Here is a 72,089-nt window from a genome sequence, read left to right on the forward strand (position 1 = left end):
AATAGCCAAAGTATGGAAAGAGGCCAAATGTCTATCAACTGATGAATGAAGAAGTAGTGTGTGTGTGTGTGTGTGTGTGTGTGTATGTGTGTGGAGAGAGAGAGAGAGAGATAGTGGAGTATTACTCGCAATCAAAATGAATGAAGTCTTGCCATTTGCAAAACATGGATGGAACTAGGTTGTATTATGCTAAGTGAAATAAGTCAGTCAGAGAAAAACAAATACCATACGACTTCACTCACATGTGGAATTTAAGATACAAAACAGATGAAAATAAAGGAAGGGAAGCAAAAATAATATAAAAACAGGGAGGGAGACAAACCATAAGAGACTCTTAAGTACAGAGAAGAAACTGAGGGTTGCTGGTGGGGTTTTGGGTGGGGGATGGACTATTTGGGCAAGGGGCATTAAGGAGGAAACTTGTTGGGATGAGCACTGGGTGTTATATGTAAAAGATGAATCACTGAATTCTACTCCTGAAATCATTATTACACTATATGTTAACTAACTGGGATGTAAATTTTAAATAATAATTAAAAATTAAAATCTAACATCTCTATTCAAATCCCTAACATGTTTGATGATGACAAATAGCTCCCTTCCTTATTAAGGTGGTCTAGAGAATTTTCTAGAAAATACTTGGTACCCACCCTATTCTATGCTCCGGGAGGCCTTTGTGGACCAACAAACATTCCTTGTCCTATGGTTTCCTTATGGATTCAGTAGTGGGGCAGCACCATAGAAGATCAGAGGACAGAAAGAAAGCAGAGTATTTATTTCCTTAACTCCCTTCCTACAAGCTGACATTGGCTGCATTACTCTTTCAAATACCAAGCTCTTTCCAGGCCATCTTATCTTAAAGCTGTAGCTCTCACTAGGTTTCTGCAGAAACTCCCTCTTCTTGTGTTTTCAGGCATAAAGGGTGGTAGTACTTTCTCCCACCGCTACACTGGGGATGCTTCATCCTTCCTTGTTAGTTTCCTTTAACCCTGCCCTTGACCTTTATTAACAGTCCCTTCACTGAGGGCTCTTCAATCTAGGCTCTTGAAAGTTTAGATTATAGGTGTGAGACTTTCCTCTTTCCTAATATAAGCGTTAATGCTATAAATTTAATGCTATAAATTTTCCTCTCAGCATTGCTTTTGCTATGTCCTATAAATTTGATATGAAGTCTTTCATTCAGTGCAATATTGTCTTTTTAATTTCCCTTGTGACTTCCTTTTTTGGCACATAGATTACTTAGAAGTGTGTTGTTGAGTTTCCAAATGTTGGGAGATTTTTCTGTTGTCTTTCTCATATTGGTTTCCAGTCTGATTCCTTTGTGCTCAAAGAACATGCTCTGCATGGTTTCAGTTCTTCTAAATTTGTTGAGGTTTGTTTGATGGCCTGGCATGTAGCTTATCTTGGCATATGTACCATGGGCACTCACAAAGTATGTGGATTCCACCCTTGGGTGGAGTGTTTTCATACATGGCAGTTAGCTTCTGGTGGTCAATGGTGTTGTTGAGATCTTCTGTAACCTTGCTAATTTTCTGTCTAGCTGTTCCATCAACTATGTTTTTGGGTATAATTGTGGATTTGACCACTTCATTTCTTAGCTCTATCATTTTTCATTTCATAGCTTTTAGGAGCTCTGTGTTTGACACAGATGCGGCTCAGCTCCTCACACCATCTCTGTAGATGGGGAGGGGCGGTGGGCAACAATTATCTTCTTGAGAGCAGCTGTTTTCTGAAAGTCCTCTGTCTTTCTAGGCTGCCCTTTTCCTGGTCATTTGGTTAAAGAAAGATGGCTTTCACTGGGACTCATTGATCTGCACCCATTGGTGCTTTGGGGTTGCCAGTTTCTTTAGTAGCTGGGCTGGGATATAGGAGGGAAAAAAGGAAAACCCAGGAGATTCATTGCCATGTTGTTATTTGGGTGCTGAGATCCTTAGCCAGTCTGCCTTCTCTCCACTTTTCATAGTCTTCTTAGATTTGAAATATAATATGCTATAACACAATAAAAACATATAATTTACAATATAAATCATATAATTATTACATTACATTATTTCCAGGGCTTTTACTTAGAGAAGAATAGGGTAAAGTAAGTTATTCCATCTTCCCAGAAGCAGAAGTCTTCACGTCAGTTAGTTTGGGAAAAAAAGTTAATATAGACAACTAGTTACAAAAGGTTAGATGAACTGAAAAGCTAAATGGCAGCCAAAGATTTGCAAGAGCGGAACATGGCTACTACCCTCGAGCAGCGGCGTGAGAGCATGTGGTGCTTGCAGAGACCAAAGCTGGAACCGCTCAATAGGACAATGGACCAAAGAAGGAGAGAGTCACCCACAGACAGCATGAACCATGGAGATACAGCCAGTTATGGACTGTCATCTGTACCCAAGGTAGAAAGAGAGAGAAAAAAAATACATTGGCTTATCCCCTCCTCTTTTCCTCCAGTCCCCTTCCAGTGTCTCTCAATGGCCAAACTCGGCCAGAATCCACTTGTCAGGGGAGCTGGGGGAAATGTCATTGGCAGGGGTCAACAATCTGGACACTGAACACAGCAGGGGGAGGCAGGGAGCAGGTCTGAAGGGGAGCAGGTAAATGACTGGCACAAGGACAAATAGTTATTCCAGAAATGCCTTCGATTTGCAGTTGAGAATCCCTAACAGAAGAATGGGATAATGGCAAGAATACGGGAAGTATGTCAGAGGCCACAGGAAAGTATCGGATGGCTCAGCGTATAGTGGAGTAGGAAGATGACCAGCCCAGCATACCAGAAACATCCAAGTAATTTCCTGACAATCCATTCACTTTCCTCTGGCTATGCCCACCTAGCTTGAAAGACAGCATACCCCAAGTATTTATTCTTGTGACTATGCTGTCTTTGGACTCCACTGTTTTGATAATTGGGGGGTGGGGTGGGGAATAATCCTATAGGTATTAGGCCTGTCTCCTTCAGTGATCCTTGATGGGGCTGGGTTCTTTGTGATGCATTTTCTTTTCATTCATTAAAGTAACTGCATGCACAGTAGTTTTCCTGCACTCATTTCATGTGAGTAGAAGCTGGCTATGCTACCACTTTCAGATGGATATGTGAAGTTAAAAAGAGCATTAAAAATGTCCTGTTTGAATAGGGAAAAGTCAACATTGCTACAAATAGAGGTTCTATATCTAGAAGTCTCGTGGGCAGATCCATCCCCAGAGAAAATCAACAGGCTTCAGATGGATGACCACCACGGCACCAATGATATTCATTTGGTGGCAACTCGTGTGCAATTTCTTGGAAACGGTCTAGGAAAAATTTAATTCAGCAGAATCTGTGACATTAACAACAGAGAATGATGAATGGAAGAACTTCAGCCAAGTATTTTAAAGAATGCTTTCAGAGAATCCACTTTAATGAACAACTACTATATTCATCAAAATTCTTATTCTTTTATTATATTTGGAAAATATATTTTGGAAATGTTTTTCTCAACCTGATAGATTAAATCAACACTTTTATAAAAATATTTTATAACTCAGATTTGTGAGTATACTTCTCTCAGTGGTTGTGATAGGGGGGTTGGTTAGTTAGATATTATATAAGGAACCTACGTACAGAACAAATAAGCTATATCTGTTCTCACAAGTGAGTAACTGCTTTGATTGACAGTTTTTTCCTTATTAACTATAGCCGACTATACTGGTGTTGGGAGCCCAAAACAATAAATTATCCTTCAATTGTCATTCAAAGCAAAGTTCAAGAAAGAACTAAACAGGCAGGGGGGTGGGGGAAGGCACCACACGCATGGTCTATTAATAATGTACGAGAATGGCCAGCATAATACTTGAATGAGATGGAGGTGACAAAAGTCAATTAAAACCTTGAGACAGTTTCTGAGATTTGGAATATTAATTAGGAAAAGCAAGTGCAGACTACTGGCATACCGAGGCACACATTTGAAATCTTGTTGGTAGTTCAAGAAGCCCGTTTTTTAAAGCACACTTGAGAGACTGAAAAGATGCATCCAGGAAAGAAGCAATTAAAATAACTCAGAGCTGGAAGATGTTAGGTCAACCCGGCACATGTAGTACAAAAGGATACAGTGGTCATCAGGGCATTCTGTGGGACTCTTTACTGGTTTTGGTTGTGGGGTTTTTATTTTTTTATTTGGGGGAGAGGCAAAGGCCACTTTAAAAACAAAAATACAAGAAAGTCAGTTACAAGCATGTAGTGTTACAAACTATTATAAATTGCCTCTTTCAAGCATAAGTGAAAGAAAGGCCATTTCTGCTCTGGTTAAGCAAATCATATCTGTCTACAATAGAATTAGAGATGCGACAGACTGGGTAGCTTGGCTTTATTTCTGTGACAGGATGTCTACCGTGCAAAAATAAAAATAACATCTTTGAGAGCTTTCTTGTGTACCAAGCCCAGCGATAAGCTTCTAAATGCTTTAGGCTCTCCAGAATAGAAGCTACAGGAAGGCAGGGAAACTTGCTTGTGTTGGTTTGTCCCATGCCTAGCACATAGTAGGCACTCGATAAGTACATTATCAATGCATGATGTTTCTCAATGGGTATGTATGTATTACTTTTGTAATCTGAAAAAATTAAATTGTATTTTACCACCTCTTGGTAGCCACTGCCCTTATGCTAAGTCCCTCTCCTCGAGGGTTGGTTGGATATAGTCACTTACTTGTAATAAATAAGAATACAGCAGAAGTCATGGAATGTCACTTCTGAGATTAGGTTACAACATGACTCAGATTTCCCATTTGTCTTCTATGGCTCTCATGTTGTGAGCTGCCCTATGAAGAGGCTCATGTGGCCAGGACTGAGAAGGCCTCTGGCCATCTTCTAGTAGGCAACTGAAGCCTTTAGTCCAATGTCCCATGAGCAATTAGATCCTGCCACTGAATATATGAGCCTGCAAGTAGGTTCTCCAGCCTCAGTTGACTCTATAGATGACCGCAGTCAGTCTTGGCCATGCAATCTTGTGAGAGACCCTGAGTCAGTTACCTACCTATTCCATACCTGGATTCCTGACATACAGGAACTATGAGATAAAAAGTATCTGTTGTTTTGAGCTATGTTTGTGCAATTTATTACACAGTTATAGCTAGCTAATGCATGAATCTACAGAGGGGCGCCTGGGTGCCTCAGTTGGTTAAGCGTCCGACTTCAGCTCAGGTCATGATCTCACGGTCCGTGAGTTCAAGCCCCGGTCAGGCTCTGTGCTGACAGCTCAGAGCCTGGAGGCTGCTTCGGATTCTGTGTCTCCCTCTTTCTCTGCCCCTCCCCTGCTCATGCTCTCTCTCAGTCTCAAAAATAAATACAAACATTTAAAAAAAAATTTTTTTAAGCATAAATAAATAAATAAATAAATGCAAAAATAAATAAATCTACAGAAAAGTAGTCTTTTTAAAAGTTGGGTTTTAGGGGTGCCTGGGTGGTTCAGTTGGTTAGGTGTCCAGCTCTTGGTTTCTGCTCAGGTCATGATCTCATGGTTTGTGGGTTTGAGTGCCTCATGGGGCTCTGGGCTGGAAGTGTGAAGCCCGCTTGGGATTCTGTCTCCCTCTTTCTCTTTTCCCTTCCCCCACTTGTGCTGTCTCTGTATCTCGCAAAAAATAAATAAATAGACTTAAAAAAAATATTAAAGTTGGGTTTTGGGTGGGGTTTTTGTTCTAAAAGCATTATAATTTTCTACTTTCAGCTCTCTATGGAATGTACTAGTATTTCCGAAAAATTGACTCTGCTTTGGCAACGTGGTAACTGCTGCTCCTTCCATGACCAAAAGATGGAGGCAATATTCAACTGGAAATTTATTTCCCAGTTCTAATGGGCTACCCTAGCATATTGACAAAGGGGGTTTGAAACAGTACCTAGAAAATTATAATTAAGTCAAAATTCTAAAAATACTTTAAAATCCATTAGGTTTATTCATCGCAACATTGTACATATCATAATGATACTAAGTGCTCAAATTGATTTTCAGACACCTTCCTATTGAAGTGAAAATGGGCTCTATCTGGTTCTATCTGTGGTGTAATGACATCCATCTGTTTTCTTCCTTAAAGGCAGACAACAGCTGTACAAATGAGTCCTAAGGATTCACACCAATTCACCATTCCATTCTAAATACAGTAGCCAACTCCCCCCCCCCACCCAACCCCTTATCCACGGGGAATATGTTCTAAGACCCTCAGGGAATGCCTGAAACCGTGGATAATACCACACCTTATACAGAGCTGACGCTGGAACGATACAGGTTTGAACTAAGTCCACTTACAGGTGGGGTTGGTTTTGTTTGTTTGTTGATACAGCACAGTATTGTCAATATATTTTCTCTCCCATATGATTTTCCTAACGTTACCTTTTCTCTAGCTTCCTTTATTATAAGAATACAGTATATAATACATATAACATAAAAAATATGTGTTAATCAACTGTTTGTTATCAGTTAAGGCTTCCTGTCAACAGGACGCTACTAGCTAAGTTTTGGCGGAGTCCAAAGTTTAGGCAGATTTTCAACTGTGCACGGGGTTGGTGCCCCAAGCCCCGTCTTATTCAAAGGCCAACTGTATACTATTTTTTCCCTATACAGACACAGTTTAATCTCTAAGTTAGGCACAGTGAGGGAATAACAATAATAAAAGAAAACATTTATAACAATACCCTGTAATAAAAGCTACGTGAATGTAGTCTCTCTCACTCTCTCTCTCAAAATATTTTATTGGAATGTACTCACCCTTCTTCATGTGATGATGCAAGATGATAAAATGCTGACATGATAAGATAAAATGAGGTGAATGATGTAGGCCTTGTGACCTAGCATTAGGTTACTACTGACCTGCTGACAATATATCAGAATAGGGATCACCTGCTTCTAGACCAAGACTGACTGCAGGTCACTAAAAACCATATAAAGTAAAACCAGAGATAAGGGGAAATTACTGTATAGATAGCCCCCTGGGGTCTGGCCCCCAAGTTCCAATGATACCTATGCATGATAGCTTATTTTTACACTACCGATATTATAAACCCTCAAATTTGATAAGCTCCATCTAATACTACAATGGGACCAAAGTAATTTCATCTTTGAAATTCAAAGGGTGAAGGAGTGCTAATCACACGGACTCCGTCTTTGCCCTCCATCCTGTTCATGTTCTTGCAGTGACGTCCATGGGGGCTACGTGCTCCTGGCCCCAGTGGGGGTTATATATCCTGACTGGAAGGCAGGAAGCCTTGTTCTGATCCTCCCTAAAGTGGCACACAGAAGGCTCCACTTTAGATAACTGGTCGAGGCCCTCTGGCACACAGATGGTACCACTTTAGAGAACTACCCTGTGACCACGCCACCCTGCCCCTTCACAAAAGCCGGGGTTTAAGGTCCAGAATGGGCAGAGAATGGGGGTAAAGAATACCTGTGTACCACCTGGATCATCCATGAGCTCGATCCCCTCTGTCGGTAAGTTACCCTAAATAAAACTCTGTGTAAATGGTATGGAGGGGCTTGCCTTGCTTTTCTGTTTTCTAGAAGTGCCTACCCAGAAGCGTACTTTACTGACCCTCCTCTACCTTCTAATCGAAAGGTCTTAGAGTTACCATTATGAGTAGCAAGTATTATTGTACTTAGTTAATATGAGCTTCTTTCTCACGTAGCTGTACCAAAGCCCTTTTACGTGTCCTCAGACTATAGGTATTCTCTTTTATCACCGAAGAGTACCTGGCATATAGTAGAAACTCAGAAGTATATGCCTAATACTCCATCCTCCTTTATTTGTTCAAAGATACTTCAGCATAGTCCTAGCCCTCAAGGCTCAATGGGGAAAGGAAGGAAATACACAAATAATCATGACGTAGGACAGTAATAATAATTACTTTGAGAAGTGTTCAAAATGATACTGAGGCTTTATTTAAAATACACAAATCTCTGGACCCAGCCTCCATTTTAATGTTTAATTTAGTATGTGAGGGTTGCTACGGGCAAACTTTTTCTATAAAGGGCCAGATAGAAAAAGGTTTTGGCTTTGCTGGGCATATAACTTCTGTTGCAACTACTCAACTCCATGATTGCAGTGGGAAAACAGTCACAGGCAATACATAAATGAATGGACATGGCCATGTTCCATTAAAACATTATATGTGGACATTTACATTTGAACTTTATATCACATGGTGTGAAATATTGTTCTTTTGATTTTTTTCAACTACTTAGAAATAAAGTAACCATTCCTAGCTCATAGGCTGTACAAAAAAAAAAACAAAAAAAAAAACAAAACAAAACAGAGCGCTGCCCAGATTCAGCCTGTGGGCTGTGGTTTGCCAACCCTTGGCAGAAATGAAAGACCACAGACTCTGGAATTATCTTGACATCAGTTTATTTCAGCTCTTCTCTTTACTAGCTTGTCACCTGGGCAAACAACTTACCCAGGTGAACATGTTTCTTCACCTGAGCGATGAGAGACTTCAGTAATACCTACTTTATCCTTGAGGTGACAAGAAACTCACAAGAGAGAGAGTGACAGGGAGAGAGAGAGAGAGAGAGAGAGGCTAAAAGGCCTGTATGCTAAAACAACAACTGTGCTATTTGAACTATCAGAGTAAACATGTTTTCTTTTTACATGCCAATCAGGGAACTAATTTGGACATGGAATTTAATTAAATGCAGTTGGCTGCATCACTAATACACTCCTTTTTCTTCATCATATTCTTTTACACAGTCGTCATTTCTTTTTGGCATTTGTTATTGTAATCTGATGAGACCTCACCATAACGTGTCACAGAGTGCACCAGGCCACATCTTTTATTTTTATATGACTAGGTTTTAATGGGATTTTACAATTTAGCTCTAGGACGTCTAGCCTGCCAAATCATTCAGCAAATGCTAAGGAAATTGTCTTAACTAGCATACTGCAAGTAAATGGTTCAATTTAATACATCATAAAAAACAATAAAAAAAAGAGTAAAAATAAAATGGATAGGGAAAAAATCATTTTGGAGAAAATGCTAGATTTCTTTTGAATTAAGATTTCAGGAAACAAAGTTTACCTTTTATTTCTTCCATTTAAAGAGGGACAGGCATTATGGCCACTCTGATCATGATTCCTCCTCCCCGCCACCCCCCCCCCCCCCCCCCCGCAAAAGACACATTCCTAGTGTAATCCATTTACTTTACATTGTGCCTGACAAGTGGTCAGTCCTCTAGCCTCATTTCAACAATCTATCCCTGATAAAGGGGAGTCTTAAAAGAATAATGCCTTAACTGGAGTGAATGAATATTCTAATAATAGAATATTATGCATTAGAATTGAGGCAAGTGGATAGTAGTGGGAGTGGTAAAGCAGTAGAGTTTTAGACCGAAAACAAGCCCATCCCTGTCATTTGTGGGATCCAGGGGAAAAGTACAAATGGAAACTACATAGCATGTTGAAATATTAGAAGACATAAATCAACCTAGCCCTTTGCCACCAACTCACAGATAGCTCTTGCAGGCCAAAGTCTAGGAATAGCCCTCCAGCTTGGATATTAAAAGCCTATTGGACTGTGTGGTTGCACAGGTATGCTGGGCAAGGCAGAGTGAAAGGTAGACCTGAACTTGGGGCCAAGACTTCTGAGTAGTAAACGGATTTAAAAAACTATTAGAACTCATGATCAAGTTCAGCAAGATTGCAGGATAGAAGATCTGTATACAAAAAGCCATTGTATTTCTAGATATTAGCAATGAACAATCCAAAACCAAAATTAAGAAAAAAATTCCATTTATAATAACATCAAAAAGAATAAAATGCATAGACATAACTTTAAAAAAGAAGTGAAAAGTATAGACTCGGAAAACTATAAAACAGTTTTTTAATTAAAGAAAACCCAAATTAATGAAAAGACATTCCATGTTCGGATTGGACAACTTAATATTGTTAGGATGGCAATACTTCCTAAATCAGTTGACAGACTGAACACAATCCATGACAAAATTTCAGCCGTCTTTTTAGCAGAAATTGACAAACTGATCCTACAATTCACATGGAAAAGCAAGGGACCCAGAATAGCCAAAAAACCTTGAAAAAAGAAGAGCCAAGTTGGAGAACTCATACTTCCTAATTTCAAAAATAACCACAAAGCAACAGCAATCAGTAATCAAGACACTGTGGTGTATATCTATAAAGGTGGATGGATAGATCAATAAAATAGAATTAAAAATCCAGAAACATAACCTCACGTTTATGGTCAATTGATTTTCCACAAAAGTGCCAAGACAATTTAATGAAGAAAATAGTATTTTTTTTCAACAGATGGTATTGGGATATCCACAAACAAAAGAATGAGGTTTCATCTCTATCATATAGAAAATGTGATTCAAAATGAACTATAGAACTAAACTTAGGAGGTAAAACTGAAAAACTCTTAAAAGAAAATGTAAGAAGGAGTAAATACTCATGATCTTGGATACAACACCAAAGAACAAAAGACAAAATAAAAATAGATAAATTAGATTTCATCAAAAATTGAGACCTTTTGAGGGGTGCCTGGGTGGCTCAGTCAGTTAAATGTTCGACTTCAGCTCAGGTCATGATCTCATAGTTTGTGAGTTTGAGCCCTGTGTTGGGCTCTGCACTAACAGTGTGAAGCCTGCTCAGGATTTTCTCTCTCTACCTCTCCTTCTCCCTCCCTCTCTGCTCCTCTCCCAGTCATGCTTTCTTTCTCGCAAAATAAATAAATAAACTTAAAAAAATTAAGACTTTTGAGCTTCAAAGGATGCCATAATAAAATGAAAAGGCAACCCATAGATTAGGAGAAAATATCTGCAAATCATATATCTGATAAGGGACTTGTATCTAGACTACACAAAGAACTCTCACATCTCAACTATAAAAAAGACAAATAACACAATTTAAAAATGGGCATAGGATTGGGTGTCTTGGTGGCTCAGTCCGTTAAGCATCTGACTTCCTCTCAGGTCACTGCTCGGGTCATGAGTTCGAGCCCCATATCGGGCTCTGTGCTGACAGCTCAGAGCCAGGAGCCTGCCTCGGATTCTGTGTCTCCCTCTATCTCTGCCCCTCCCCCACTAATTCTCTGTCTCTCTCTCTCTCTCCCTCAAAAATAAACATTAAAAAAAATTTTTAATGGGGAAAGGGTCAGAATAAACATTTCTCCAAAGGAGGCACATACATGGCCATAAACACACGAACAAATTCTCATCATCATAACTCATTAGGGAAATGCAAATCAAAGTCATAATGAGACACCACTTCACACCCACTAGAATGACTATAACTAAAAAGACACAACAATAATGTGTGCTGGCGAGGATGGGAAAAAATCAGAACCCTCGTACGTTTCTGGTGTTCATATAAAATGGTGCAGTGCAGCCACTTTGGAAAAAGGTTGGCATTTCTTCCAAAAGCTAAACACAGAGTTATCACATTGCCTAGAAAATGCACATTTAGGTAGCTAAGAGAAGTGAAAAGTACATGCCCACACAAAAACTTGTACATGAATGTTCATAGCAGCATTATTCTTAATAGCCACAAAGTGGAAACAACCCAGATGTGTATCAACTGATGACCTGACAATGGAATAGTTGACAATAAAAAGGAGTGTAGCACCAATACAGGCCATAGCCAGATGGACCTTAAACACCTTGTGCTACGTGACAGGAATCAGCCACAAAACACCACATATGTGATTTCGTTTACATGAAATGTCTACAGTAAGCAATCTCTAGAAACAGACATTAGGGCTGAGAGGGTCAGGAGGAAATAGGGAGTGACGGCTAACAGGTATGAGTTTCTTTCAGAAAATGTTCTAAAATTGATGATGTTCTAAAATTAGTGATGATTGCATACTAAAAGCCTTTGGATTGCACACATCGAATGAATTGTATGGTGTGTGACTATACCTCCAAATGCTGTTGGAGGAGAAAACCCTAAAACTACAGCACCTACTTATTTGAGGAACCCAATCCATCTAGACATCAGCTTAGGTAACTCAACATGAAGCAAAAGCACAACAGCTGTGGTTTTCTACCCCTAGCCCCCACCCCCACACTTGCAAGCCCTCAGTCTTATGTTCTCAAGCTGTGAAATCCCAAGTAGGTTCAAAGGCCATTTTTCCTTAGTTGTTGTTCACTCAATGGTTTACTGAACTTTCTTACAAGAGTGAAAAGAAAAATGATCTTTGTGCTGGATATTTGTCACATGTGGGGTCCTCTAAAACTTAGGCTCTTTGTATCTATGTCTAAAGGCAGGATCAGAAAAAAGTTTTGGGGGCCCACCATAGCACGTGGAGAAAGTCATTGGGAGGCTCCTGGACACTCATTTCTCTTCAGCACTCAGAGAACATGAAGAGTCTGTCAATGTCCTCCTTCCACTGGAAGGCTGAGCATGCCATGTTACATTAGCCTCAACTGCCACACTATTCATGGGTGAAGATGGGGAGGGTTTGTTTTAATGCACTTTAACTTAAATCCTTAGACAACCTAAATGGTCTCGATCTAGAACTAGCAAACTTTTTCTTCAAGGGACAGATATTAAGTATCTCAGTCTTGTGGGCCATACATTTATGTAGTCTATGGTTGCCTTCAAGCAAAAACACAACTTAGACAAATGGGTATGGGCTATATTCCAATAAAACTTTATTTATAACATCAGGCAAGGGGCCCCGCAAGCCTAGTTTGCCAATTCCTGGTCTATGGAAGCCCTGCACTGTCTTAAAACCAAGACTTCTGATGTGACAGAGTACACAGTTGAGAAATAATCTGTCTCTAGTTTTCATGGTATTTTTCTCCTCGCCTCCCTAAAGTGGAGCCAAGGCTTTATATCCCAGAGAACTCAGCTTCCCCTGCCCCAGGGGAGAGTTAAAGTCTTTGTATTTAATAACCCTCCAATCACAGAGCAATATAATGATAATGATAATAATGGCTGACATTTACTGAAGGTTTAGTAAGTACCCGGCATGGTGCAAAGCATGCTTTAGGACAATTAAATTATTTCATTATCACTATAACCAAATGCGGTGGATTTGTTATCATTCCCATTAGCTAGGAAAACTGAGATTTAGAGAGCTCCAACACATAGATAAATCTGGAAAAAGTAATGATTTCAACCTGGGCAGAGCCCATGATTTTAACTGCTACATGTATTAGAATGCTAGAACCTGGGGCGCCTGGGTGGCTCAATCAGTTAAGCGCCGATTTCGGCTCAGGTCATGATCTCACGGTTCATGAGCTTGAGCCCTGTGTCAGGCTCTGTGCTGACAGCCCAAAGCCTGGAGCCTGCTTTGTGTCTGCCCCTCCCCTGCTCTCTCTCTCCCTCTCTCTCTCTGCCCCTTCCCCCGCTCGTGCTCTGTATCTCAAAAATAAACAAACATTTAAAAATTTTAAAAAAAGAAAAGAATGCTAGAACCTGGTTGTGGCACAGATGGAAGAGAAGTTAAATATTCTGACCTTTTACGAAGCTGAGGTCCCCTAATGCCAGGGAAATGAAAGGGCTCAAGGAAGATGAAGACCCGAGCCCCATTCCCACATAGAGCTTAGAGGCTGACGAAAGCTTTGATGGGATCAGTCTCTGGGGGACTGAGCACCAAACTTAATGGTGTTGAAAGATGGTATGAAGTCCCAGTAGCCAGGTCTATCATGAAAAAAAAGGGAAGAGGAGTGCCTTCAGAATTATCCTCCCTCGAGTGAATTCAGGTGAGGGAGGAACAGAACAGTCACCACTGACTGGTTTTTCTGGATACTCATAGGTCCCTAGGACCATTTTCCAGCACTGAGAGGAAGAGTGGCCAAAACAACGCTGATTAGACATCACGCCAACTAGATTATTGAAGTCTAAGTTAGATGCAATTTAATTTGGCAGACTGAAAAACAGGTGTTTCCTTGAAACCAAGAATCGTAGAACAAATTCACGGTACAAAATCATAGAACAAATTTAGGGGACATGGAAAGGGATGATGAAGAGATGGTATCTGGTGACACAATAAAAAATAAGAAGTTTATGTTTCTTATTTGAAGGAGTAGAGTCGGTCACTAGAGGAACTAGTTCTGAGGAATGGGGTGGGGGTCAGGGTGTAGATAACCTATTCAACTTATATTCACCATAGCAGGAATTTACTCAAGGCCCAGGAACCCAGACCAAACTTGCTTTCTGTTTCTGTGCTAAATAATATGGGCACCAAACTATAAATAACTTAGTTCCCTGCTCTAGGGAATACCTGCTTCTGGTAGATAAGACCAAACTAACTACACAGCTTACTTATGAAGGCTATCAAGGCTAAATGTTGCTTATCAACATTTTTAAGTTTATTTATTTAGTGTGTGTGTGTGTGTGTGTGTGTGAGAGAGAGAGAGAGAGAGAGAGAGAGAGAGGGAGAGAGAGAGAATTCCAAGCAGGCTCCACAATGTCAGCGCAGAGCCTGATGTGGGGCTCCAACCCATGAACCGTGAGATCGTGACCTGAGCTGAAACCAAGAGTCAGGTGCTTAACAGACTGAGTCACCCAGATGCCCCTCATCAACATTTCCTTCAAATATCATCTTGTGCCCATCAATCCAAAATTAGCAACCCCTTAACTCAGCCCAATTCCAATCAGTTTCTTCCCTGTAAGACTTGCCTTAAATCACCCATAACTTCATATATATCCTCCTCTGATCTCCCCTTTCTGACACTCTAGGAAGATTCTGGGACTGTTCTCCCTTCTGCAGTAAATCTAATTAACTTAAATTTGCTTGATAAACAAGTTTTTCTAGTAGTCTTTTTGAGGAGTTGGCAGTCAGCAATTCAAAGTGGATAAATTAAAAAATAGTAGGAAATGAAAAACATTTAGAGATACTGAAATAATCCCCTGAAAACAGAAATGGTCAAAAGAGTCTCCCTCTGGTGGTGGGGAGGGGTAAAGCAGGGGACAATTGCATTTCCGGTTAAGCCCTTCTGTACCAATAGCTTTTTAAACCATGTATGCATATTGCTATGAAAGAATATATTTTGAAATTTTAAATATTGGTAACAGTACAGTGGCTGGCAGACGATTTCCCCAACCCTTTTTATACCAGGAGAGCTGGTATTCCTCTTCCTGGATGCAGCTCTGAAAACATAATGTAATACTGAGCTAACAAAGAAACATTACAAGTTATGTCCATCCCCATGGCACAAACATAAAAGTCACAGCTAATAGACATATTTTACAAGCATAGAAATGAGGCCAAGAGAATCGAAAATATTGCCAGAGTCCATACTGCACCCTTCATCTGCTGCTGTAGAATTTCCTAGGTAATCATCATGTCCATGAATTGATCTTATTAGCAAGTTTGGGATTGGGTCCCCCTTCCCCCACCTGCTCTCACTACACACATTCCCAGCCAACTCCTACTCTTAACTCACCCTCAACAAGAAAAAATCACAAGAGAAGAAGTCATTTTTCTTACAGGACAGGCCTTTTCCCTCTGCGCCAATCATTTTTTAATCTCAAAGCTTAGAAAGGAAATTACCTGTTCAGATTGGAAACTGGTAGTTTCTGCCTAGCTCCAGCCTGACTTTACATATCGAGTACCTTGCTGTGAGGGCAATGTGTTTGGGGAAGTATTGGGCAGGCTGATGGGGGAACGGGTGGGGGTTATGGAAGTCCTTTGAGAGGCCTCAGCAGACCAAATGCAAATACGGTTCAGTTCAAAGAATAAATACGGACGTGAAGAACTTCCTTGAAGGTACATTTTTAGATAAAAACACACACATACATACACAAATGTCATGTGCAAAGAACCTCTTTCCACAAAGACCATAAAACAAGTTGAGTCTGGATCTCAGAATGTCCTCTTCCTCCAACCTTGAGACAAAAAGAAGTTATACACTGAGTCAAGGTCCCCTCACTTCAGAATCCATTCCCAGAATTGGCCAAAAGACATATTCAAGGCTAATGTGGCTTATTTTTTTTAAGAACTTCAACCCCTTGGGGCACCTGGGTAGCTCAGTCAGTTAAGTGTCGATTCGGGTCATGATCTCATAGTTGCTGAGACAGAGTCCCGCATAGGTCTCTGCGCTGACAGCATGGAGCCTGCTTGGGATTCTCTCTCTCCCCTTCTCTCTGTCCCTCCCCTGCTAATGCGCTTGCTCGCCCTCTCTCTCACTCTCTCACTCTCTTTCAAAATAAATAGACATAAAAAAGAAACTTCATCCCTCTTTCACATGAAGCTAGTAGAAATATCAGTAAGTGTGCACTCAGTAATCATTCATTCAACAGTATCTACTAAGTGTCCCCACATGGCGGGCACAGCTCCAGGCACCAGGGATGGGGGTGAACAAGAACCGAGTCCCTGACCACAAAAAGTCCCAATCTGGTAATTTGTACAAAGTAAGCATATCACAAATACCAGATGACCAAAGGAATCAATAAATAAGTTTAAAAATTAAGTCAAAAGATAATAAAATCACTCTCGAGTGTCAGACTTTTCAAATTCTCTTATATTTTTAAATGCTAATAAAAGGTAACTAAGTTGGAAAAATACTCAGTAATGGGAAACATATGTGATACTATCATAAAGAAAAAGATGCAAACTCTATATACAGTTTCTTTTGTTAACAAGAAATATATACGAGGGGAAAAAAAATCTATAATGCAACGATCCAAAAGGTTAACTGTAATCTTCTTTACGATTAGATATGTTTTCATATTTTTACTTCTCCCTTTGTTTCAATTTTCTATATTAAGCACACATTTGTTGTGTAAGGAGGGAAGACTGTTCTTAGAAAAACAATGCTATGGTCATTCTGCACTTGGCAATGGAACTAAGAGATCTTCAGAAAACAGACTGTTGACAAGCCAACTAGTTTCTCTCAGCTTGGCCCTCCATACCCCAAGACAACTTTATTTTTATTTCTCAAATCTCATCTCTGTGTGGTATGGTGGAATTGCTAATGCTCAGAAAAGGGACCAACAATTCTGGGTCCAGGAAGCAAGCAGAGACGAAACCCCCATGGCACAGAATGCAGGAAGCAACGAGGAACGTCTTTCAGACAGCAGGTACCTGGGACAGGTGCTCTTACAATCACACATGGCTGGAAATATGGTCAACTGATGTCTTGTTTGTTTTTTTTTAATTTCTTCAGCTTCCTAATTCGTGAAAATAGTACTCATGGAACAAATAGACATTACCAATTTCAATAGGAGCTAATGCTTCTGCATACTTGCTGTGGGCCAGGCTCGGCGCTATCCTTTGTACATGCATTATTTCACTGAATTCTCGGTCCTATGAAATAGGACTATTATCTATCACACTTAAAGGTGAGGAAACAGAGAGAGATGGTTAGGAACTTGCCCAAGAGCATGATGTTAGGTGGCAAGGTGGCCTCAAACCCGGGTCTGGCTGCATCTCAGACTCCTCATGACTAAGATTCTTAACTATTTGCTATTATTTTTCTTTGCCGGTACCAACAAGAAAATTTCAGGACATGATATTAGATTTTTTTTTTCCAAAAGCTGGGAGGAAAATGCAAGGCTTTACCAACCTCTATTCACCCTTTGGTCCAATCTTTTTTTTTTTCAATAAAGTGAGACTTTGGAGGAGGGGAACATGCTAAAATATTTTTTTTTAACTCAAAGAATTAGAGGCGCCTGGGTGGCTCAGTTGTTAAATGTCCAACTTCAGCTCAGGTCATGATCTCATGGTTTGTGAATTCGAGCCCCATGTTGGGCTCTGGGCTGACAGCTCGGAGCCTGGAGCCTGCTTCGGATTCTGTGTCTCCCTCTCTCTCTCTGTCCCTCCCCTGCTTGTGCTATCAAAAATTAAATAAATAAACATTAAAAAAAACAGACTGAAAGGCTGTTACATATTATGCAATCACTTCCAGCTTCACTTTTTGTCTTGTATCTTCTACTGAAAAAGAAACACATGCCATGCTATTATTTGGTATTTCCACCAGTCTCTAGGGGTCCAATATAGAAAACTGTGTAGGCAGGGTAATATTCCTTCTGATGAATTTATTGCTTCAACTTAACATTTAGAATGTAGTGAAAAGAATCAATAAGCATATACTCTTCTTGGGACTCATAAACATTTATTTAAACACACTCAAAGTTCCTTTTGTGTATATTCAACGCATAAACAGCTAGAGATTGGAAATTGTATCCATTCCCTTAAAAATCTCAGATGAAATCATAGTAAATGGAAAAGGGATTGTATGAGACAACAACAGTATGTACACACTCAAAGAGCATTATCCCCTTCTATTGTTTGGTAAGTATGTAAACTGGATAGGTGAGATTTGGATCAAATTTGCACTTCTATTCATGGTCATTAGAGCAAAGAGAATGGTGCTCAAAGTCAGGTCTCTTAAGAAAAATTGAGACTCACAGCCTCCCATTTCAGAGATTCTGCACACTCTGGGCATCTGGGAATCTCTACTTGACAAGTTTCCCTGGGATTTCATCCCCTGAGTGGCACATGACCCAGGCCATGAGAGGTACTGCCATGAACAACAGTCGACAGGAGCCTGGGCTCAAGAGCCCACCATACCCGTTTGCAGCATGTCCCTGCCACTTATGAACAGGGTGTCCTTCGTCAAGCAACTTAATCTCTCTAAGCCTCAGTTTCTTCATTTGTGAAATGGAAAGATAGCAAGAGTATCTTTCAGAGTTGTGAGAATTTTTTAAAGTAGATTTTATGTGTGTGTGTGTGTGTGTGTGTGTGTGTGTGTGTGTGTAGAGAAACTTACCACACTGCCCAACACAACGTAAATGCTCAAACACTGTAGCTCGCTGATATTAAATTATTATTTTAAAAGAGAAAGCCCCAAAGCTCTAAAACCTCCTGCTGTAATGTTCTCTTCATTTCTCAATCTCCTCGCAGGGATATTGACTCAACTTCGTGTTTTCTCTTCATTAAATCTTTCATGAATATTAATCTTAACTTGCTTTGATCATGAGGTCCCCAAATTTTGTAAGCGCAGTGTTTGGCATTCAAACAGTTCTCTCTACACTTGAAAATATTGGAACATTAGGAGAGTCTGTTGCCTAATTTGGCCTTAGTTGGTACAACAATTGAAAATGGTCTCCTTGGATCTGTTTAGGTGGTGAATAAAATAAATCCCAAAGCACAGAAGATCAATTAATTCGTTATCAAAGTATCGTGCACATGTTTTCTACTAACAGCATTCTGCGTATCTGTTTGATTTTTAAAGGGTACACACATGCACCCAAGAGTTGATACTATACTATTTCCTTCCATTATCTTTGAATAATATGGGTTTTCCGCTTCTAAACTTCATAGAATCTTTGCCTCAAACATTATGCCATAGTTTGTATTACAAAGTATGGTAAAAATATGTTTTAATATTGAAACTCAGGTTTCCAGGGGATTTGTCTTTTTTTTTATTGATATATACTATTCACACAGTTAAGTACACAAATCTTAAGGACACTACTCAGTGAACTTTGACCAAGGGAATACATTCCTGTAACCACCAGTGAGACTGAGATTTAGAACACCACCAGCACTGCAGAGGCTCCCTCTTGCCCCCTCAGTCATTACCTCCCCCACAGGTAACCATTACTGTGACCTCCATCACCACTGATTAATTTCATCTACTTTTGAACTTCAAATAAATGGAATCATGAAGGGGGCACCTGGGTGACTCACTCAGTTAAGACTTGGACTCTTGATTTCAGCTCAGGTCATGATCAGGTCTTGGGATTGATCCCTCTGCTTGGGATCTCTCTCTCTCTCTCTCTCTCTCTCTCTCTCATTCTGTCCCTCCTTCCCTGCTTGCATGCTCTCCTTCTCTCTCTCTCTCTCTCTCTCTCTCTCTCAAAATAAATAAATAAACATTAAAAAAACAAAATAATAAAATGGAATCACGAAGTATGGACTTTCCCTTCAGTATTAAGTCTGTGAGATTCATCTATATTTTTGTTTGTAACAGTAGTTCCTTTTTTCATGAATATATTGTATTCCACTATGTGCATGCATCACAAATTATTTATCAATCTATGGACATTTGTCTTGGGGGCTACTATGAATACAGTGACTCTGAACAGTCTGGTCCATATTTTTTTAGCACACATGTGTATGTAGAACAGGATTGCTGGTCGGTAGGGTAGGCATATGTTTAGTTTCAACAGGCCAAAAATAATGATTTTTACCAGTTTACATTCCCCCCAGCAGTGTGTAGACCTCCATCACTCAACATACTCACCAATTTGGATATTCTCTGTCTTGTCATTTTGGTGATGTTGGAGGATGTGCAGTGATAATGCACTGAGGTTTTAATTTGCATTTTTCTCATGACTGATTAAACTGACCATCTTTTCTTGTCTGTATTGGACATTTGCATACCTTTCTTTTAAGTTCCTCAAGTTTTGCCAATTTTTCTTTTGAGTTACCCATATTTGTTTGTTATTTTTAATAATTTGGGGTGATAATTTTAGATTTACAGAAAAGTTGTAAAGATAATACAATGACTTCCAATGTACCCCTCACCTACTTTCACTGGTGTTAACATCTTACATTACCTTAGTGCATTTGTTAAAGCTTAGATACCCACATTGGGACATTATTATTAACTAAACTTCAGGATTTTTTTTGATATCTCCACTTTTTCCACTATACTGTTCTTTTACTCTTCCATAATCTAAACCAGTCTAGCATATTGCATTTAATCATTATGCCTCATTAGTCTCCTCCAGTCTGTAAGAGTTTCTCAGTCTTTTCTTGTTTTTCATGACCTTAACAGTTTTGAGACATATCAGAGAGGTATTTTGTAGAATGTCCCTCAATTTGAATTTGTCTGATGGTTTTCTTTTGATTGGATAGAGATTGTGGGTTTTGGAAAGGATAATCTGACATTTATCAACGCTTGCTTTATGACTCAGAGAATGGTTTGTTTTAGTAATTGTTCCATGTGTACCTTAAAAGGGATGGATATGGTTTGCTTTTGTTGGGTGCAGTGGTATGCAACACACACACACACACACACACACACACACACACAGGCAAGTTTGTTAATTGCATTGTTCACATATTCTATATATCTACTAAATGTTTTGTCTGAGAGGTGATAAAATCACTCACTATGATGATTATGTATTTATCTGTTTCTCCTTTAATTCACATCACATTTTGTTTTACTATGTTGGAGTCTATGTCATTAGACACAGACAAATTTAAGATTGTTATATCTTCCTGTTGAATCGTCCCATTAATCATCATTACAAAATAACTCTTCATCTCTAGTAATAGCTCTTGCAGCAAAATTTGTCTACTACTTATACAGAAAAACACCTTTCCGTGGTTAGTGTTTGCATGCTGTATCATTTTCCATGTTTTTCATTTCAACTTTTCTGTGTCTGTATGTTTAAAGCATATCTCTTATAAGCAGTATATAGTTGATTTTTCAATCCAGATCAACGATCCTTGCTTTTCTTCTTTTTTTTATAATGTTTATTTATTTATTTTTGAGAGAGAAGGGCAAGGAGGAAGGAGTGCAAGTGGGAATAAGGGAATAAGGCAGACACAGAGAGAGGGAGAAAGAGAATCCCGAGCAGGCTCTGCACTGTCAGAGCAGAACCTAACACAGGACTCGAACCCGGGAACCATGAGATCATGATCTGAGCAGAAACCAAGAGTTGGATGCTTAAGTGACTGAGCCAGCCAGGTGCCCCTAGTCTGATAATCCATATTTTTCATCGGAATGTTTTATCCATTCACATTTAATGTAATTACAGATCTTCATCAAACTTACGATGGGGTTGCATCCTGATAAACCCATCATAAGTTGAAAATATCCTAAGCTGAAAATTCATTTCATGCTCCTAACCTATTGAACATCATAGCTTAGCCTAACCCACCCTAAACGTGTTCAGAACATTTACATTAGCCTACAGTTGGACAAAAATCATCCAACACAAAGCCTAGTCTGTAATAAACTGTTGAATAACTCATATAACTTATTAATACTGCACTGAAAGTGAAAAACAGAATGGTTGTATGAGTACAGAATGGTTGTAAGTATATTGTTTGTTTACCTTTGTGATTGTGTGGCTAACTGGGAGCTGGGATTGCCACTGCTCAGCAACACAAGAGAGCTTCATACTGCATATCACTAGCCTGGGAAAACATCAAAATTCAGAACTGGAAGTATGACTTCTAGTGAATATGCATTGCTTTCACACTATCACAAAGTCCAAAAATCCTAAGTCAAACCATTATAAATCAGGGTCTATCTGTACTAATATATTTGAATTTAAATCTACCACATTACTATTTGTTTTCCATTTGTCCTATCTTCTTGTGTTCCTTTTTTCTCCTTTCTTGCATTCTGTTTGATTAATCAATTGTTTTACCATTCCATTTTCTCCTTTATATTAGATTGTTAGTTATAGATTATTTTTAGTTCATTTAGGATTTACCTTAGTTATTGTAACATACATCCAGAACTTAACAATTTACCTTAAGTTAGTAATTGTACTTCTTCCCAGATAATGCAAGAATCTCACAGCTTAACTCCAATTACTCCTTCCCTGCCTTTTGTGCTATTGTCATGTATTCTTTTTTAAAAAAAATTTTTTTTTAATGTTTATTTATTTTTGAGACAGAGAGACAGAGCATGAACGGGGGAGGGTCAGAGAGAGAGGGAGACACAGAATCAGAAGCAGGCTCCAGGCTCTGAGCTGTCAGCACACAGCCTGACATGGGGCTTGAACTCACAGACTGTGAGATCATGACTTGAGCTGAAGTCGGACGCTTAACCGACTGAGCCACCCAGGTGCCCCTGTTGTCATGTATTCTTAAATTTTTTAGTATTTATTTATTTTGAGAGAGACAGAGAGAATACAAGTGGGGAAGGGGCAGAGAGAGAGAGAATCCCAAGCAGTCTCTGAGCAGTCAGTGCACAGAGCCTGATGTAGGGCTTGAACTCACAAAACCATCAGATCATGACCTGAGCTGAAGTCTGATGCTTCACCCACTGAGCTACCCAGGTGTACCTGTCATGTACTTTAATTCTTCATATTGTTTAAACCCACTAGACCTTATTATTATTGTCTTAAAGAGTCAATATTTATTTTGAGTTTTTCATATATTTATCTTTTCTGCTCTTCATTCCTTCCTGAATTTCCATGCTTCTAGCTAAGATCATTAACTTTCTCCTGAAGAATTTCCCTTAGTGCCTATTTTTGTGTGGGTTTTCCAACAATGATTTCTCTCCTTATTTGAATCAAAGTTCCTTTATTTCACCTGGATTTTTAATGTTTATTTTATTTTTGTGAGAGAGACAGACAGAGGGGCATGAGTGGGGGAGGGGAAGAGAGGGAGGAACACAGAATCTGGAGCCGACTCCAGGTTCTGAGCCTAATGTGGGGCTCAAACCCCTGAACTGTGAGATCATGATTTGAGCCGAAGTCAGACACTTAACCAACTGAGCCACTCAGGCACCCCCTCACCTTGATTTTTGAAAGGTTTTTTTCACCAGGAGTAGAATTCTTCTTTGGTAATTATTTTCTTTCAGGTGCTTATATATATATCACTTATTATCTGCTAGCTTTCATCATTTCTTTCTTTTTTTTTTTAAACAAGAGAGAGAGAGAACAAGTGGAGCAGGGGCAGGAGAGAGGGAGAGAGAATCTCCAACAGGCTCCTAGCTGAGCATGGGGCTCAATCTCATGACACTGAGATCATGGCCTGAGCCAAAACCAAGTCAGCAGCTGAACTGACCCCACCTAGGTGCCCCTCATCATTTCATTTAAAAGGTCAACTGTCAGCTTATTGTTACTCTTTTAAAGGACATTCACCTTTTTTTCTCCAAGTACAACTTAGATTTTCTCTTCATAGGTATCATTTTTTTGCAGTGATATTTTGTATTTATTCTACGTGAGGTTCATAGGGCTTCATGAATCTGCAGTTTGATATCTTTCATTAGTTTTGGAAATTATTTGGCCCGTGTATCTTCAATATTTCTTCTGCTCCATTTTCCCTCTCCTACCCTTCTGGAATTTCAGTTACACATTACTAGATATTTTCACAAAGTCTTGTATGAGCCTTATGCTCTTATCTTTATTTTCTATTTATTTTGCTCTCTGCACTTCAAGTGATATTTTCTACTTACCTACTTTTGGCTCACTAATTCTCTATTTTGATGTGTCTCATCTGCAGTTAAACTCATCTTTTGACTTCTTAATTCTTTCTGCTTTAGAACTTCTATTTGGTTATACTTTTAGATTTTAGTTTTATGGTGACATTCTCTATTGTATTATCTGCTTTATTTAACATATGAATCATGTTATTTTAAAATTATATTTCTGTTAATGCCAATATTGCGTTGCTTATACACCTATTTCTAATGTCAGTTTTCTTCTTTGTCTTAGTTTTTGTCATTTGGTCCTGTTTCCTGGCATAGCTGGTAATTTTGGACTGAATGTTGACATCATGCATGAATGATACCTATGGTGTAGGTCTCTAGAGTATATTTTATCTTCTTTGCCTGACAGGCAGGAAATTTTGATCCAATTAAAAACTGAAATAACTGGAGGCTAGTTTTAAGACTTTGTGAGGGCTAATCTATTACTGATTTATCCCTATCACCAGCCATGACACTTCAGAAGACTATTTTTAAAACCTGGGGAATTTACTGAGATCTCTTCTCCTGGGTAGGTTCTAAATTATGATTTTTATCTCTCTTTAGCAATGTGAGGCTGCCAAAAGCTATGATTAGCCCTTTAACTTCTTAGCAACTAATTTTTTCTGGGTTTCTTAGGCTCTCACTCCACTCATCCTCAGCTTAGGAATTAGGTAAGGAATTAGCCTTATGTCTGATTTTAGTTCAGAATTGACAATTCAATGCAAATGTAGATTTGTTTCACAGTTCCCTTCATTTAAAAATTTTTTTAATGTTTAATTGTTATTATTGAGAGACAGAGCATAAGCATAGGAGGCACAGAGAGAGGAGGAGACACAGAATCTGAAGCAGGCTCCAGTCTCTGAGCTGTCAGCACAGAGCACAACATGGGGCTCGAACTCACAAACTGTGAGATCATGACCTCAGCTGAAGTCAGACACTTAACCGACTGAGCCACCCAGGCACCCCCACCTTTCACTTCATTTGAGTGGAAATTATATAGAGAATGCCAGATCGCTTCTCTGAAATTAGTTTCTTCAAGATCTTGGCTCCATAAGTGCTTGGCTATGTTAATGGTCCTGAAGTTAAATTCGTGGTTCCCCATCCTAGTGATAGAGTTGCAAGCTCTAGACCTCTGCTTTCTCTTCAGTCTCTATGCCCCACAGGGAAATTAACAAATATTCCAAAAGCAAAAGCATCCATAAATGTTGGACTCACCTTATGCTTTTCCCCATCTTCTTGAGATGCTGGCGCTTCAAGTTTTGGACACCTCAATTACTATCTGATGGTTTAAACAGCTATTATTTTGAATTTTACTGAGATTTTATAGTTTTCTCGGTGGGGAGATTAGTCTAATACTGGAGAATTTGGCTTTAATTTACCTTACTACTTGCTCAACCACTAACAAAGTTGAAATCAACCTGTAAGTGGAGGGATAATATATCCCAGTTTAATATCTAGGATGCTTCTGATTTGCGGCTCTTATTCTAGAATAATACCCAATAGTGCCCCCTTTCACTCTCAAGAGTTCAGTATGTGCAGTAAATGACATGATTATTTTACCTCTAAAGGTGATTTTATCTTTCTTCTGGTCCCCAATAAATAAGCATTAATTACTTATAAAAGAATGCCAAATGATGGGGCCCCTGGGTGGCTCAGTCAGTTAAGCATCCGACTTCTGCTCAGGTTATGATCTCAGAGTTCATTAGTTTGAGTCCCCCCATCGGGTTCTGTGCTGACAGCTCAGAGCCTGGAGCCTGCTTCGAATTCTGTGTCTCCCTCTCTCTGCCCCTCCCCCACTCACACTCTGTCTCTAGCTGTGTCTCAAAAACAAATACACACTAAAAAATTTTTTTAAAAAGAATGAAATAAATAAATAGAGAGAGAGAGAGAGAGATTCTGCTCTTTTGCAGTCACTGTGGCATACAAAGTCTCCTGTGACACCTCTACAAGGCAGTGGAGGCAGTCCTGCACAGGAACCAGTGGAAGCAACAGAAGTTTTTGGACACCATGGAGCTACAGATCAACTTGAAGAACTATAGCCCTCAGAAGGATGATGTTACTTGGGCACCGTCAGGCTTAAGTCCACACCGACTTCTCTGTGTGTGTTGTGGGGGGAGCAACAGCGCTATGATGAGGCCACAACTGTGGATTTCTCCCATGTGGACACTGAAACACTGAAGAAAAAGAAACTCAGCAAGAATAAGAAATTCATCAAGAACGTGGCCAAGAAGTACGATGTCTTTTTGCTTTGGAATCTTTGATGAAGAAGATCCCATGAATCCTGGGCCCAGGCCTGAGTAAGACTGGCAAATTCCCTTCCTTACTGACCCACAATGAGAACATGTGGCCAAAGGTGATGAAGTGAAGTCCATGATCAAATTCCAGACAAAAAACGTATTGTGCCTAATAGTGGCCGTTGGCCACGTGAAGATGATAGATCATGGACTTGTGTCCACTTAGCTGTCATTTCCCTGGTGTCATTGCTCAAGAAGAATTGGCACGATCTCTGGGTTTTATACATTAAGAGCACCATGGGCAAGCCTCAGTGCTTATACTAACGCACAGCGTAATAAACTCTACTCCCACCATTAAAACATACACACACACACACACACACACACACACACACACAGAGTTCATATATAATATTTCTGCAGGTCTTAGAATTAGTACTCTTGTGTTTACTTGAATATCTGACCCATCATTCTGGAATCAAAAAAAGAAGTTTATATTTTTAAAGATTAAGGATATTTCCACATGTTTAAGTGGGTAATCAGTTCCAATGTCTATAAACCTATAATATCATGTGTGAAAACAGAAATACATACATGAACACAATGTGTTCATTTAAAAAAATTTTTAATGTTTATTTATGTTTGAAAGAGAGAGAGAGAAAGTGCAAGTGGGGGAGGTGAAGAGAGAGAGGGAGACACAGAATCCTAAGCAGGCTTCAGGCTCCGAGCTGTCAGCACAGAGCCCAACATGGGGCTTGAACTCACAGACTGTGAGATCATGACCTGAGCCGAAGTTGGACATTTAACCAACAGTTGACCAAAGTCAACTGCTTTTCTACATGTATAATTTTCATAGCCTCTGAGTACTAGATAAAACCTTAAGATGATTGAACTCAGCCATACTTGCTCTTTACACAAAAGGGCATTGAGGTTCCAAAAGTTAATTTAGGGTGACCTGAATCATTTATCCAACATTACAGATAGATCCTGAACTCTCCTGACTCCTACGCCAATACAATTCCATCTCTACAAACTATCCCACCCAGTATTTTCCTATTAGCAAACTCTTCCGGCTCCTATGTCCTAGTACACGAGTATAAAAGGTTTGGGAATCCTTCCATATTGGGTTATGTACAGGCAAGATTTAAAAATTATAAAAAGAGAAAGATTTAGGCCTTTCATACCAAGCTACAAAGGGCAAGATATCTTCCTGTGAATTTCATAATCGTTAATATTTCTATTCACTAAACGTTTGCCAGAATACCTACTGGGTAGCCCCGAAGGATTTCAAGTTGCAGATGGTTCATTAGGATTCTTTGTTTATTTCAAATGGAAGAATTTACAGAGTACATGATTTATTAGGTAGCTCCAGCAGACACATCTGGTGCCCTGAGTCACATCCGTCTAGCCTTACATCTGATTTTAAACAGGTTGGAATAGACAATTCCATGCAAACTTGGATTTGTTTCACCTGATAGCATCCCACCTGTAGCCCACATAGTATCTCTCATTTCTTCCCCAAGCCTGTCTTGGATGCCAGTGAGAGTTTGCTTGGCTCTTATGTATGTGCAGGGGAGGAGCAGGGAGCAATCTTGACCAATGAACAAGAGTTAACGGATAAACATTCCTGCCTCCTGATCATTGTGTATAAAAAATTCTGGGGGCACGCCTGAATGGCTCAGTCGGTTGAGCGTCCGACTTTGGCTCAGGTCATGATCCCATAGTCCGTGGGTTCAAGTCCCACATCGGGCTCTGTGCTGACAGCTCAGAGCCTGGAGCCTGCTTCAGATTCTGTGTCTCCCTCTCTCTCTGCACTCCCCCACTTGCACTTTGTCTCTTTGTCTCTCTCTCTCTCTCTCTCAAAAATAAATAAACATTTAAAAAAAAATTCTGGGAGGCATTCTATGTGTGTCTTAGGATATTATAGTAGAATTAAGCTTTGTTGCCCACAATGGCAGCCACGAAACATCACCCTTATGCTTCTCCTTTTTCGTATTTTTAATCTCGTTCTTCCTGCTCCCTCATTCCTGTCCCAACATCACCTCTCAAAGAAACACGCACACAAGTCTTTGTCTCAGGGTATCATTTTGGAGGAACCCCAATCATATAGTGCTCAAACACTAAATTCCTCCACTTATAAAATGTCCCTGTTTCAAAGTTCTCAACTTTGGTTTCACATATGAAGGCTACTCCATAGCTTCAATTTCTATGGCACATTTTGCTAGACAGGAAAAGAACTATAATGGATGTGTTCTATTATGATGCCATCTAGTGGCAAGGATGAATCAAACTCATGGCATCCAAGTGACCATGTTGTAAGTACTAAATTTAAACCCTAGTAATTTCACATTACATGGGATAGATAGATGTATTCGAGAGCAGGCAATCTTACCACAATTCCACTGAAGGTCAAAAAGATAAATGTTTGTGACAGGATATTAAAAGGTTGGGATAATTTTATGATATGTAGGCAACACAAGCTAAGACAATGATAAAGATAATCAAATCTCACGCATGAAAAGGCAAAAGCTAATCGCCTACAAGGTCAGGTAGAGCTCTACCTCTATGTTTTGATTTAGCTGAGCATACAGTCATATTAAGCACACAAAGTTGGTTCACACAGTATAGTATCAGCCCCAACAGCCAGTGCTAAAGAGATCCCAGGGTAGAAATAAGCAGTAACATGAAATAATAGTAATAATAATAATAATAATAATAGCAGCTACCATTCAATGTATACTTATTATGTTCCAGGACCTCTGCTAAATCTTATATCCACATGACCTCATTTAATATTTATAACAACCCTAGAAGGTAGGTATTACTAATATACCCATTTTCATATGAAGAAAAAAAGGCTTAGAAAAATTAATAAAGTTCTCAAAGTCACACACAACTAGTGTTCTCTTACCCAGTTCTCATTTTATGCTGCATCACAAATCATGGCTAATTTTATGCCAAGTACATTGTTAGTGATTGTTATCAATAATGATCCCCCTTTTTACAGAGGGTGCTAAAACAGTAACAGTTAAATATCTTGCCCCAGGTCACCTAGAAATCAGTGGTCTGCCTGAATTAAGACTCCTTGGTCACTGGACTCTAGTCTAAACGTATCTTCTTTCTCTTGACTGGCTTCTGCCAGCAATTAATTTATATCCCTAAGCAAAAGATCTGATTGCCTTATCTTAGATTATGTAACTGAAAGTGCTATTATTAGAGAAGCTCTTCTACAGAACTATGAAAAAAAATCTATCCTAGAGAGTTTAACTCTGTGACATCTTCTGACGGTGAATTTCATAGTTGAATCAGGTTTAGGGTGAATCAGAGCTCAATGGCCAGCATATATTTTCCTAGCAGTTCATGCTAACACAAGAATCAAGGAGGAGATAGATTTACCATCAAAGGGCATATAGAGTTTGATCGTGATAAAAAATAGAATCTCCCCAGTCATAGGCACATCCTCTTAAGAGAGACAAAAAAAGCTTCTGGATTCTGTTGAACAACCATTAGCACAACTTGGGGTGAAATATTTAAACTTTCTGGACTTTAGTGTTTCATCTTTGAATAAGAAAAATGAAACCAATGCCACAGAGTGGTGATGAGGATTCATCTATATAAGTAACCAGGAATAACACCTGATACATGGTAGGACCTTCAATGATTTTGCTTTTCTTTTGCACTTTTTTTTTTTGCTTCATTAAGAATTCTAAATTGCTTATTAAAAAAAGTCTCAAAAAATGCTATCTCTCTTCTTCCTTCTTGTAGTCCAAAGAAGAAAAGCTCTCGTAGCAAGTTGGACACTGCATAGGACTTGAGAAATTAATACTTTTGGAGTATCTAGACCTGACCTTAGAGGACAATTTAGCAATATCTAACACCTTACAAATGCAAATAATGTTTCATCTACCAGTTCCACTTGTAGGAATTTTTCCTGCAGATAAATGATTGAGGTGCAGGGCTATTCACTACAGCATTAATTTTAACGGCAAAATATTTTTAAAATCTAAACGCCCATCAGAGGATTCATTATAGAGATTATGGTATGTGCTATATCTATAGATGAGCATAGTACACAACTGGAAAAAAATTCCAGAATACATCTTTTAAGTGAGAAAGAAGGCATAGAAAATTACACATAATATACTATTACTGTATTAAAAGGAAAGAAAATAAGTATATATTAATATTTTCTTGTATGTGCATATAAAAACTCTAGAATGATAGCTGAAAAATTGTGTTTTTTGGTGAGCAGGGTGGGAGCAAAATGAGTTCATGTGTGAAATGAGTGAAAAGGAGATTTTCACTGTTTTCCATTTTTCTTTCTTTTTTTAAGTTCTTATTTACTTATTTTGAGAGAGACAATGAGAGAGAGAGAGAGAGAGAGAGAACAACTGAGTGGGGGTGAGGAAAAGAGAGAAGGGAAAGACAGAATCCCAAACAGGCTCCACACTGTCAATGCAGAGCGAACGTGGGGCTCAAACCCATGAACCGTGAGAGCATGACCTGAGCTGAAGTCAAGAGGTAGACACTTAACCAACTGAGCCACCCAGACACCTCTGTATCCCACTTTTTCTAGACCAGTGGCAAAAATTCAATAAACTAATTAAAGTTTAAAAATATTTTAATTAGTCTTGTACCCACTTCCAAAAGATAACAAGATGTTCAAGAGTGTCATCTTATCTCACATACTTTCTAATAGTCAAATGGTTGAACTGAGCCACAAGCTACTAGATTTTTCCATAGAAAGACCATCATCACATCTTGGAGACAGAGAACTACCCACATCTATGACTACTTCAACTATTTCTATTTTGGTCACATTTTATTTTTCTGATGCTGGTCCAGTAACAGAACCATATGATGGCCATTTGTAGGGAAGCGCGGTTTCACCACTGACCTTTAACATAACTGACAACATATGCCACATACCCTTAATTTCCTCTTCAAGCAAACCTATAACACTTAATTGGACAGTGGATCACATCGCTCGCGTTTTTTACATGTCCAACTCTTGCATTTGTAATCAAACAGAAGTCAGAGGACCACATGATGAGCTCTCTTCCAGTGGTGCTCTATTTAGGGAGCACTTCCTTATTTGCACTCTAATTTTTCCACTTCGTATGTATACTTGAGCATGAAAACATTAGAGCAACACATTTCTTTTATGATGCCAGAGAGCCGACGCTTGACTCTCATAATGCATTCAGCAATATGACTTCCATGTCCAGACTTAATTTCTTGATTTCTTATACTCAACATGCTACTACCCAAGTGTTGCCCACCATGGCACACCACAGCACCAATTCACATAGATGCCTAGGCCACAGCCATTGGAGTCAGCCTTATTGCCTTTCTCTTGTACCCCACATCCGGCCTACCAACAGACCGTGCCAGCTCTACCATAGAACGTAAAAGAGCAAAGATTTGTAAACTAAACCATACAACCCGTGGGTCAAAGAAGATATCACTAGGGAAAATTAGAAAATATTTCAACCCGAAATATAATTAAAACATGAAAATTTGGGGGATCCAGCTAAAGCAATGCTGAGAAGGAAATTTAAAGCTTTAGGTGATATTAGTAAAAAAAGTCTAAAATCAAAGATTTAAGTTGCCATCTTTTTTTTAATATAATTTATTGACAGATTGGTTTCCATACAACACCCAGTGTTCATCCCAACAGGTGCCCTCCTCAATGACCATCACCCACTTTCCTCTCTCCCCAACCCCCAACAACAACCTTGTTCTCAGGACCCAAGAGTCTCTTATGGTTTTCCTCCCTCCATCTCTGTAACTTTTTTTTTTCCTCCTTCCCCTCACCCACGGGTCTTCTGTTAAGTTTCTCAAGATCCACCTGTAAGTGAAAACATATGGTATCTGTCTTTCTCTGGCTGACTTATTTCACTTAGCATAATACCTTCCAGTTCCATCCTAAGTTTCCATCTTAAGAATGTAAAAAAAGTGGGGCACCTGGGTGGCTCAGTCGGCTAAGCGTGCAACTTCGGCTCGGGTCATGATCTTGTAGTTCGTGGGATCAAGCCCCACGTCCAGCTTGGTGCTGACAGCTCAGAGCCTGGAGCCTGCTTCGGATTCTGTGTCTCCCTCTCTCTCTGCCCCTCCCCTGCTCATGCTCTCTCTCTGTCTCTCAAAAATGAACAAAAGTTAAAAAAAAAAAGAATGTTAAAAAAAGAGAAAATTCCATCTTAAGAATGTAAATAAAAGACCAAAAAAGAAAAAAAGCCCAGAAATCATGAATATCAGGAATAAAAGAAAAGTATCACACAGATCCTATAAACTTTAAGAGGATAATGAGGATATGTCACTAGCAACATTATGCCCATAATATTGACAAGTTATAGGAAACAAACAATTGTTTTAAGAACACAAGTTATAAAAAGTTAATAGAGGAGAAAATAAAAATTTAAATAGCCCAATAAGTAAGTACAAATGTAAAGCACAAAAGTAAAATAGTATTTATTCACAAATGACTTGCCTTTCTACATAGAAAATCAAAAACAATCTATTCTTTTAGAACTAGTAGAATTAATAAGTGAATTTAGCAAGATTACAGGATATGCGGTCAATATACAAAAACCAGTTTGTATTTCTGTATAATAGCAGCAATCAGAAAATTAAAACTTAAAATACCATTTCTAATAGCATAAAAAAAACATAAACACTTAGGAATCAGCTTAAGGAGGAAAACTGTACAACTTGTGCCTGAAAACAACACAACACTGCCAAGAGAAATTAAGGAAGTCACAAATAAATGAAGAGGCACAGCATGATTAGAAGATTCAATATTTCTAAAATGTCAGTTCTCTTCAAACAGAGCTGCAGATTCAACATTCCCAGACAGAATCTCCTCGGGATTTTTCTTGCAGAAACTGACATAGTAATTCTAAAATTTATTTGGAATTTCAAAGGGGTTAGGAATACCAAAACCACCAAAAATTTAAAAAGCAAAATTGAAAGACTCATCACTTGATTTCAAGACTTACTCTAAATGTACAGTAATTAAGACAAAAGTTTTGGGCACCTGGATGGCTCAGTCGGTTAAGCATCCGACGCCTGATTTCCGCTCAGGTCATGATCTCGAGGTTCGTGAGTTCAAGCCCCGTGTTGGGCTCCATGCTGACAGTGCAGAGCCTGCTTGGATTCTCTTTCCCTCTCTCCCTCTCTGCCCCTCCCCTGCTTGCTCTCTGTCTCTCTCTCAAAAATAAACAAACTTTTTAAAAAAAGACAAAAGCTGCAAGATTATTCAATGGAGAAAGAACGGGTTTTTTTTTTTCAACAAATGATGTGAGTCAAATGTACGTTGTGTAAAGAAAGATGGAACACAATCTCAATGTCACGTTATACATAAAAGTTTACTTGAAATGAAACACATGCCTAACCATAAAACTAAATTTTGTATTTCTAGGAAAAAAATGTAGAACACCTTCACAAAGTTTTCAGGTAGGCAAAGATTTCTTAGGCAGATTTAAGAATCATTAATCAAAAGGGAGTTTTTCCCAATATTCTAATTTTGGCTTGAAAACTCAAGTTTTATTATTGGCAACAAATGTATCCGTTGTTTTGGAAAAGACAGGCTCACATTGTTCATTCTTAAGAAAATTTTTGTTAAAATGTCTGCCAAACACCTAAGTCTAACCAACCACAGTTTGTTCCACGACAAAAACAGCTAATAGTTCAGCTTGCAACTCAAACCATCACCCAAGTGTTCCCCAGCCTAGACCCAGCCAATGAACCTTGTTATGCAGCATAAATAAGTACTTTATGCAAAGTTCCCAGTTTTATCACACAGAATATTAAAAAGACTTGTATTCGTGAGTGGAGATGTAATAAAAACTATTTATACTTTTTAAAAAAAACAGTCTGTTTTTAACTCTTTTAAGTTTATTTATTTTGAGAGAGAGAGAGAGCACAGCAGGGGAGGGAAAGAGAGAGAGAAAATCCTAAGCAGACTCCATGCTGTCAACACAGAGGCCTATGTGGGGCTCAAACTTACAAACTTTGAGATCATGAACTGAGCCGAAATCGAGAGTTGGACACTTAACTGACTGGGCCACCCAGGCACCCTCCAAAAACACATTCTTACATGAAGCTGTCTTCTTTTTAATTTTTTTAAATGTGCATTTATTTTTGAGAGGGAGACAGAGTGTGAGCAGGGGAGGGGCAGACAGAGAGGGAGACACAGAATCTGAAGCAGGCTCCAGGCTCTGAGCTGTCAGCACGGAGCCCAACGGGGGGCTCAAACTCATGAACCATGAGACCATGACCTGAGCTGAAGTTGGACGCTTAACCAACTGAGCCACCCAGGCGCTCCTTCTTCTCCTTCTTCTTTAACTGTGATTGTATGGCAGTGAGGAATACAGTTATCAAGGAGAGCTTGGGGCCGCTTCCTTGATTCATGCTAAGGCACCAACAGTTTTACCCACTCTTGCTTTTGCACCATTAGTGCAAATGTCGATACTGTGAAGTAAGCAAATAGCGTTTTAGTATTATAATGAAAATTCTTTTGACCTTATGAATTGCCAGCGGTCTGCCGATTTTCCGAGATACTGTTCTAAGAGATAGAGAAATACATGTAAAGGCCTGAAGGAGACTGATTAACTAAAGCCATAAGATCGGCTGCAATTTACATTTGTTCATTCAGTTAAGTAATTAGTAAGTGTCTACTATGTTCCAGGCACTGCTGGCACCAGGCATATAGTGATGAACAAATTAAGTCATGTCTTTTCTCAAGGAGATTTCATGTAGGCAGGGGAGTATGTAGGCTAAAGGGTGGGAACAGAGAAGAAAATACACTAATTAGTCCATTACATGAATATATTACAATTTGTTTATCCACTTACCTATTAAGAGGAATTCAGGTTGTTTCCATTCTTGTTATTAAGAATAAACATGATATGAACTTTTGTGCACTAGCCTCTCTCTCTCTCTCTCTCTCTCTCTCTTTTTAAGTAAGTCCAAAGTCTCTTTTTGGACGTGTGTTTTTGTTTCTCTCAGCAGATAACTAGCTGTGCAATGGCTGGGTCACAGAGTAGATAAATGGTTCTCACCATAGGATGATTTTGACAATGTCTGGGGATGTTCTTGTCATAACTGGTGAGACTCTTCTAGTGGATGGAGGCCAGGGATACAGTTCAATATCCTACAATGCACAGGACAGTGTCCATGGCAAAGAACGACCTGGTTCAAAATGTCAAAGTGTTGAGGTTGAGAAAACTTGGGTCAGATATATGTTTAAATATTAAGGAAACTTCTAAACTAGTTTCTAATGGGAAGTAGCAAGTTATGAGAGTACCAGTTGCAGAGAAAGGGCCAATTTCTAGAACTTTTTCATCATGCCAATAACTTCTGTGTCCATTAAGTAATAACTCCTCATTCCCACCACGCTCCAGCTCCTGGTAACCATTGTTCTTCTTTCTGTTTCTATGAATTTTCCTATCTTAGGTACCCCCTACAGGTAGAATCATACAGTATTTGTCCTTTTGTGTCGGTGTATTTCACTCAACATAACATTTTTGAGATTCATCCATGTTGTACAGGTGTCAGAAGTTCATTGCTTTTCTATTTTTTATTGTTGACATATATTTATTTTTGAAAGAGGGGTGGGAAGAGAGAGGGAGACAGAGGATCTGAAGCAGTCTCTGCACTGTGAGAATAGAGCCCGATGCAGGGCTTTAACTCATGAACCGAGAAATCATGACCTGAGCCGAAATCAAGAGTCCTCCACTTAACCGACTGAGCCACCCAGGAGCCCAGTTCATTCCTTTTTAAGATTAATATTCCATCGTGTGTATATAACGTACTTTGCTTATCCATTCATCTGTCAATGGACATTTCCATAAATAACATTGCCATGAATATTGTTGTACAAGTATCTGTTTGAGATTATACTCTCAATTCTTTTGAACATATGCTTGAAAGTGGAATTGTTGGGCCGTACAGAAATTCTATGTTTTACTTTTTGAGTAATCCTCAATAACTTTCAAGATATAAAGGGATTAGAGACAAAAAAGTTTCAGAACTGCTGTCCCAGAACATCCCAGCTTTGCCTGGATAACTCCTGCTTGTTATTCAAGATAAAGACAGGCATCATTTCTTAAGAAGAAAGTCAAGTCCACCCCTAGGTTGCCTTATAAGGCTGCTTTCTGCATGGCCTATACGTACCTTCCTCTTGGCTCTTAGTACACCATATTTGATCACCTGTTAACATCACTTTCCCTTCTCTGAACTATGAGTTCTTTGAAGGTGACACTCAGATCTCTTCCATTTGTGTACATGCTCAGTGTCTGGAATATAAGGGTTGACAAGAAATACAGTGACTTATCTTTGAAGGAAATTAAAGGTGATTATTTGAAATGCTCTATAGGAGGATTGATAAAGAATTTCACTCACATGTCACCTCCAATTACCTGGTAATGGCTGCTTAGAAGGCTGTGTTGAGAAGGATTCTGAGGGTACCCAGAGGTTTAGCAGAAAGAACTACAGGGACTAATTAGTGACGTAAGCAGGCTATAGAAAGATCTATACCTGGACTAGATGTTAAGTCCCTTTCAATTCCAACATGCCATGCAGGAAAATGTCATTATTTTTGTTTTCAAATCTCAGCTTTATTACTTTAATCTAAAAATCTGATACTTCTTTTATTAGTAAATTAAATGTGACTATGTTGCAAAATCCACTGGATAGAAACCACAAATATTCCCTCTTTAGTCTGCATCTCTACCCCTGGATCCTACCAAGATCAAAAGTTCCTTACAGAAGTCTTCATGGACTTTTACAAATACATCAATGCAATTTTATGATAATATAGGGCTGTTAGAGTTGAAATGACTCACACTGCTTTCATCTGGGGACACATTCCTTATCCTAGTAGCATTCAGACACAAATATATACAGCCTACATTTTCATTTTATTTCTAGTTTCATGTCTTTCTTTGGTTTTATTTATAAAAAGCTACACATTGTTAGGAAATGAAAAACATTCAAATATGTATTATTACATTATTTCTCCAATTTTTCCTGTTACAAATGGATATTTATTGGAGTTAAAAAAAATTACTGGCTCGGCTAAAAACAAAAAAATTACTGATGCCTTAGAAGAAAGACTAACAAGACATATTTGAACGGGGAGTCTGAAATCTTTATGGCCTCCATTTCAGAAAAAAAAAAAAAAGGAAGACACTTATAAATTAACTGTGAGTATGTTATTATCCATGTGGGTGACATAATATGTTGGTATATCACAGTATTAATTTATCAACAGATTGATCCATAGATGTTCAAATTGGACTGGAGATGTTACTCCCAGAGAGACCCTTTCATTTGTGCTGTTTAGATGTGTTCTAAGATTACTACGCTTCAGAGAATGAGCTATGTACTTATCTTAAACTCACCCTAGACAGTATGGAAACAATAAGTGAGGAACTGAGAATTGCAGGAAAATCTAAGTGATACTACCTTCATAAAGGAACAGAAAAAAACATTCCTAATTTCTTGAGGATAGAAGACAAGGATTGGGGATGCTTTCTTCATATGCATACACGTGGGGAACAGTTGACAAACAATAAATGTGATAGAAAGGCACAAAAAATACTGTCCTGAACTTTACAGCACTTTTTGCTTTTTAAAAACACGCTCGCATTCATTATTTCATTTTGTCCTCCCAAGAAACCTGTGAGGTAGATAAGACAGGTTTCATTATCTCCCAGATTTATCTAACACTTTCACCACGACTATTTATGATGGGGTTCATGGATCCAGGGAGAAGTATTCCTCGCATAATGGCTGTATCTAGTGACTCACAAGAACTGGAAAATGAACTAACGGGTATGCATTACGGGGAATAGGAATACGCTCTCTTCGCCTGGGAGTCAACTTTCCCTTATAAATATTCTACCAGCAAAATTGCCAATATAATACATTTGTTCTGCTGTGTTGATGTGGGGATTTCCAGACAAACCACTTTTGACTTGCCAGCACTGGAGATGACCATAAAAGGCGACCCCAAAGACTACGCATCAAACAACACCGGCTCATAATTTCTTAACGTCATTCATAACTCTTTCTCTTATTTAATTCTCTTGCTGGCCAGTAGAAGATCAAAAATTAAGAGAAGGGGAATAGAGAAGGAGAATTAGGTTAGATAGTGCAATGATTAGAAATTGCCTTGTGTAGGGGCGCCTGGGTGGCGCAGTGGGTTAAGCGTCCGACTTCAGCCAGGTCACGATCTCGCGGTCTGTGAGTTCGAGCCCCGCGTCAGGCTCTGGGCTGATGGCTCAGAGCCTGGAGCCTGTTTCCGATTCTGTGTCTCCCTCTCTCTCTGCCCCTCCCCCGTTCATGCTCTGTCTCTCTCTGTCCCAAAAATAAATAAACGTTGAAAAAAAAATTTAAAAAAAGAAATTGCCTTGTGTAAACAGAGTCCATGTTTCTATTTAATTTAAAGCTAATATATGTATTAATTATTCCATACCTTATCAGAAATATAAATGGATAATATTTATTAAATGCGTATAATATACCAAGCAGAGTAAAGAAACCTTATACAAATGTCTTTTAAAAATTCTTACTTATGGGCACCTGGGTGGCTCAGTTGGTTAAGCGTCCAATTCTTGATTTCAGCTCAGGTCACAATGTCACATTTTGAGGGTTCGAGCCCCGCATTGGGCTCTGCGCTAACACTGCAGAGCCCACTTGGGATTCTCATTCTCTCTCTCTCTCTCTCTCTCTCTGCCCCTCCCCCACTTGTGCACACACTCTTTCTCTCTCTCCTTTCTCTCAGATAGATAAATAAACATTGAAAAAAATTTTTTAATTCTTATGCATGCTCAAAATGATGGCTTCACAGGGGCTCTAAAATGCTATACTTGAATGGCTTTGAAAACAAAAATACAATTATTTGAAAACTGAAAACAAAAAATTCTTACGTAAAAATGTTGTTTATGGAAACACTAGCTCCAGCTCAGAATGTACTCTTTTATTACAGTGAATTGAAGGGGGTAGCAGACAGAGAGGGAGACAGAGAATTCCAAGTAGGCATCACACTGTCAGTGCAGAGCCCGAAACAGGGCTCAAACTCACAAACCATGAGATCATGACTTGAGCCAAAATCAGGACTTGGAAACTTAACCAACTGAGCCACCCAGGCACCCCTCCAGCAATTCATTCTTCAATACCATCTCTTCTCCTTTCTATGTTTTGTGGCCTAATGGTTAGAGGCTGGGTTCTGGAGTCACATGAGCTGGGATTCATATCCTAGCATTTCTCCTTTCCAACTGAGTGACCTTAGAAAAAATAATCTCTGTGGGCCTATGTGGGCCTGAGTCTCCTGATTTATAAAATAAAGACACTGAAAGGCCCCACCTAAGAGAGTAGTTGAGAGAATTAAACCCGTAGGACACAGTATCCAGGGGGTACTAGGTGCTTGATGCTAGGAGGCCTATTTACATCACTATAAAACATGGGTCTCGACCCTGACAGCAGATGACCTTATGAAAGGTAGAATACTCTCGCCTAAATGTCTTATATCCTGACATCTCTTCAGTCAGATACCAAGGTGGGTACATACCTGTATTGACTTCTGAAACCATGCCAAAGTTTAATGTAGCCTTTTTGTACCTTTTCTAATCAATTATGCCCGATCTCAATTCTACCATTGTACCTTACACTCAATTACTTATCGTTCTGCACAATCGTTCCTGTCCATTATTTTGTTTTGTCTCAGAGAATGAACACCTGGAGAATGGGGATCTTCTACTTAATACTAGCTTCTGCTCCTCTAGTGCTGCTGAAATGAGGTTAAGTTGATTGACTAAGACTTCCACAGGGTTAATAACCAAAATACACTGCAGTCTGAATTTCTTGGGTGTATTTCGCCATTGGACCATGTTGACCACTTAGGTCTTCTTGAAACTTTCACTTTCTGATATGCAACTCTGGACCAATTCTCCTCCTGCCCACCTCTCTATTTCTTCTTCTCCTTCTCTCCCCTAACCGCCAAACATTAGTATTCCCAATGGGCAGCAACTTAAAGTAAAGAAGTAGTTCTCTCTGTGTTGATGTAGACAGATTTCCCAAATATCTAGTGAAATGGGAGAAAAAAGTGTTTTCACCAATAATTGACTCTGTTCCTTGTTTAGTTTTTAAATATCCTAACCATGGAAATGTGTATTAGTTTCCCAGGGCTGCTACAACAAAGTATGTACCAGAGACCGGATCGGTTAAGCCACAGAAATTTATTCTCTCATAGTTCTGAAGGCTAAGAGTCCAAGATCAAGGTGTCTATAGGGTTGGTTCCTTTTTGGAGGCTCTGAGGGAGAAACTTTTCCTTGCCCTCTTCCTCACTTCCAGTCCCTTCTGGAACTTCTTCGCATTCTTTGGCCTGTAGACTCATCGCTGCTCTCTCTGCTGTCTCTGCCTCTGTTGTCACATGGCATCGCCCTGTGTGTCTCTGTCCTCACACAGCATTCCTTTCTTCATGTGTCTGTGTCCAAATTTCCAAATTTCCCTTATTTTATGAAGACACCATACCCTAAGCCAGTATAACCCTATTAACATTTAAAAATAATTAAAAGCAAAGCATATAGTTATGGGTTGTATAGTGTCCCTCAGAAAGATACCTTGAAGTCCTAACCCCCAGAATCTGAAAATGTGAACTTATTTGGAAATACATTTGCAGATGTAATCAAGTTAAGATAAGGTTACACACATACACAGATATATATTTACATATTACATAAGAATTAATATGCTGCAACTTTCTGTCCTGGCTCTTCCTTCTCTATCCCCATCCTGCCCAAAGACATCCAGGCGGGAAAACTGGAAGTCCTCCCTTGGGGTCTCCTTCATCCCCACCTGGCTGATTCTATCTCATTAATATCTCTCAATCCAAGCCCTCCTTCCAGCCTCCTTGGGCTGTGCTTGAGTCCAAGCACTCATCATCTTTTACCTGCACCATTGCAATCACTTATTAATTGGTCCCCTGGCATCCAATCTTGACCCCTGAAATCCATCACTTCCAGGGTAGCTAGACTTATTTATATAAAATGCAAATTAGGTAAGTTGCCCTGCTGCTTAAAATCCTGCCCTGCCTCCTTTCCCTCCAGCTCCTAATTGACACATCTGACCCTCATTACCTGCCCTCCCCATCCCTTCAGCCTTATCTCTTGCCTCGCCTTGCCTTCAACACTAAACTACTAATATCAGTGGCTTGCAGATTCTGGTTCACACTTCTTTTCCTATGCTGTGCTAGTCCTCTACCAGGAATGTCCTGCCTCAGCCTAAATTATGTCAACCTTCAGGATGCTTTCCAGGTGGGCCATGTCCTCCATGAAGCCTCTCTATCCCAGGTGAGGGATATGTGTGTGACCACATGTGTGACCAAGCACCCTCAGCACACTGATCTCTTCAACTTCCTCAAATATATTAAATAGCAAATTCTGTCTGCCTCTCTGACTGTATATCTTAAACCATGTATCTGTAGTGTCTCCCCCGTCCCTGGCACAAAGTAGGTGCTAAAGAAATGTTGGTCAAGTGAACAAAGGAAGGTATACTTTATTATTAAAGAATTTCCACCAACTATTAATTAACAAAAGGATAATTGACCATTTAATAATATTTTAATAACATCACAGAACACTTTTTTTCAACATAATACTTAATTTTATTTTTTTAATTTACATCCAAATTAGTTAGAATATAGTGCAACAATGATTTCAGGAGGAGATTCCTTCGTGCCCCTTACCCATTTAGCCCATCCCCCCTCCCACAACCCCTCCCGTAACACTCTGTTCTCCATATTTATGAGTCTTTTCTGTTTTGTCCCCCTCCCTGTTTTTATATTATTTTTGATTCCCTTCCCTTATGTTCATCTGTTTTGTCTCTTAAAGTCCTCATATGAGTGAAGTCATATGATTTTTGTCTTTCTCTGACTGACTAATTTCACTTAGCATAATACCCTCCAGTTCCATCCACGTAGTTGCAAATGGCAAGATTTCATTCTTTTTGATTGCCGAATAATACTCCATTATATATATATACCACATCTTCTCTATCCATTCATCCATCGATGGACATTTGGGCTCTTTCCATACTTTGGCTATTGTTGATAGTGCTGCTATAAACATGGGGGTGCATGTGTCCTTTCGAAACAGCACACCTGTATCCCTTGGATAAATACCTAGTAGTGCAATTGCTGGGTCGTAGGGTGGTTCTATTTTTAGTTTTTTGAGGAGCCTCCATACTGTTTTCCAGAGTGGCTGCACCAGCTTGCATTCCCAAGAACACTTTTTTTTATACAGAGCAGAGTTTCTCAGCCTTGGCACTATTGACACTTTGGCCTGATAATTCCTTGTTGTAGGAGCTGTCCTGAGCATTATAGGATGTCTAGAAACATCACTGACCTCTACCTATAGATGCCAGTAGCTCCTAGTCTCTAATTGTGACAACCAAAATGTCTACAATCATTGTCAAATATCCCCTGGAGGGACAGAGAAGACAAATTCAGCCCCAGTTCAGAAGCACAGGTATATACTGATGTTCAATATAGATTTTGAATTTAATTACACCTATAAAGGCAGGAATTCCCATAACATTTCATTTGGTCCCTCAGGATATCAATTACCTTTTGTAAGAGTGAATCTGCCATAGTTTATCATATGTTTTTAAAGGCATTTAAATCAGATGTATGTAAAACTTTTAAGAGTTTTTCTCTAATATAATTACCTTGTAAAAAGATGAGATCATGTCATTTATTGTTCTATAAAAATGTAGATTTCTTTTTAAAAAATATAAAATATAATTTTAATTTGAATGATACTCTTCTCTAGCTGTGAGAGAAGAAGGAAGAAGGGAGAGAAGGAGCATAGGAGAAGGAGAGAGGGAGAGAGAGAGGACTGTTTTACTTTATTATTATTTTTTCTTTAACTAAGCTCTACACCCAACATGGAGCTTGAACTCACACCCCTGAGATCAAGAGTCCTGTGCTCTACTGACTGAGCCAGCCAGGTGCCCCAAGAGAGGACTGTTTCAATTCAAAACAATTTGGGGGGGTGGCTTTTATTTGCTCTCCATGTGATTCTAATTCACTGTTATGGACCATTGCAGTCAACATTAAATGAAGAATGAACTGTGTTACACAGCCTGGTCAGGCAAAGATCAATCCAAGACTCTGGTTGACAGAGTTTCCAATATTCAAAGTATTCTGCTATTCATAAACACACCAAACATGAAAACTATGGTAAAATATTTTAGAAATTCTTTGAGTCAAAGGGAGCACCTCCTGTGGGCCAGGAATTAAGGACTTTTTTTTTTAATTTTTTTTTTAATTTTTTTTTTCAACGTTTATTTATTTTTGGGACAGAGAGAGACAGAGCATGAACGGGGGAGGGGCAGAGAGAGAGGGAGACACAGAATCGGAAACAGGCTCCAGGCTCCGAGCCATCAGCCGAGAGCCTGACGCGGGGCTCGAACTCACGGACCGCGAGATCGTGACCTGGCTGAAGTCGGATGCTTAACTGACTGCGCCACCCAGGCGCCCCTTTTTAATTTTTTAAAAATGTATTTATTTATTCTGAGGGAGAGATAGCATGTATGCGCAGGGGAGGGACAGAGAGGGAGAGAGAGAATCCCAAGTAGGCTCCATGCTGTCAGCACAGAGCCTGACATAGGGCTTGAACCCATGAACTGTGAGATCATGGCCTGACCCCAAATCAAGATTTGGACGCTTAACCAACTGAGCCACCTAGGCGCCCTGAGAATTATGGACTTTTAAAAATGAGCCACACTAGTACCCAAAATCTATAAAGAGCTCACCAAACTCCACACCCAAAAAACAAATAATCCAGTGAAGAAATGGGCAGAAAACATGAATAGATACTTCTCTAAAGAAGACATCCAGATGGCCAACAGGCACATGAAAAGATGCTCAACATTGCTCCTCATCAGGGAAATACAAATCAAAACCACACTCAGATATCACCTCACGCCAGTCAGAGTGGCTAAAATGAACAAATCAGGAGACTGTATATGCTGGAGAGGATATGGAGAAACAGGAACCCTCTTGCACTGTTGGTGGGAATGCAAACTGGTGCAGCCTCTCTGGAAAACAGTGTGGAGGTTCCTCAAAAAATTAAAAATAGGGGCGCCTGGGTGGTGCAGTCGGTTAAGCGTCCGACTTCAGCCAGGTCACGATCTCGCGGTCCGTGAGTTCGAGCCCCGTGTCAGGCTCTGGGCTGATGGCTTGGAGCCTGGAGCCTGTTTCCGATTCTGTGTCTCCCTCTCTCTCTGCCCCTCCCCCGTTCATGCTCTGTCTGTCTCTGTCCCAAAAATAAATAAATGTTGAAAAAAAATTAAAAAAAAAAATTAAAAATAGACCTACCCTATGACCCAGCAATAGCACTGCTAGGAATTTACCCAAGGGATACAGGAGTATTGATGCATAGGGGGCACTTGTACCCCAATGTTTATAGCAGCACTCTCAACAATAGCCAAATTGTGGAAAAAGCCTAAATGTCCATCAACTGATGAATGGACAAAGAAATTGTGGTTTATATACACAATGGAGTACTACATGGCAATGAGAAAGAATGAAATATGGCCCTTTGTAGCAACGTGGATGGAACTGGAGAGTGTGATGCTAAGTGAAATAAGCCATACAGAGAAAGACAGATACCATATGGTTTCACTCTTATGTGGATCCTGAGAAACTTAACAGAAACCCATGGGGGAGGGGAACGAAAAAAAAAAAGAGGTTAGAGTGGGAGAGAGCCAAAGCATAAGAGACTCTTAAAAACTGAGAACAAACTGAGGGTTGATGGGGGGTGGGAGGGAGGGTAGGGTAGGTGATGGGCATTGAAGAGGGCATCTTTTGGGATGAGCACTGGGTGTTGTATGGAAACCATTTTGACAATAAATTTCATATACTGAAAAATAAATAAATAAATAAATAAATAAAATAAAAATGAGCCACAAAGACATCATCTCTATTCTCTGAAAGTTTACAATCTAGTAAGTGGAGATAAAAATTAATGTAATAGTCAAACTGATGGGGGTGTAATTCAAAATTGAATAAATAAATGCTACGAACTAAAGTGATTAAGGGACATGATCTAAACTTGAGAGAATGACACTTGAGTTGAGATCTGAAGATGGAATCTGAGAAATTAACTAAAAACAGACAGAAGAAGAGCAGCTGAAGGTGGAGAGGACGGCGTGAGTAGATGCCCTTGGCTGGTGGCAGCATGTCAGGAACTGAGTGAAGGGAAGAGTAGTGCCCATTGGAGCCAGGCAGGGAGGCCAGGGCAGCCAGACAGAGCCTGCTGTGCCAGGTTGAGGGCAGATGGAAGGGCCATCAACTAGTGTAGGTGGAAGAAATCACCTTGGCTATGGTGTGGAGAATGGATGTGTAAAACAAGCAGGGAGGCCAGCATCTTACTAGTATCAACATCCTCATGACTCCTTGAAAGCTCAGGCCAAAGACTCCCTGTTCTACAATGTAGATGAAAGTTGAAAACATTATGCTAAGTGAAAGAAGCCAGTCACACAAAGCCACATACTGCATGATGCCATTTATAGGAAATATCAAGATAGGCAAATCCATAAAAATAGAAAGTCGATGAGTGACCACCGGGGAGACGGGGTGAGAGGGGATGGGTGACTGATAATGGGTACTGGGTTTCTTTATGGGGAGATTAAAACATTTTTGAATTAGATAGTGGTGTTGGCTGCATAACTGTGTGAATATGCTGAAAGCCAATGAACTGAATACTTTATAAGGGTGGATTTTATGGCACGTGAATCATATCTCAATAAAGCTATTACCCAAAAAAACCAAAAAGCCCTCTTATTATGTCTTGGGAGAAACCAGGTTTTAAATTCCTAAGTAAAAACAAGGTTAAGAGCTGGCTTTTTAAATTCTTAATTTTGAAGTCATGTTCTTTAAAATGCTCCTTGCATTCTAAAATTCAATTAGCTGAAATGTAAGAATTATATTGAAATAGAGGCATTTAAACAAGAGCAGCTGATCAATGATTTAGAGAGAGCCCCATAATTCCCAAATCATGGTTTTTGTGAAGAAAAATTGTAAAAGCACCAGCCACTGGGAATTAGATCAATTGGAATTTTACTATTTTGTCAATTCAGTCAAATAGTGGATTTTAAATTTCTGCACGATTTTCATTTTCTACCCAGACAGCCACTTAGCAGATATGTGATATCAATCTTGATTTCTAACCTTAGCTTTCTCTATGAATTTAATGGGGGAAGTAATTGTGCAAGAATGTGTTTTAAAACACAAATCGTGACTACCCTATTATTACATTTATAGCTGATTACCATGTGAATTGCTTTTATGCTATGCAGAATATCACTACCACTGTTCTTTCGAGGGGTACAGTAGAAAGTACAGGATATAAGGAATAGCCTTTAATAATGGCGACACTGGATAATATTTATTTTTAAATTCAGATTTGTGTTAAAATTATTATCTTGAAAAAAGAACTAAAGTGCGTGGTCATTTTCTACATCAGGACTCTTTTTGGTGTCACAGAAAATTCAACTCAAAACAAGGTAAATTAAAATATAATTTAATGGCTTTCTTAGCTCTAAAGTTCAAAGGTGTTATTATGTTCAGGTACAGCTAAACTTGTTTTCTGAAAATTGCAAACTGCAAATTTTCTGTACATTTCCCCCACTCCCCAAACTCAACCAGAAGTTAGAAGGTACAAAAACTGTTATTCTTGTCCATTCAAGTCAGCCTTTGGGACAGACCCCAAATTGGTTTCATTTTTATACTCAGAGTTGTTTGGTTTTCTGCAAATTGGTTTCATTTTCACACTCAAGGTATTCTTCCCAATGGCAAGATGGAGTAGCAGCTCCTCCTTTCTCTCTGCCTATATTCTTAGCAAAAGACTAAGACCTTGTGTCTCTCAGGTTCTAACCAAGCCATGTGATCAGTCTTGGACCAACCACCATGGCCAGCAGGACTGGGCATGTTGATTGACTCAGGCCTGGGTCACATGTTCAACCTTGCAGAACAGAATCCAACTCCAATCATATGGGCTTACAGTAGGGGAGAGATAGGTACTGATGCAGGTATTGTTGCTAGAAAAAAAAACCACGGAAGCTGGCAGGGAAAATAACAAATATCTGCCAAGGCTTCCAGTTAAAAGATGGGCCAAGAGAAAAGACAGTGGGTGGGCAAACTGACAACAAAGCTAGGAAGTTGAGTGGATCCTTCCCTAGCTGACCACTCTTTGCAAATTTCTCCATTGGCCTCATGGTTTGAGCCAATAACTTCCACTTGCCCCTCTGGCTCCACTCTGTACCCTTCTAACAGTGCTTTCCACCCCAAAGGCTGACTTGAATGGACAAGAATAACAGACCCAGTACCCCTTGACTTCTGGATGGGTTTAGTGAGTGGGGAACACCCACAGAAGATCTAAGGGAGGGGGGAAAGGGTCCTTTCAGTCTAGTTACATCCCTCAACCAACCGTTACAGTGCCCGTTTACTTCCCAAGCTTCCCGGAAATATAGTTGACATGTGATATTGTGTAAGTTTATGATGTATATAACTGAGGATTTGACACACATATATATTGCAAAATAACGACCACAAGAAGGTTAGTTAATACATCCTTCATCTCACATAATTATTTTTGTTGTTTCCTCTTGGCAACTTTCAAGTATACAACACAGTATGGTTCAATATTGTCACCGTGCTGTGTATTATATCCCCCTTTATGACCATCTTCTCTACTCGAACTTTCCGTCCTGGCTCTGGTCACTTTCCCACTTGCTCGTGTAGGCTTAGAGATGGTAAGGGCTCCTTTTCTTTGTGAAGGTTCCTGAATGCTGTCAATAGCTTTGAAAATAGTCCCATAATTAAACCCTCCTTGAATTATCGTAATTTGAGTGAACCGTCTGTTCCCTGCTGAGACTCTGACAGCTATATGTATTGAATGGGGCGGATATGCCTTTACTGCATGACCTCACTTTATGTATTATTCCAAATCCTCACATTAATTCTATGAAATAGACATTCTTAATCCCTATTTGACAGATAAGGGAACTTTGGCTCAGAGAGGTTAAGTAACTTGACCAAGATCCCACAGCTAGGATGGGACCCAGATGACACGGGTCTAATTTCTCATTCTGTATGTCCAACCTGCATTATCTCTGATCTGGAATGACTTCCATTCTTGCCTTCTTACAGTTTTTCTCCACACAGCAGCCAGTCGTAGATGTGTTTCATAGATCTTCCAAGCTCTTTGTCAGGAGTCAAAGAAATAACAAGCAACAGTACATAGTACAGGGCCTTGAAAGTGTAACATATCAAGTGTACGCTTGTCTTGGGGCGCCTGGGTGGCTCAGTCATTTAAGAGTCTGGCTTTGGCTCAGGTTATGATCTCACAGTTTGTGAGTTCCAGCCCCTCATCGGGTTTGCTGCTGTTAGCCCAGAGCCTGCTTTGCATCCTCTGTCCCCCTCTTTCTCTGCCTCTCCCCTCCTCTCTCTCTCTCTCTCTCAAATATAATAAATAAGCGTCTTTAAAAAACAGTACACTTGTCTTGATGAATACTGAGTGATGTCTAGAATTGTTAAATCACTATATTATGCATCTGAAAGTAATATAGCACTACTAACTATACTGGAATTAAAATTTAATATATACAAATAATAATAATAATAATAATAATAATAATAATAATATAAAACATAACATATTAACTCACTGAATATATATATATGTAGATCCTCTGGTCACTCTCACAATTAGATTCCTTGAAGTTGGAGGATCTGAGGGAGACACTGGAGGAATAGAATCTAGGCGTCCAGTCCCTCTGCACTGACTCAGCTCATCCATCATCTTCTCCAGAAAGATCTTTCTGATACTCCAAGATAGAAAGATGCCCACTTTGTGCTCCATAGTATTTATCCTACCATAAAACTTATCCCATGTAATGTCATTATTGTTTGTTTTCTTTTTCTACTCCACATTCTACACCATGATAATTATCCATTCACTTCTTTGTCTCTTTCTAGACTATAAGTTTCCAAAAGTCAAGGTCATAGCTATTATTTCTGTATCACTGGTGTTTCCTAATTCCCTAACCTGAGGAAGGAAATAGATATCCAGATCCAGGAGGCACAGAGAACTCCCATGAAAATCAAAAAAAGCAGGCTAACACCAAAACTTATTATAATTAGATCTGCAAAACATAGCAATAAAGAAAAAATGCTAAAAAGTAGCAAGACAAAAGAAGTTTCTAACTTACAAGGGAAGACCCATTAGGCTAGCTGCAGATTTCTCAACAGAAACTTGGCACGTCAGGAGGGAATGGCATGATATATTCAACATTCTGAATGGGAAAAAATATGCAGCCAAGAATACTGTATCCAGCAAGACTATCATTCAGAAAGAAGGAGAGATAAAGAGTTTTCCAGACAAGCAAAAACTAAAGGAGTTTGTGACCACTAAATCAGCCTTGCAAGAAATATTACAGGGGACCCTTTGAGTATAAAGGAAAGACTAAAAGTGATGAGAAGAAGAAAGGAACAGAGAAAATCTCCAAAAACAACAACAAAACAAGTAATAAAATGGCACTAAATACATATCTATCAATAATTACTCTGAAGGTAAATGATTCAACTCCCCAATCAAAAGACATGGTGTGTTAGAATGGACTAAAAAAACAAGACCCATCTACATGCTGCCTAGGAAAGACTCATTTTAGACCTAAAGACACCTGCAGACTGAAAGTGAGGGGAAGAGAGAAACATCTATCATGCAAATGGACATCAAAAGAAAGCCAGAGTAGCAATACTTATATTGGACAAACTGGATTTTAAACCAACTATAACAGAGATGAAGAAGGGCACTATATCATAATATAGGGGACAATCCATCAAGAAGATCTAATAATTGTAAATATTTATGGTCCAATATGGGAGTACCCAAATATATAAAAAAAATTAATAACAAACATAAAGGAACTAAGTGATAATAATACAGTAATAGTAGGGGACTTTAACACCCCACTTACTTCAATGGACAGATATCTAAGCAGAAAATCAACAGGGAAACAAGCTTTGAATGACACACTGGACCAGATGGACTTAACAGATATACTCAGAACATTCCATTCTAAAGCAAAAATACACATACACATTCTTTTCTTTTTAATTTAATTTCTTTAATTTTTTAATTTTTTTTAAATTTTAGACAGACAGAAAGCATGCAAGCTGGGGAGACGGACAGAGGCAGAGAGAGAGAGAGAGAGACAGAGACTCTTAAGCAGGCTCCATGAACAGCACAGAGCTGCAGGGCTTGATCTCACAACCCTGGGATCATGGCCCAAGCTGAAAGCACAACCCTGGGATCATGACCCAAGCTGAAAGCAAGACTTGGACGCTCAGCTGACTGAGCCACCCAGGCGTCCCTACACATTCTTTCAAGTGCACACGGGTCATTCTCCAGAATAGATCACATACGAGGTCACAAAACAGGGCTCAAAAGTACAAAAATATTGAGGTCATACCATGCATATTTTCTGATCCCAGTACTATGAAACTTAAAGTCAACCACAAGACAAAAATTGGAAAGCCCACAAATACATGGAGGTTAAATAACATGCTACAAAATAATGAATGGGTCAACCAGGAAATCAAAGAAGAAAATTTTAAAATACATGTGAGCAAATGAAAATGAAAACACAATGGTCCAAAACCTTTGGGATACAGTGAAAGCAGTCCTAAGAGGGAAGTATACAGCAATACAAGCTTACCTTAAAGAAGCAAGGAAAATCTCAAATAAACAAACTAACCTGAGACCTAAAAAAGCTAGAAAAAAGAACAACAAATTGAAGCCTAAAGCCAGCATAAGGGCAATAATAAAGATTAGATCAGAAATATATGATAGAGAAACTAAAAACCTAATAAAATAGATCAATGAAACCAGGAGCTGGTTCTTAAAAAAAATTAATAAAATTGATAAATCCTTAGCCAGACTTATCAAAAAGTAAAGGGGCCCAAGAAAAGAAAAAGAAAAGTAAAGGGACCCAAATAAATAAAGTCATATATGAGAGAGGAGAAATAACAACCAACATGACATAAATACAATTATAAGAGAATATTATGGGGATGCATGGGTGACTTAGTTGAGGGTCTGACTCTTGATTTCGGCTTAAGTCATGATCCCAGGGTCATGGGACTGAGCCCCACATAGGGCTTTGTGTTGAGCACAGAGCCTGCTTAGGATTCTCTCTCTCTCCCTCTGCCCCTCTCCCTGGCTTGTGCTCTCTCTCTCTCTCTCTCTAAAAAAAATAATAAAACAAGACAATATTATGAAAAATTATATGCAGACAAATTGGACAGCCTTGAATAAATGGATAAATTCCTAGAAATGTATAAACTACCAAAACTGAAATAGGAAGAAATAGAAAACTTTAACAGACCAATAACCAGCAAAGAAATCGAATCAGTAATCAAACATTTCCCAACAAGAGTGCCTGGGTGGCTCAGTCAGTTGAGCATCTGACTTGGGCTCAGGTCATGATTTCACATTTGTGGGTTCAAGCCCGTTATTGGGCTCCACACTTACAGTGTAGAGTCTGCAGTAAATTCTACCAAACATTTAAAGAAGAGTTGATACCTATTCTTCTCAAACTATTCCAAAAAATAGAAATGGAACAAAAACTTCCAAATTCATTCTATGAATCCAGCATTACCCTGATACCAAAACCAGATAAAGACTCCATTAAAAAAGAGAACTACAGGTCAATATCCCTGATGAACATGAGTGCAAAATTCTCAATAAAACACTAGCAAATTGAGTCCAACAGTACATTAAAAGAAATATTCACCCCAATCATGTGGGATTTAATCCTAGGCTGCAAGAGTGGTTCAATATTTGGAAACCAATCAACATGACATACCACATTAATAAAAGAAAGGATAAGAACCATATGATCCTTTCCAAAGATGCAGAAAAAGCATTCGACAAAGTACAGCATCCATTATGATAAAAACCCTCAACAAGTAGGATTAGTGGGAACATACCTCAACATAATAAAGGCTAGCTATGAAAAACCCACAACTAATATCCTCGATGGGGAAAACCTGACAGTTTTCCCTCTACAGTCAGGAACAAGATAGACTCTCACCACTGTTATTTAACATAGTACTGGAAGTCCTAGCCATAGCAATCAGACAGCCAAAAGAAATAAAAGGCATCCAAAATGACAAGGAAGAAGCAAAACTCTCACTATTTGCACATGACATGATACTGTATATAGAAAACCCCGAAAGACTCCACAAAAAAATTGCTAGAACTGGGGCGCCTAGGTGGCTCAATCTGTTCAGTGTCTGCTTTGGCTCAGGTCTTGATCTCGCGGTCTGTGAGTTTGAGCCCTGTGTTGCGCTCTGTGCTGACAAGCTCAGAGCCTGGAGCCTGCTTCAGATTCTGTGTCTCCCTCTCTCTCTGCCCCTCCGCCACTCATGCTCTGTCTCTCTCTCTCTCTCTGTCAAATAAACATTAAAAAAAAATTTTAATAATTGCTAGAACTGATCCATGAATTCAGTCAAGTCACAGAATATAAAATCTACATACAAATATCTGTTGCATTTCTATACACCAATAATGAAGGAGAATAAAGAGAAATTGAGGAATCAATACCATTTACAATTACAACAAAAACCGTAAGATACCTAGGAATAAACCTAACCAAAGAGGTAAAAGATCTGTACTCTGAAAACTATAAAACATGGATTAAAGAAATTGAAGATGACACAAAAAATGGAAAAAAACATTCCATGCTCATGGGTCAGTAGGAAATTATTGTTAAAATGTCTATACTATCCAAAGCAACCTACACATTTAATTTAATCCCTACCAAAATACCACCAGCATTTTTCACAGAACTGGAACAAATAATTCTAGAACAAGTATGCAACCACAAAAGTCCCTGAATATTCAAAGCAACTTTGAAAAACAAAAGCAAAGCTGAAGGCATAACAATTCTGGACTTCAAGTTATATTACAAAGCTATAGTGATCCAGACAGTATGGTACTGACATGAAAATTGATGATAGAGGGAAATACAAATCAAAACCACACTCAGATATCACCTCACGCCAGTCAGAGTGGCCAAAATGAACAAATCAGGAGACTATAGATGCTGGCGAGGATGTGGAAAAATGGGAACCCTCTTGCACTGTTGGTGGGAATGCAAATTGGTGCAGCCGCTCTGGAAAGCAGTGTGGAGGTTCCTCAGAAAATTAAAAATAGACCTACCCTATGACCCAGCAATAGCACCGCTAGGAATTTACCCAAGGGATACAGGTGTACTGATGCATAGGGGCACTTGTACCCCAATGTTTATAGCAGCACTCTCAACAATAGCTAAATTGTGGAAAGAGCCTAAATGTCCATCAACTGATGAATGGATAAAGAAATTGTGGTTTATATACACAATGGAATACTACGTGGCAATGAGAAAGAATGAAATCTGGCCTTTTGTAGCAACGTGGATGGAACTGGAGAGTGTGATGCTAAGTGAAATAAGCCATACAGAGAAAGACAGATACCATATGGTTTCACTCTTATGTGGATCTTGAGAAACTTAACAGAATCCCATGGGGGAGGGGAAGGAAAAAAAAAAAGAGGTTAGAGTGGGAGAGAGCCAAAGCATAAGAGACTCTTAAAAACTGAGAACAAACTGAGGGTTGATGGGGGGTGGGTGATGGGTATTGAGGAGGGCATCTTTTGGGATGAGCACTGGGTATTGTATGGAAACCAATTTGACAATAAATTTCATATATTGAAAAAAAAATTGATGATGGAACAGAATAGAAAATGCAGAAATGAACTCACAACTGTATGGTCAATTAATCTTCGACAAAGCAGGAAAGAATATCCAACAGAAAAAAAAAAACAGTCTCTGTAAAAAATTGTACTGGGAAAACTGGACAGCGATGTGCAAAAAAATGAAACTGGACCACTTTCTTAAACCATACACAAAAATTGGGAATGTAAGCTGGTGCAGCCACTCTGGAAAACAGTATGGAGGTTCCTCAAAAAACTAAAAATAGAACCACCCTATGACCCAGCAATTGCACTACTAGGCATTTATCCACGGGATACAGGTGTGTTGTTTCGAAGGGACACATGCACCCCCATGTTTATAGCAGCACTATCAACAACAGCCAAAGTATGGAAAGAACCCAAATGTCCACCAATGGATGAATGGATAAAGAAGATGTGGTATATATATATACAATGGAGTATTACCCAGCAATCAAAAAGAATGAAATCTTGCCATTTGCAACTATGTGGATGGAACTGGAGGGTATTATGCTAAGTGAAATTAGTCAGAGAAAGACAAAAATCATATGACTTCACTCATATGAGGACTTTAAGAGACAAAACAGGTGAACATAAGGGAAGGGAAACAAAAAAATATATAAAAACAGGGAGGAGGACAAAACAGAAGAGACTCATAAATATGGAGAACAAACTGAGGGTTACTGGAGGGGTTGTGGGAGGGGGGATGGGCTAAATGGGTAAGGGGCACTAAGGAATCTCCTCCTGAAATCATTGTTGCACTATATGCTAACTAACTTGGATGGAAATTTTAAAAAATAAAAAATAAAATTAAAAAAATACACAAAAATAAATTCAAAATGGATGAAAGACCTAAATGTGAGACAGGAGACCATTAAAATCCTACAGGAGAAAAACAAGCAGTAACCTCTTTGACATCAGCCATAGCAACATTTTTCTATGTCTTCTGAGGCAAGGGAAACAAAAACAAAAATAAATTATTGGGACTTCACCAAAATAAAAAGCTTCTGAACAGTGAAGGAAACAATCAAGAAACTGAAGGCAACCTACAGAATGGGAGAAGATATTTGCAAATGACACATCAGAGAAAGGGTTAGTATCCAAAATCTATAAAGAACTTATCAAAGTCAACACTCCAGAAACAAATAATCCAGGTAAGAAATGGCTAAAAGACATGAATAGACATTTTTCCAAAGAAGATATCTAGATGGCCAACAGACAGATGAAAAGATGCTCAACATCACTCATCATCAGGGAAATACAAATCAAAAGTACAAAGAAATATCACTTCACACCTGTCAGAATGGCTAAAATCAATAACATTAAGAAACAACAGATATAGGCAAGGATGTGGAGAAGGGGGAACCCTCTTACACTATTGGTGGGAATTCAAACTGGTGAAGCCACTCTGGAAAACAGTATGGAGTTTCCTGAAAAAGTTAAAAATAGAACTACCCTATGATCCAGCAATGGCACTACTAGGTATTTACCCAAAGGATACAATAATACTAATTCAAAGGGATACATGCACCCTGATGTGCATAGCAGCATTATCAACAATAGCCAAATATGAAAAGAGCCCAAATGCCTATGGAATGATGAATTGATAAAGCAGATGTGGTATATATATACAATGGAATATTACTCAGCCATAAAAAAGATGAAATCTTGCCATTTGCAAGGAGATGGATGGAACTAGAGAGTATTACACTAAGCAAAATACGTCAATCAGAGAAAGGCAAATACCATATGATTTCACACATATGTGGAATTTAAGAAACAAAACAAACAATCATAGGGGGAAAAAAAGAGAGAGGCAAGCCAAGAAAAAGACTCTTGACTATAGAGAGCAAACTAATGGTTACCAGAGGGGAGGTGGATGGGGGAATGTGTTAAACAGACGATAGGGATTAAGGAGTGCACTTGAGATGAGTGCCAGATACTGGATATAAGTGTTGAATCACTAAATTGTACACCTGAAACTAATATTACACTGTATGTTAACTAACTGGAATTTAAATATAAATTTTTTAAAAACCCACCTTAAATAGTTTCTACTAACACTGATTGAAGAGCTAAATATATTGTAAATAATAAAACACAGGCCCTTCACTGTTGGACAAATGGCTTTAGTGGAAATACTGTTGGCATTCAAATAAGGTCTTTACTGTAGCTTACAGTATCATAGCAGTTGGAATTTCCTGGTTCAGATCATTGCATTGCAGTTATATAAGATATTAAGATCAGAAGAAGCGGGGTGAGGGATAATGAAACTTTTTGGACTATTTTAAAAACTTTTCTGGGATCTAAAATTAGTTCAAAATGCCACTGTCTTATGGTACATTCTTTTAAAGTCATACTCTTAGAATCTAAATAGGTGATAAAATTTCACCAAGAAGTTCATGGAGTGTAACATATTAATAGCTGGCTGTGTTATTTGGAATCACAGATTACAGTTGGGATATGAGCTTGGCAGTCACAGTCCATCATTCCACTCTTGAGGGAGTCCCCTTGGTATTGTCCCTGATAGCATAAAGCCTTTGCTGGGACATCTCCAGGGACCACCGTGTACCACTGCTTCAAAAACAAATTGTGGAAGAAGAGCTAGAAATGTCTTCCTCTTTCTATCCACCAAGATGAAATCGATTTCCTTGATTCTCTGGACCCACATGGTGACCCTTCAGCTACATAAAGAGTCATCATCATTTCTCCCGTGGTTTTTCTTCTTCAAGCAAAACACCCTCAATCCCTCACCCTTTCCAGGTGACATAATGATGTCTTATTAGGGGCTTCTGATGCTTTGACATGGCCATTTCCGAATTTTTCATTTCAATAACAGAACTCTTCCTCAAAGAAATTCTTATGTAGAAGTCAGTATGTAAAACAGATGTCAGGAAAATTCTTTTGCTGGAGGTGGTGGGTAAGGGGTCCAAGAACTATATAATCCCCGCATCCTGCCCCTTCCCTAGTGGTCCTTGAAGCACATCCTTGGAACTTGAAAATTTCCAGAATATGTCGTAAACTCCTCCTTAAACCAAAAACAAACTTTATCTTAAACCAAAGGTTTGAAAGGATCTGAAAACCTCAGATCCCAAGGTGGGTTTGTGGGTGAGAAGTTTTGGGGTACATGCTTTCTACCATGCCCAAATTATACCACCTGGACAATCCCTGACCTCACCATCCGTAGGGCAACGCATAATGGTGATCACAACAACTAAGAACAACTAATGTAGGCATTCGGATCATCCCATTTTGTAAATGAGAAAACAGAAGCATGAAGGCAAATCAACTTATTCAGTGTCAACAGAAGTGACAGAACTAGGGTTTTAACCTGGATTTCTCAGATTCTAAACCATGCCCTTAACCACTATACTCTCCTGTTCCTCCGGAACAGAAACTTAGAAGGATTATGAGACTCCAGCCCTCTCATTTCTTGTACACTAGTTCCTTTACAACTTGGACGTCATGCTGGAGCGGATTCAATAGGGAATCCGCCATAAACAGTAGGTCTCTGACATCAAGGCTCTACCATATAACCCAATCCTTTCCTTCAGATATACCTAAGTCCTCATTTAAACAGAATTACCTGGCAATATAATTGCTCTGAAGTCTTGAGGGTTAAAGACTCTTAGAATGGCTGGTTCATACATGAGGAAGGTTGGTCTGCAGACCTGCTCAGACTAATGCCCAGCAGAGCAGTAGTTCACACGGAGCCTGAGGGCCACTTATGGTTCTGACCTGTGTCTGTTTTATCCTTTCACACAGGGCAGATGCTTCACGAGCCTCAGACAGCAACCTCTCTTCCCCAGGCAAGGGCTGGGATGACGGTCATCTGTTGTTACTGCCTGTCTGGCACCCATGCTCCCTTTGCTGATAACGACATGTGTTTTCTTTTGATGGAAACCCTCCCCTCCTACCCTTCAGTACCCTGGTTTGGGTCGCCAGGCCTCAATTCCCCAACTCTACCTCAGGGTAGATACCTAGCTGAGCCTGGCTGATTAGCAGATTCCCACTTCCATGTCATCCAAGCTAGATCAATGAGACTCAATATCAGGGCAGCCATTAGAATCACTAGAGAAGATCTCCCTCTTTTCCCTAGGGCTCCTCAGCGGAGAGGTTGTGAATCCAGCAGCCATGTTGTCACCGGGAGACAACTGGCTGGATGTTGAAGCCAAGGAGAAGAAAACAAAGCCAACAGATGAAAAGAAACAGATTCCAGAAATCTTCACAGGCACAGCATCCAGCTGTGCCTAGGGAAAGACTTGTTACATTTATGTGAACTAATAAATTCCCTTTGTAGTATAAACCCATTCAAGTTGGAAGTGTGACCTTTGAATTCTCTATAGGCCTCTCTTCTTCATCCATTATAGAATTGTAACCCATTCCACACCCTGGTTCTGCCTAAGCACCTTCCCTCATTTATTGTTTTATTCCTCGGCACTTATCTAACACACTATATATTTTACTTATTTGTCTTATTTATTTTCTCTCTCCCCAGTGAAAAGGTAAATGCCATAAAAGCAGAGCTTTTGCATATTTGTTCATAGCTATACCTGGAACAGTACCTGGGATGACCCTGGAACACAGTCGGTGCTCTATAAATATTGTGGGGTGAATAAATGAAAGAACTTCGGGTGAAATAGTTCTAAATGGTTTATATGGAAATGCCTTTATTTTAGTTTATTTATTTATGTTGAGAGAGAGACAGAGAGAGAGCTAGAGCGGGAGGGGAAGAGAGAATGGGTAAGAGAGAATCCCAAGCAGGTTCCATGCTGTCAGCACAGAGCCCGAAGCGGGGCTCCAACTCACGAACCATGAGATCATGACCTGAGCCAAAGTCAAGAGTCAGACGCATGGGGCACCTGGATGGCTCAGTCTGTTAAGCCACCACTTTGGCTAGGGTCATGTCCTCATGATTTGTGAATTCAAGCTCTGCATTGGGCTCTCTGCTCTCAGGGCAGAGCCTACTTAAGATTCTCTGTCTTCTTCTCTCTCTGCCCCTCCCCAGCTCACACACGCATGCATACCCTCTCTCTCTCTCTCTCTCTCTCAAAACACACACACACACACACACACACACACACACACATTAAAAAAAATTATTTAGAAAAAGAGTCGGACACTTAACCAACTGAGACACCCAGGGGTCCCCGGAAATGCTTTTTTTTTTCTAGAGAGAGTTACGATGGAAACTTTCCCTGTGACCTAACTTGAGGCAATTTCTCTCTCAATTTCAAATACCTATTCAGTAAACATTTATTGAGCATTTACCTATGATAGTCACTCTGCTAGACACAAAGAGAGAAGAAAACACGGTCCCTGCTTTCCAGGACCTCTCAGTCTGAGGCTCCTAGTCTTGCTTGCACAATAGCAAGAACACATGGTGGGAGAACAACCAGCTTTGACGTATGAACCTGACTTCCATCCGCAGGAGACAGAGCACCTCTCTCTCTCTCTCTCTCTCTCTCTCTCTCTCTCTCTCTCTGTCTCTCTCCCTCCCTCTGTATTTACAGGCTGACCTGAAAACACAGAATGAAGAGTCATAAATACCCCAGTCTGGAAACTGGCTACACAAGTTAGAAAGACAAGGATACAGCTTAATTAAGGAGAGACTAGGATAAATAACAACTAAATTAAAACAACAACAACAACAACAACAACCTCAATAAAACGAAACTCAAGTTTATGTGGCAGTGGTGAAGCTGCCTAAATACTTGGCATCCACTCCCTTCAGGTTATAGGGAAGCTATTTCTAGTAATACGAAAAGACTGTAGGGATACATGCGGCAGTGAGTGAGACGGTGGCCTCAGAAAGAACAGTAGATCTGATTGCCCGTCATCTTGGGGACTGAACTGTGTGGCTCCTTCAGGATCCAAGGCGCTTAGTTAGCCCTCTGGTTCTATCAGGGTCTCCTCAATGGGAGCCTGCAGACGTCGCCCCCTAGAGGCTGCGTAGCATGACAGCAGCTACCCTTGGTCAGCTTCTCTTGGCTTGCTTTCTTTTTCTTCCTTTCTCCCTTCCTCCTCTCTTCTTCTATCCCTTCCTCCCCCCTCCCTTCTTCTCTCCTTTCTTCCCTCCCCTCCTTCCTAACTTATTTAGGTGCATTATTTATAATTGACATATTTAAAATTCACAGTGTAAGTTTTGACCTATGTTTACACCCGTGAATCCACCATAATCAAAAGAGTAAACCTCTCTGTCACCCCCCAAATATCCTAAACCCCTTTTTAATCCTCTCCCCTGCCCCTCCGCAATCCTACCTCTTTTCTCCCGGCAGTTGCTGGTATGCTTTCTGTGGCTTTAGTCATAGTTTGTATTTTATAGAATTTTTAATAAAAGGAATCACACAGTATGTACTCCCTTTCCTTGGTTTCTTTTGCTCCACACCTTGATTTTGAGACTCATCTGTCTCGAAGTATTCCACCATACATACCACAATCTGTTTATGCATTTACCTGTTCATGGGTATTTGGATTTTTTTTTTTTTTTACTTTTTAACTATTATGCATAAAGCTGCTGTGAACGTTTGTGTACAATTTTCTGTAAAAACATATGTTTTCATTGTTGTTGGGTAAAAAAACTAGGAGTGGCATGGTTGGTCCCATAGTAAGTGCACATTTGAGGGCTTATTTATTTATTTATTTTTATTAAAATTTTTTCTTTTACATTTATTCATTTTTGAGAGACAGAGAGAGACAGAGCACAAGGGTGGGAGGGGCAGAGAGAGAGGGAGACACAGAATCCGAAGCAGGCTCCAGGCTCCGAGCTGTCAGCACGGAGCCTGATGTGGGGCTCGAACTCAGAAACCACGAGATCATGACCTGAGAGCCAAAGTCAGATGCTCAACCGACTGAGCAACCCAGGCTCCCCTTATTTATTTTTTAATGTTCATTTTTGGAAAAGAAGAGCATGAGCAGGGAAGCAGGGGGGGACAGAGGATCTGAAAAGGGCTCTGTACTGACATCAGAGAGCCTAATGTGGGGCTCCAACTCACGAACCATAAGATCATGACCTGAGCAGAAGGCAGACGGTTATCCAATTCAGCCACCCAGGTGCCCTTAAGGGTTTTTTTAAAACTGTCAAACTGTTTTCCAAAGTGGTTGTGCCATTTGACATCTCTACAGCAGTGTATGAGAATTTCAGCTGTCCCACATCCCCACTTGGTATGTCAATCTCTTTAACTTTAGCCATTCTAATAAGTGTGATGGTATTTACTTGTGGCTTCCATTTGCATTACTTTAGTGAATAATAATGTCCAGCATCTTTTGTGTGCTTATTTGCCATCCATACATCGTAGGTGAAGTATCTGTTCAAATCTTTGCCCACTTTTTTATTACATTATTTGTTTTTCTTATAGTACTTTGATAATCTTTTATATATTCCAGATACAATTTTTTTTCTCATATATATGATTTGCAAATATTTGCTCCCAGTTGCTGGTATATTTTCTCATTCTCTTCAGTGCATTTTTTAAAATAGCAGAAAATTTTAATTTTGATGAAGTCCACTTTATTAACTTAATTGTGGTTGGTGCTTTTGTGTTATACCTAAAACATTTGCCTAACTCAAGGTTATGATTTCCTCCTGTCTTCTTATAGACACAGGTTTGTGGGGTTATTTTTATTTTTTTTTTTTAATTTTTTTTTTTCCAACGTTTTTATTTATTTTTGGGACAGAGAGAGACAGAGCATGAACGGGGGAGGGGCAGAGAGAGAGGGAGACACAGAATCAGAAACAGGCTCCAGGCTCTGAGCCATCAGCCCAGAGCCTGACACGGGGCTCGAACTCACGGACGGCGAGATCGTGACCTGGCTGAAGTCGGACGCTTAACCGACTGCGCCACCCAGGCGCCCCTGTGGGGTTATTTTTAAAACCATGGATTGGGGCGCCTGGGTGGCTCAGTCAGTTAAGTGTCCAACTTTGGCTCAGGTCATGATCTTGCAGTTCGTTGGTTCAAGCCCCACGAAGCTGTACTGACAGCTCAGAGCCTGAAGCCTGCTTCGGATTCTGTATCCCTCTCTCTCTCTCTCTCTCTCTCTCTCTCTGCCCTTCCCTCCCCTCTCTCTCAAAAATAAACATTAAAAAAAATTTAAACAATCTATGGGATCATTTTGACTCAATTTGGGTTTATAATGTGAGGTATGGATTGAGATTCACTTTGGTGCATCTGGATATACAATTGTTCCATAACAATTTGTTGGGAACACTATTATTTTTTCATTGAACTGCATTTGGAATGGCCTTTGCCAAGAAAATATGTTGGTTAAATATGTGGGGGTCAATTTCTGGACTCTGTATTCTGTTCCACTGGTCTATGTATCCATCTTGGTACTGGTACCACCTTGCCTTGACTCCTATAGCTTTATAGTAAGTTTTTTCACATCAGGTTGCACTAGTCACCCAATTCCTTTTTTACAAAGTTGTTGTTATTATATTATTATTATTATTATTATTATTACTATTATTATTATTATGGCTCTTTAACAAAACAGTCTGTTGGGATTTTAATTGGGATTACATAGCCTCTACAGTTTCATTTGGGGCAATCAGTACTTTAACAATGAGTCTTTCAACCCATTATTATCTTTCCCTTTATTTATAACCTCTTTAGTTTCTCTCAGCAATGTTCTGTAGGTTTCAGTGTATAGGTCTAGAACATCTTTTGTCAAATTCATGCCTAAGTATTTCATTTTTTTTCTAATACTGTCATAAATAGCATTCCATTACTAATTTTACTTTCCAATTGTTTGATGCTTTGTGGAGTCTCTATTGTTGCATTTCTGATTAGAGCAGATCTTATAAAGTCAAGCCATCTTGCAAGGCACCATCCTGGATGGCTGTCTTAGGGGAGGGATCAGCCCAGGCTAATCAGCTGTACCTAAGAGTTCAGAGTCATTTGGTAGAGAACATGCCCTCTACCCAATCAAGGATTAATCTATGGTTACTGATAGCCCTTGATTAACCCATTCCATACACAGGATGAGATGATCACTAACAAATCGGTAAAATGATTCGAACCAAATATTAATTTTATGCTTTGAAATTTTGCCTAGGAAACATCTTTATGGCTGTGGGAAGGGCCAGGAAAAGAGAATCTTGCACTAGAAGTCAAGTATTTATTTCTGCTGGCATCGTTAAATACAACCATATGCTCCTAGAGACCAGGGTGTTACAAATTCCACCTACTGCGGGAAGATCTAAATTCCGAGGAGGCCACATATCTAATGATGTTTCCCAGATCTTTAACTTACCCTCTGGTCTGTCAACAACTCCACTTTCAACTGGTCTGCTAAGCATAGGAGGCAGGACAGTCCACTGAAGGCTGAGGCTCAGAATAAATAACAGGTGTCTCTAGTGAACTCCTATCTTTGAGGGCACTTTTTGTAATGAGGGCAATGCCCAGCAAAAACAGGACATCTGAGCAATTTTAAAGGAAGGCATTTTTAAGCCAAGATTATGGGTGAATTATGATATTTTTTCAGCACGACTCCTTTGCCTTGGTTTTTTCTTTTATTTTCTTTCTTTCATTTATTGATTTTTTTTTTTTTTTCACCCAGCAGATATCCGTGAGAAACTACTTTGGGTCTCAGTGCTATCAAGGTGGTAGGGAGAGAGGGAATACCAAGATTCCTAACACAGGATTTCTGCTCATAAGAAGGGGAAGCCCACACACCAGTATCATCTGAGTAAAGGTACAAGGTGGAATGCTTGGCACTGTGATTGGTAAACCATAAGGCACTGTTCCAATGTTCATTATTTTATAGCTCAGAGGAGGAGATAACGCTAGGGAGAGCTGAGGAACATCTCACAGAAGATGTAGGAGGGTTCAGTCTACTTTTACAGGTGAGCAGGCATTACTTCACCAGGAGAGAGGACCCAGAAGGGGTCTCTGGGTTGCTTTTCCACTTCACTGAAGAGCTTGGTGTGTCATGTTGGAGGGAAACTAGAGAAGAGGATGTGGTAGAGGGATGTGGTCAAGCATCTTTTCCAAAGATGGCCACATTTCTCATCAAGAGATGGAGTTTAATTTCCTGGCCTTGCATGTGAGTTGACTTTTGTGACTGTTGCAACCAAGAGAATGTGGCAGATACGACACTAATTACAAGATTAGATCAAAAAATTTCATTTCTGCCCTTTTCACCAGACCATTCCAGCTAGAGCCCTGGGCTACCATGTAAGCACCCCCACTGACCTGGGGGAGCCATGTTGTGAGGAAGCCCAACCTAGCCACTACAGAGGCGGCATAAGGAGCCCTGAGATGACATAAAAAGAGAGAAATGGCTGGAGGCCCACCGCTGCTCCAGCTCCAGCCACCTTCTGACTGCATGAGACAGCCAGAACTGCCCAGTCATGCCCCTCTCAAATTACTGACCCACACAAACCATGAAAGGTAAGGAAACGATTACGGTTTCCTTAAGTCACTAAGTTTCAGGGCACCTAGCGGGCTCAGTCAGTTGAGTATCTGACTCTTGGTTTTGGCTCAGGTCATCAGGTCATGATTTGCGGTTCGTGGGTTCAAACCCACCCCCTATTGGGCTCCACACTGCTGGCAGGGAGTCTGCTTAGGATTCTCTCTCTGCCTCCCCAACTCGTGTGCTCATGCACTCTCTCAAAATAAATACATAAACTAAAAAAAAAAAAGTCACTAAGTTTCAGGGTGATTTGTTACATAGTAATAGATAACCAGAAAAAGGAGATAAGAAGTGACTTAGCTATTCTCTTTTCTTTTTATTCATTTCATGTCAGATTTGAATTTTGTGGAATTGGCCAAACAAGAGCTGAGAGGACCTAGAGACAGGCCTGATCCCTGAGGGCAAAAGACGTAGTCAGGTTAAACCCAAGAGTAGGAGTAGAATCTAGATAATTGAGCAAAGGTATGTAGAGGAGCAGGGGGACAAGACAGAATCACCACTGAAGCAAGGCTGCTGCTAATCTGAGAACCAAAGCAAGGACTCACACGCAGGGGACAAAGGCAGAGACTTCACTACTCAAAACGGTGACAAAGTCACATGAAAATAAATAAGAAGTGAAGCTTGACAATGACCAGGAAGTGTGACTTGACACTCAGTTGGGAAACTTTGGCTATAGAGTTTCTCCCAACTAGGGAAGCTGGAATGTTCTGAGCTTGGAGTGATGTGGGGCCTGTGATCTCACCTGTATGGTTTAGATGGAAGCAGGATTAGGGGTTGTGTGCCAGTCAGATCATTTTGTTCCCAGCGAGCCCTGATAACTACCTATTTCCCTCCACCAAGCCTCCTGTGAAAGTTAAAAGAGACACCTCTAAAGAAGTCTAAAAGAAAATAAAGTCAAAGGAGAAAGTGGAGGGGACTACGGGTGGCATTCTGAAACAGTCTATACCCACTGAAAAATCAAATTAGGTGCCCACCACTGAATTGGCAAAATGTATCAAAACATGCCTAGAAAAGATTTTTAAAAGACAGAACGTCATGCAAACATATAAGTAACAGAAGAATGATTGCTTTGACAGTGTTTACCATAGCTACATCCAAACCTAAAAGGAGAACATCAACAATCTAATTTTCCAACAATTAGGTGAATTACAGAATATTATGGAGGCTGCTTTTTTTTTAATGTTTTATTTATTTTTAAGACAGAGAGAGACAGAGCATGAGCAGGGGAAGAGCAGATAGGGAGAGAGAGACACAGAATCTGAAGCAGGCTCCAGGCACTGAGCTATGAACACAGAGCCCGATGTGGGGCTCAAACTCACGAACTGTGAGATCATGACCTGAGCCAAAGTTGGACGCTTAACCAACTGAGCCACCCAGGCGTCCCGAGGCTGCTTTTTAAAATAACATTAATAACATGCAGAAATATTCCCAAGATATTGTTGAGTTTTTTAAAAATTCCTTGAGGGGCGCCTGGGTGGCTCAGTCAGTTAAGTGTACGACTTCAGCTCAGGTCACGATCTCGCGGTCCGTGAGTTCGAGCCCCACGTCGGGCTCTCGGCTGATGGCTCGGAGCCTGGAGCCTGCTTCTGATTCTGTGTCTCCCTCTATCTCTGACCCTCCCCCATTCATGCTCTGTCTCTCTCTGTCTCAAATAAATAAATAAATAAATAAATAAATAAATATTCCTTGAAAGCAGGTTCTTGGTCTCTGTATCTTTAAACACACCTGTAACAATTCCTTACACAAACAAGTCCTCAGGAAATGTTGGCTCAATGAATGAATCTTGTAGTTGAGGGCCTACTCTGTGCCAGGCATAATTTTAAGTTTCCTCCACATGTAAAATGATTTCACCTCCACATAACCCTAAGAGATAGATACTATTACCATCCCTATTTTGAACAAGTGAAAACAGGGGCAGGGGGGTAAGAAATTTGCAGGGGGGTAAATGGGTAGCACTGGGACAGATAGAGACAAGCAGCCTGGCTCCATGACACTGTATTGTCTCTTGAGCTAGATGACTCTTAACACAGTGATCTGAGGGACGCCTGGGTGGCTCTATCAGTTAAGCGTCCAACTTCGGCTCAGGTCATGATCTCATGGTTCACAAGTTTGAGCCCCGCATCGGATTCTTTGCTGTCAGCACAGAGCTCACTTTGTTCGGAATCTCTGTATCTTTCTCCCTTTGCCCCTCCCCACTGCCTTGTTCTTTCTCCCTCTATCTCTCTCAAAAATAAATAAACATTAAAAGAAAACAGTGATCTGAAAAGACATCAAAATATTAAAATTCAGTTTTTTCCTTACCAAGACTATACCCCAAATCATCAAGAAAAAATAACATTTATTAGGTCTCATGATGATTGGTAACACACCTGTGAGAACTAAGAGTGAGGAGAGTAGTAGCAAAGATTCCAGAATTAAGGAGGAGTAGGAGGGATCCTAAGATAGTCTTTATTTACTTTTTTAATTTTTCTCACTGGCCAGGAGAAATAGAAAAAGCAGAAGGGGAAAAAAGGAAAAACAAGCTTGTTATTGGGTAATTTGGAAACGTTACACAGGAAGGAAAGATTCCAGTGAAAATATTTTAAATGTGTTATTCTGGAGTCTTCTACTTCTGGACCCATTTTATTTCCCTACTCATCTGTATACATTTGTTTTAGCACCTCTAACACAAACATAATTTGTCATAAATTAATTTAGGTCTGTTCAGGAAATTTAAAAATCTTACCATAAAGAATTAAGATGAAAAGAGACTAGAGAAACCAATCACAGGAGACTGTCTCATGCTGTTTCTCAGCTGCTTCCAGCCTCGGGTTAAGACCCTCCAACTCCCAACCAGGATTAATGCTGGTGCCCATTGGCCACTTGAAATGGGGAAGGTGCCAGCATGGCATTCTTGCCCTCCCACACCTCCCCCTTTCTCTGCCAGCATTGGAAATTCGGACTGACCTGAAGCGTGGGTGGTGGTGAAATAGGAGGTGTGAACCCAATCTCCCTCCCCCACCTTCTGCAGGTGCCCAGGGTACATTTCAACACGCAGTGGCTCCCCACACCAGCCAAGGGGAGAGATAGAGAGGGAGAGAGAAAGGGAGAGAGAGCAAGCATATGGAGCTTCTCCATGTGTTTTCATTCATTTCTCCCTTCTTTCTCGCACTTAGAAGGAAATGGGTAAGGTTAGATAAAATTGCTACTTAATAAGGGGTTACTGAGTGTGTAATTGCTCCCAGAGTGTCTTTAAAGTGATAGTCCGCTGGTAGGAGCCAAGCTTCCTTCAAAGAATCTCACTAAACTGCCCAAAGACTGCAATTCCATTCATTTGTGGTTCTTTGAATAACACGCCAAAGATTAAGGAGCATCATTTACTAAAAGCCTTTTCCACTCACCTCATCTCAAACAGGTCAGCAAATTCAGAAGTCCCAGGTTTTAATCCTTGAGTTGTGGCGTGAACAGGTCTGAAGTTAGTCCAGAACCTTCTTTCGCACACATGGAAATTTCCCAGCAGGCCGATGTGATCTTTGACAGGGTTGTGGGCAGATCACGGCAATATATAATCTTTTTAGAGCCTAAGAGACCTTAAGGATCACGTTCATGTGCCCTATTTCACAAAGTAGGTCACTCAGCTGGGAGTGGCAGTTAGTTCTACTGAGTGCTAAGCTACTGGTCTTTCTGTTTTCTCCCAGGACACAGGCACGGCACAACCAGAGCTAAGTGCGTGGTGGTCCAGGAGGGATGGGCACAGTCTGACTTGGTAGGTCGGCTTCTACTCAAGTTGACACGATTCCCAAGTGGTATGAGTGCTTCTCTTGATGAAAACTGTGCCAGTTTTCCTACTGTCCCAGAATCGGTGAGTTCCTTCCCCCCCACCACTCCCCCACACCTTGTACTTGGCAAGGCTTTCCCTTCAAAGCTATGGCCTGAGGCTGCCAGGTGGAGAGAGTGCAGGCCTCACCCTTTTCACCTGGATGCTCACCGAGTCAATGTGTTGCGCTCTGTGCTGACAAGCTCAGAGCCTGGAGCCTGCTTCAGATTCTGTGTCTCCCTCTCTCTCTGCCCCTCCGCCACTCATGCTCTGTCTCTCTCTCTCTCTCTGTCAAATAAACATTAAAAAAAATTTTAATAATTGCTAGAACTGATCCATGAATTCAGTCAAGTCACAGAATATAAAATCTACATACAAATATCTGTTGCATTTCTATACACCAATAATGAAGGAGAATAAAGAGAAATTGAGGAATCAATACCATTTACAATTACAACAAAAACCGTAAGATACCTAGGAATAAACCTAACCAAAGAGGTAAAAGATCTGTACTCTGAAAACTATAAAACATGGATTAAAGAAATTGAAGATGACACAAAAATGGAAAAAAACATTCCATGCTCATGGGTCAGTAGGAAATTATTGTTAAAATGTCTATACTATCCAAAGCAACCTACACATTTAATTTAATCCCTACCAAAATACCACCAGCATTTTTCACAGAACTGGAACAAATAATTCTAGAACAAGTATGCAACCACAAAAGTCCCTGAATATTCAAAGCAACTTTGAAAAACAAAAGCAAAGCTGAAGGCATAACAATTCTGGACTTCAAGTTATATTACAAAGCTATAGTGATCCAGACAGTATGGTACTGACATGAAAATTGATGATAGAGGGAAATACAAATCAAAACCACACTCAGATATCACCTCACGCCAGTCAGAGTGGCCAAAATGAACAAATCAGGAGACTATAGATGCTGGCGAGGATGTGGAAAAACGGGAACCCTCTTGCACTGTTGGTGGGAATGCAAATTGGTGCAGCCGCTCTGGAAAGCAGTGTGGAGGTTCCTCAGAAAATTAAAAATAGACCTACCCTATGACCCAGCAATAGCACCGCTAGGAATTTACCCAAGGGATACAGGAGTACTGATGCATAGGGGCACTTGTACCCCAATGTTTATAGCAGCACTCTCAACAATAGCTAAATTGTGGAAAGAGCCTAAATGTCCATCAACTGATGAATGGATAAAGAAATTGTGGTTTATATACACAATGGAATACTACGTGGCAATGAGAAAGAATGAAATCTGGCCTTTTGTAGCAACGTGGATGGAACTGGAGAGTGTGATGCTAAGTGAAATAAGCCATACAGAGAAAGACAGATACCATATGGTTTCACTCTTATGTGGATCTTGAGAAACTTAACAGAATCCCATGGGGGAGGGGAAGGAAAAAAAAAAAGCGGTTAGAGTGGGAGAGAGCCAAAGCATAAGAGACTCTTAAAAACTGAGAACAAACTGAGGGTTGATGGGGGGTGGGTGATGGGTATTGAGGAGGGCATCTTTTGGGATGAGCACTGGGTATTGTATGGAAACCAATTTGACAATAAATTTCATATATTGAAAAAAAAATTGATGATGGAACAGAATAGAAAATGCAGAAATGAACTCACAACTGTATGGTCAATTGATCTTCGACAAAGCAGGAAAGAATATCCAATAGAAAAAAAAAACAGTCTCTGTAAAAAATTGTACTGGGAAAACTGGACAGCGATGTGCAAAAAAATGAAACTGGACCACTTTCTTAAACCATACACAAAAATTGGGAATGTAAGCTGGTGCAGCCACTCTGGAAAACAGTATGGAGGTTCCTCAAAAAACTAAAAATAGAACCACCCTATGACCCAGCAATTGCACTACTAGGCATTTATCCACGGGATACAGGTGTGTTGTTTCGAAGGGACACATGCACCCCCATGTTTATAGCAGCACTATCAACAACAGCCAAAGTATGGAAAGAACCCAAATGTCCACCAATGGATGAATGGATAAAGAAGATGTGGTATATATATATACAATGGAGTATTACCCAGCAATCAAAAAGAATGAAATCTTGCCATTTGCAACTACGTGGATGGAACTGGAGGGTATTATGCTAAGTGAAATTAGTCAGAGAAAGACAAAAATCATATGACTTCACTCATATAAGGACTTTAAGAGACAAAACAGGTGAACATAAGGGAAGGGAAACAAAAAAATATATAAAAACAGGGAGGAGGACAAAACAGAAGAGACTCATAAATATGGAGAACAAACTGAGGGTTACTGGAGGGGTTGTGGGAGGGGGGATGGGCTAAATGGGTAAGGGGCACTAAGGAATCTCCTCCTGAAATCATTGTTGCACTATATGCTAACTAACTTGGATGGAAATTTTAAAAAATAAAAAATAAAATTAAAAAAATACACAAAAATAAATTCAAAATGGATGAAAGACCTAAATGTGAGACAGGAGACCATTAAAATCCTACAGGAGAAAAACAAGCAGTAACCTCTTTGACATCAGCCATAGCAACATTTTTCTATGTCTTCTGAGGCAAGGGAAACAAAAACAAAAATAAATTATTGGGACTTCACCAAAATAAAAAGCTTCTGAACAGTGAAGGAAACAATCAAGAAACTGAAGGCAACCTACAGAATGGGAGAAGATATTTGCAAATGACACATCAGAGAAAGGGTTAGTATCCAAAATCTATAAAGAACTTATCAAAGTCAACACTCCAGAAACAAATAATCCAGGTAAGAAATGGCTAAAAGACATGAATAGACATTTTTCCAAAGAAGATATCTAGATGGCCAACAGACAGATGAAAAGATGCTCAACATCACTCATCATCAGGGAAATACAAATCAAAAGTACAAAGAAATATCACTTCACACCTGTCAGAATGGCTAAAATCAATAACATTAAGAAACAACAGATATAGGCAAGGATGTGGAGAAGGGGGAACCCTCTTACACTATTGGTGGGAATTCAAACTGGTGAAGCCACTCTGGAAAACAGTATGGAGTTTCCTGAAAAAGTTAAAAATAGAACTACCCTATGATCCAGCAATTGCACTACTAGGTATTTACCCAAAGGATACAATAATACTAATTCAAAGGGATACATGCACCCTGATGTGCATAGCAGCATTATCAACAATAGCCAAATATGAAAAGAGCCCAAATGCCTATGGAATGATGAATTGATAAAGCAGATGTGGTATATATATACAATGGAATATTACTCAGCCATAAAAAAGATGAAATCTTGCCATTTGCAAGGAGATGGATGGAACTAGAGAGTATTACACTAAGCAAAATACGTCAATCAGAGAAAGGCAAATACCATATGATTTCACACATATGTGGAATTTAAGAAACAAAACAAACAATCATAGGGGGAAAAAAAGAGAGAGGCAAGCCAAGAAAAAGACTCTTGACTATAGAGAGCAAACTAATGGTTACCAGAGGGGAGGTGGATGGGGGAATGTGTTAAACAGACGATAGGGATTAAGGAGTGCACTTGAGATGAGTGCCAGATACTGGATATAAGTGTTGAATCACTAAATTGTACACCTGAAACTAATATTACACTGTATGTTAACTAACTGGAATTTAAATATAAATTTTTTAAAAACCCACCTTAAATAGTTTCTACTAACACTGATTGAAGAGCTAAATATATTGTAAATAATAAAACACAGGCCCTTCACTGTTG

General features: G+C 39.6%; 1 pseudogene; it reads left to right on the top strand.

Moving 5' to 3' along the window:
• Nucleotides 1-26,014: 26,014 nt before the first annotated feature.
• Nucleotides 26,015-26,634, top strand: LOC124523331 (60S ribosomal protein L10a-like; annotated as a pseudogene).
• Nucleotides 26,635-72,089: the final 45,455 nt, after the last annotated feature.

This window comes from Lynx rufus, unplaced genomic scaffold (genome assembly GCF_022079265.1).
Source record: "Lynx rufus isolate CCGP_SWC_20201006 ecotype Redwood Valley unplaced genomic scaffold, mLynRuf1.p SCAF_4, whole genome shotgun sequence".
Taxonomy (NCBI): domain Eukaryota; kingdom Metazoa; phylum Chordata; class Mammalia; order Carnivora; family Felidae; genus Lynx; species Lynx rufus.